The sequence below is a fragment of the Scaptodrosophila lebanonensis genome, unplaced genomic scaffold, assembly GCF_003285725.1.
Source record: "Scaptodrosophila lebanonensis strain 11010-0011.00,11010-0021.00 unplaced genomic scaffold, SlebRS2 tig00000126-arrow-arrow-pilon, whole genome shotgun sequence".
NCBI lineage: Eukaryota > Metazoa > Arthropoda > Insecta > Diptera > Drosophilidae > Scaptodrosophila > Scaptodrosophila lebanonensis.
The window spans coordinates 1,270,639-1,342,727 of record NW_022060582.1 but is presented as its reverse complement, the minus strand read 5'-3'; the positions used below and the strand labels follow the sequence as shown (position 1 = coordinate 1,342,727).

The 72,089-nt window shown below is 39.8% G+C and overlaps 1 protein-coding gene across 1 annotated transcript; it reads right to left on the bottom strand.

Annotated features, from left to right (window-relative positions):
• Positions 1-36,582: 36,582 nt before the first annotated feature.
• LOC115628779 (protein distal antenna) lies at positions 36,583-38,938 on the bottom strand (the record flags this gene model as incomplete). Its single annotated transcript, XM_030524990.1, has 1 exon — positions 36,583-38,938. A coding segment is annotated over one exon (2,118 nt), but the record flags the coding sequence as incomplete, so codon positions are not given.
• Positions 38,939-72,089: the final 33,151 nt, after the last annotated feature.

Genomic DNA, 72,089 nt, shown 5'->3' with positions numbered 1-72,089 from the left:
ATTCGCACAAAACTAGTATAGCCTTTTACCCTTTGGGTACAGGCTATAAAAATTTTAAAATACAAAAAAAAGTCTTCGTATTTTGATAGGATAAAGACCAAGAGATCAAAATACAAATGTCAAAATTTTTTGTGCAACTCGGGTATTTTTGTGACGTTCTTAAAGTCAGATGATTTTATGCTTCATTACTTTGAAATTATTTTGCTGCTACTGAAATTGTTTTTTCATTCAATTTTAAAGCTTTTGTCTTTGTTAATAAACATTGCTTTAAAATGGAAAACACCGGTAAAGGTATTTAGATTTTTAAATGTAGATCAACGTTTGTGTTATGCTGTGTGTGGCTTTGCTTTTACGTGTTATCTAACCTTTAAATTTGTGGAGTAAAAGTTGGCAATATTCACGCTCCTTCTCAAGTCTAGTAATGCATTTGTGTTCAGTAATATGTGCTTAAGATAATGTAACTAATTATTTTTGCGGCTTTTAGCGCCTTTGGTAAATATTTGAAGATGTTGCAAACAAGTTTAAATTTAGGCATGAGGAAATGCTTCAGTTTGGAATTGAAGCTGGGCGTAAAACTGAGGCGATTACTAAGTGGGTGTTTGGAAAGCAAATTATGAGACAAATATCCAAATTTCACCTCATGCATTAACAAATTTATGCCAAAGGAAAATATTAAAAGTTTCGGATCTGTTAATATCGAGCCTTCCATTAAATAAAAACTTCGAGAAAAACAAGAACAAGCTGCCGTCAGAAGTGATTTCCCTTTTGGCTGAGGCAGTCCTTATATTAAAAGAAGATAATATTAATTCTGATTAGATTCGGATTATGAAAACATATTCCTCTTCATTTGAGATAGAGGCTGAAGAAAGTTAAGAAAAATATTGTTTTATATTTAAAAATTTCAGAAATTATAAATCTATATATATAAAACAGTTTGTCCTGACTGACTGACTGATTGGTGATCAACGCACAGCCCAAACGGTAAAGGCTAGGAAGTTGAAATTTGGACTCAAGTATCCTTTCATAGTCTAGGTCCCCAGGATTTTGGAAAATTCGAGCTCCAAAGGGGGGAAAACGAGCTCCAAAGTTTGTTTGAAAAATCCGCATTTTTCAACCGATCGACTTAAAACTTAGTTTCTAAAATCAATTAAGGGATACAAACAAAACTGCATACTCGGATTTTCGAAATTTATGTTGGAGCTTGAATTATTGGGGTTTTAATATTTATTCACTATTTCAAATGAAAAGTTTGTGTTATAAATTTAGTCCGATCGATTTAAAATTTGGGTAATGTAATCTACGTAACTAAATCTACAACTTTGCATTCAAGGATTTTCAAAATATGCATTTTACAAAGGCAGGCAGAACAAACAATACAAAATATCAAACAGTTGGGGACAACTAAGTATACATACACACACACACACATACAAACAGCTGTTCGTGTAGTTGCGTGCAAACGATTGAAATAGCCAAAGCAACATGTGAGACACTAATGTGTGAATGTCCATACATATGTGCACATCTATGTATGTACATATGTATCTACATATGTATGTATGTACATTCGTCTTGCACTGACAGAGCAAGAAATGTTAATTAATTGAAAATTATATAATATAACATTTTTAAAAGTAATTTTTTCGTTGTTTAGTGCATTTGGCATTAGTGTTTTCATTAATAACTTTATGCAGCAACAACAAATATCAAATAGTTGGGGACATCACATACACACACTCACACACAACAAGCAACAGTTCGTGTCTATGTGTGCGGTTCTCTACGTACGGTTGAAAAAGTAAAGAGAAACATATGTACATATGTATGTATGCCTGTGTATGAATATAGCATGTATGTACATTCGTATTAATGTATACATTGGGCAATCGAACACAGTTGTTTCATTGTAAAAAAAAATAATGCTCTAAAAACAACAACAACTGCAAGTTATTAGCTCGCTCTTCTTCTTTCGTTTTGACCATTTTATGTTAATTGCAAAGGCAAAACGCCAAAATGTTACAGTTACCGTCGCTAGGCAACGACTGCGTAAGCGATAGTAAAGCAGAAACCGAATAACGGAGCTACGCATATTCTGCTTCGCATTGCGGGCAGATGTATGTATGTATATGATTTGTTCTTATTGATGTTAATAAATAATTAGATTTTGTTATTTAAATATTCTGTTAATTGCATTCAAACTTCCATATTTTGATGGTATCGGTGCCAGTGCTTTTTGATCGTGGCTCATCGCTGCACGGCATTGACGAGTGCCGTGTTTCATATTCCGAGTTTGTGCGTGGCCGTATTGACTCAATATGGCACGAAAAGACTCAAATGTGAATTTAAATTTGGACTCAAGTATCGTTTCATAGTATCCATCATAGTGTAGGAGCACACTAAGAAAGGCTTTTGGAAAATTCTAGCTCCAACGGGAGGAAAACGAGCTTTAAACAAGATAGAACGTTACAGTCGAGCAAGCCCGACAGTAAAATAGCCTGTACTCTCCACAAAAAAGAAAAATTAAAAAAAAAAATTTAAAAATAAATTAAATTATTAAAAAAAATTAATGAATTAATTAATTAAATTAAATTAGAATACATGTTTATGTTCAGTTTTAACAGCATACATTTACATCACGTACCTATGCGTGTTTATATGCGTGTATGCATGCAGCACAAACTTGAACCAAAGCAGCAACAACAACAACAGCTGCGGGCAGCGCTGCCGACAGAGGCAGCGCATGAGCAGCGATTTTACTTATGGCTATAACATTCTTCAGAATTGACCTATCATGATGAAATTTGGCACACGGACACATTAGTACTAACTGGATGTACCTACCAAAATTGATTTCAAAATTCCGAGAATTACGGAAGTTATAAGAAAAAACACGAATTGCGGGGGAGTGGGAGGGTGCATCGAAAAAAAACTCAAACTCGTACTTTCTCGGTCTTAGGAGAATATGGAAACCAAGTTTGGTTATTCTAGCTCTTATACTTTCTGAGATCCTTGCGTTCATACGGACAGACGGACAGACAGACGGACAGACAGACGGACAGACGGACGGACGGACAAGGCTATATCGACTCGGCTTCTCATCCTGATCAAGAATATATATACTTTGTGGGGTCTGCCACGCCTCCTTCTGTGTGTTACATACATGCGCACAAAACTAGTATAGCCTTTCACCCTTTGGGTACAGGCTATAAAAATATTAGTTATAGTGGTTCGTTTAACGAAATAGTTTGTCAAGAACAAAAATGTAACGGACTACTGAACAATTTTTTGTCAAGAACAGAAAATGTTCATTTAAATACCTTAAATGCCTTCCTACTGGTAACCTTTAAGGTGAAAACATATGGGTAGGTTATGCACACACAAAATAAATACAATTGGAAACATATTGAGCCGGGTTAAGACGGGCAATACCTGCTAGTAATATATACAAGTATACAATAGTATCCAATTCTAAGCAATTTAATATGCTTAATATGGGAGATAGGAGTTGGCGTGGTCCGATGACCGAAAATTTTTTTCCAATTTTTATATTTATTATTACAATCATCTGTACAAAATTGGAAGTCCCTTCGAACCGCATTTTATTTTATGCCCCAACTTTTGCTTTTTTCGGCCAGTGTGCGCTGTATGAACAATCCGTATCGGATACCCGACGACTACAGCCGATCCATGATTTCTTTCCTTCCTAGAGCAACGCTTTCTTTGGAGGCCATCGGAAGCAAGCAGGACTCGAAAGCAAAATACAAATCGTGCCCAGATGCTACAACTGATGCAGATACAACATGCTCATTTTACAAATAACGTAACTACAGCATTTTTCAATGCGACAGGTTTCAGTCGATATCAGCCTCAGAACGCCTTAACTGGGCACAACAACAAAGGTTATGCGTTAACTGTTTGGGGACAAATCATAGAACTCAAGAATGCCGTGCCCGAGGATGCTTTCAATGCAATAAAAAATACAACACGTTACAACATCTACATTTCCCGAATAATGCGAACGATACAAACACCCCAACAGTTGCCATTACGCCTAAACCAGAAAACAGTCATGTGCTGCTACCAACCGCCCGGGTCTTCGTTCAGGTCCAAAATGGGCAAAGCGCTGAATTCACTGAAGCTGGCACATACCAGTGCAATAATTAATGGCATTGAAGGACAAATTGAGTCCGCAAAAGCAGTTGCAAAGGTTCTCATAAAATCAAGGTTTAATGATTTCACTACAATGGTAGAAGCTTTGATGCTACCTCACATTGTAGCAAATCAACCTACGCAATCACTGCGAGTGGCTACTGGAACTCTGCTAATCGACATATCGCTGCAGATCCACATTTTAATAAACCTGGGAAGATTGACTTGATCCTGGGTGCTGAGCATTATTTCGCATTAATGCGGCCCGAAACTATGCAGGTCGGGACACAGCTGCCTTCACTACAAAACTTCCACCTTGGATGAATTGTAGCTGGAAAGGTTAACATGACATCCAAGGCAAGAACAAACTGTTCATTTCCGAGAAGCACTAATAATACGCATGGATTAATAAAGCGTTTTAGGAAAGTCAAACCCCTAGAAGCCGCCAAGCCACAGCGCACACACACTGACACATGGAGAAGGAGCAGAAAAGGAAGATACCAACACACATCACTGCGCCGGAAAACGTGACAGTCATACTACTAAGCTAAGGTATTATTGGACTCGGCAGCTACGAATAATGGACCAGTCAAAATATAGAGGAAGAGCTGCAAACAGAAACTGAGCTACTGAAAAGCTCGAGAACACGAAGATCACCGCTGGACATTGTTGGAAACATCGCGAGTTTTCGACACTTATTACGCTAAGGAAATGTTAAAAACCATTTCTAAGGTACAAACCAATGAAGAATATTTATTGACAGTTATCAAAAATCAAACGTCAATTATTGACTCTGTTTGGTCAAGCAGCAGGCGCAGGCAGCGCAGTCGTCCGCAGCAGACGCATAATTACTCATATATATAAATTGTACCTTGCTCTGTGAAGCAAGAAGCGCTAAACGTTCAATAACTCTTATAATGTTTGCTTTGATCGCGCTCATTAAGTGCTCTCTTTGTACATTTCCTTTTGTTATCCTTTTCTTACTCTCTGCAGCTGCCAGTGCAGCTGCAATCGAAATTAGTTGACCTAGTTGACCTCAACTATTTGAGTTGGTGGCCTCTTAAATTCGTGTATATTAGTTCGGTTTATAGAGAACCATAATTGGCCCTGCGCGGCAAAATATACATATGCACATTTAAAAATAAATCGTTCTTGTTTTAATTGTCGTGTCTGACGCCCGCTTCAGACAAAACCCATAGACTAAAAAAGGCTGCCGAAAAAGCTCGGTGCCTCAACATTTTGGTGAACACCCGACGTGATTTACATTAAAAAATCGGTGACCCTGAAAAGCCATAATTTGTGGCTCAAAACGATATATATTTGGTGTACTAACTAAGCACCAAGGTGTGCAAAGTTAGTGTGCATACATACATACATACCGCTGCAGCATCAGTGCACGTATGTGTGACTGTACAAAGCGCATAGTTTTTGTACATATAAACCGCAAGCAAGCGCCGTTGCTTTGTGCGGTCATTCGCCTTTGCTTATATGCCGGTGTTTGGCGCGAGTGACAATTTTCGGTCCGAACATTTGAAGTGCGTGTTGTTGTTGCTGCCGTTGCCAAACCGAGACTTCTGTTTTCGTTGTGCATTACATTTCATTCGTATTAGAGTACTACACTAATAATAGATGGTGATGATTCTTCTGTACTGCCGTGTGAGCGTCAGATTAAACTTGGACCCACTGCCGTGGCTGCGCCTGGAATTCGGGTAGTATTTTTCAAGCGCAAATGTGAATATCTTTGTGTAAATCTCAAGGTAATGGAATGCGAATTAAAAGATGACAAAATTGGTTCGTTGAGAGAAGATGAGTTGATCTATCTTGTAAAACTGCTCGAGAATAATAAGATTAATTTTAACCGCGCGCTCAGCTGTTTGGAGGAGTTCGACTGTGGTGACGCTAGCTTCATCCTGCAGGAGGAGTTTGACAAAAAATCCCCGTCTGTAGCTGCCAAGCTGGAAGTAGAGTTTCGGAAGCGCCAGTTTCAAGCACCCTCTTCGTCAACTATGCAGAATGACTTGACTACAGAGGCTCAAACTATGGTGGTCCAAAATCGGTCTCGCTTGCCCGAGCTAAAGTTGCCTTCATTCAGCGGCAGTTACACTGATTATGCTGATTTTATGTCGCTCTTTTCAACAATGATCGACAAGGATTTGGAGTTAACTCAAGTGGAAAAACTGCAGCATTTACGCCCGTGTCTCAAGGGCAATGCATTAGATGCGATTCGCTCTTTAGAGATATCGACGGAAAATTATACAGTGGCATTGGATTTGCTTAATCGACGTTTTAATAACCGCCGTCTTATATTTCAGGCACACATTGCTGAGGTTCTGGGGCTAAAGAAGGTGGATGTTGGTGCGACTGCCAGATTGCGAGAGTTTTCGGACAAGCTAAACGCGCACGTGCGGGCATTACATGGAATGGGAAATTCGGAGCAGAACGCCGATTGTGTCATCATCCATACGCTGCTGCAGAGATTGGACAATGCGACTCAGGCCAAATGGGAAGAAACTGTCCCATTTGATACGGTTCCGACGCTACAACAGTTCACATCATTTCTGGGAAAGCGATGCCAGAAGTTGGAAAATATGGAACAGGCTACCGCAGTGTACAATTCTGGATCACAGGTGGGAAAGAGTAGCAAAAATACTAATAACAATAGAAGGTATTTTGTTGTTACTAACCCTAGTACGACAGTCTGTGTATTTTGTGATGCCACGGGCCATTCAATACACACCTGCTCCCAATTCGCAAATCTGTCGTCAGTTCTGCGCCATAAGGAGGCCAGAAAGCTTTCCCTCTGTCTCAATTGCCTCCAAAAGTGTCATCAATATAGAACCTGCAAGTTTGGATCCTGTAGAGTCTGCGGTGCAAGGCATCACAGCCTTCTGCATTTTGAAGGATCCGTAGCGCACGTGTTTGAATCTGATGCCCAAGTTTCTGATTCCTCTCAGCAAGCAGTAACGTAATTGCCAACATCGTCGTCATTTCCAAGCGTCATGACTGCCACATCTCTGCTTCCGCCCATTTCAGCCCAGAATCTCAGTACTGATCTTGTGCTTCTTGCGACCGCCGTTGTCAACGTGAGGAGTCGCGCTGGCGCATTGGTACCTTGTCGTGCCTTGCTCGATTCTGGATCGCAGGTGCATATAGTTACTTCTCGACTTGCTCATCAGCTTCAATTGCGCAAAGTGAAAACAACAACTTGCGTCTCTGGCCTTGTTGAGGTAAATTTCATTTCGAATGGATTCGCGGTTGACATTAGTCTGGAGTCTCGGTCGTCAGATTATTCAACCAACATTTCGGCGTTGGTGGCTCCGAATATCACGGACAACCAGCCCAACATTAATTTCGATACGACGCATTGGAAAATTCCATTTAATGTCCGTTTGGCTGATCCTAGCTTCAATAGGCCGCAACAAGTTGACATGCTGATCGGCGCCAGCCTGTTCTTCGAACTGCTCTGCGTTGGGCAGATCAAACTGGGTCCCGGATTGCCGGTGATTCAGAAGACTCGCCTGGGATGGATCATAACAGGAGGTAGTTCACAAATCCGTAAATCGGCTCTCGTTTCATTTCAGTCTGTAGCAGATGAGGAAACAGAGTCGAATGTTCGCATAGAAAGGCTCATACGCAGATTCTGGGAGCTGGAGAGCTGAATCGACATGGATATGCTGCCTACCAAGGAGGAGTTGGAGTGCGAAGCGCATTTTAAGGCCAACGTTGTTCGCCTACCTAGTGGCGAGTATTCTGTGCGACTGCCTCCGAAACACAGCGTTGAGTTGCTAGGCGACTCGTACCAGCGGCACGCCTCCGTTTTCTAAATTTGGAGAGAAAATTGGAGCGCAGCCCTAATTTAAAGGTCCAGTACTCGGCCTTCATAAAGGAGTACAAGGATTTGAATCACATGTCTCTTGTCAGCACTGACTCAAGGGATAAATGCAAGTACTATCTACCGCATCATTGCGTCCTAAAGGAGGATAGTACAACTACGAAGCTCAGAGTTGTGTTTTATGGATCTGTGGCAACAACTTCTGGCTACTCATTGAACGAAGTTTTGATGGCAGGTGCCACCATTCAAAGCAAGCTCTTCAACACATTTCTACGTTTTCGTTCGTTTGCAATTGCACTCACAGGCGATGTATGCAAGATGTATCGCTGTGTACGGGTGGCAGAGCCCGACACTTTCTTGCAATGTATTCTTTGGCGTTATACACCGCAGCAAGAAGTGCAAGTCTATAAGTTGGATACCGTAACATACGGCACAAAACCTGCTTCGTTTCTCGCGGTACGTACAATGCACCGAAATTCTTCAGCGTGATTTATATGTGGATGATCTCATTACTGGAGGCAGTTCAGTTCCGGAGGTGATGCAGATCATCAGACTACTACTCTTCTGTCGACGGGCAGTTTCAAATTGCGGAAATGGTGCTCAAGCAACTCTGCAGTACTGCAAGGCGTCTCTGATGCAGATAAGGAATCGCTGCTAAAATTTGATGATGGTAGCGACATCACCAAAACATTGGGCTTGGACTGGGATCCGGCTTCCGATCAGTTTTTGTTTTCGCTCTCACCCTTAGAGCTACCTTCTAAGCTTACCAAGCGTTCTGTCTTGTCAGCTATCGCACGTTTTTACGACCCCCTTGGTCTTGCTTGTCCTGTAATAACAAAATCTAAAATCTTTATGCAGGATCTCTGGAAGGCGAAGCTGGAGTGGGATGAGAGTCTTCCGGCGGATTGGTTTCTGCTCAAATTTTGAACGTGTGCTAAAGCTAACTTTTCCACGGCTGGTGCTCATTCCTAACGCAACTATTGAAGTCCATGGCTTCAGCGATGCCAGCATGAGCGCCTATGGAGCCTGCGTCTACATAGTCTCTACAGCTCAGGCAAAAACTACGGTGCAACTTCTTTGCGCTAAATCGCGTGTGGCACCTTTAAAGACGACCACAGTACCCAAGTTGGAACTCTGCGGTGCTGTATTACTGGCGCAGCTTATGCATGAAGTGGCCAAGATGAAGATATTCTGTGGTCCATGCTATTGGTGGTCTGACTCATCCGTCGTATTATCTTGGCTTCGCAGCGAGTCTTCGAGCTTCAAGATATTCGCCTCCAATCGTGTAGCCAAAATTCAGGAGCTGACATCTGGAATGGAGTGGCAATACGTGCCAACGAATTTAAATCCGGCAGACATTTTATCTAGAGGGGCTCTGCCCGGTGAAGTTTTGGAATCTTCGTTGTGGGCTCATGGACCCAAATTTCTTACAGAAAGCAAAAGCAAATGGCCTGAATTCTGCTTGTCTGTACAGTCGCTGCCTGAACTTCGTCAAAAGGTGCTGCTTGGAGCGGCATGCTACACAGATGTTTCGGCAGGCTGCATGTTCGTAAACTCTTTCTACGAGTTACAAAGGGTTTTTGGTTTCGTCTAAAAATTTATTCATCGTATCCGGTGCTCTGGCCTAACGCTGGCTAGCCTACATCGTGGAACTCACATTCTGCTACGTTCCATTCAACTATCAAGGCACTACGGGCGGGACAGCGAGGCCAGTTACCTGGCCTCGCTCGCGCCATTTATTGGTTGGATTGCTTCGCGTAGGCGGACGACTGAAGAATTCTCCGTTGGATTTCGAGGCCAAGCATCCAGCAATTTTACCCAGGCAGCATCCAGTGACAAGAGCGCTTATTTATCATCACCACATTCGCGGCTTACATGTTGGGCCACGTGCGTTGTTGGCCTCAATTCGTCTACAATACTGGCCCATAGGAGGCCGAAAGACGGTTTCAGCTGTTGTCAGCAAGTGCACAGTATGCTTCAGAGCCAAGCCGCGCTTGGTTGAGCATTTGATGGCCGACTTGCCTGGCGATCGAGTGGATTCGTCGTATACGTTTATGGTCACTGGCGTTGACTACTGCGGCCCATTTTTCTACCGGAGTGAGGTTCGCAACATTCCAGCCATAAAATGCTACATTAGCGTCTACATATGCTTCGCGACAAAGGCTGTGCATCTGGAGCTCGTCAAGGACCTGTCCACAGCTGCTTTTCTTTAAAATGCTTTATCTCCGCGCGTGGTCGACCTGCTCGGATATGGTCCGATAATGCGACTAACTTCGTTGGCGCCAAAAATGAATTGGCAGAGTTAAAGCGTCTGTTCCTAAGGGCTGAGCATGTACAGGCGGTGCAAGAGTTTTGCTTAGCAGAGTCGATTGACTGTCGATTTATACCTCCTCGTTCACCACACTTTGGCGGACTTTGGGAAGCGGCGGTGAACACGGCAAAGCATAATTTTTACCGTGCTGTTGCCTCTGCAATACTTGACTTCGACTTCACCTTGGTTTGCCAGATCAGCGCTATAATTAATTCTCGACCATTACTTCCACTTTCAGAGCATCCTTCAGACATTGACGTGCTGACTCCCGCCCTTCCTGGGTACGGTGCCGCTTACATCATATATTGAGCCTGATGTTACCAAGCTCAATTACGATCGTTTGGGCCGTTGGCAGCGAGTCACCTATCTGCAACAGCTGTTCTGGAATCTTTGGCGCGAAGAGTACCTCACTTTACTGCAACAACGTTCAAAATGGCGTACTCCATGCCTTGGAGTCGCTGTCAACGACGTGGTTCTCGTCAAGGATAAAAACTTGCCTCCTCTAAAGTGGCCATTGCCAAGAGTCATCGATCTGATCTCTGGAGCTGACGGTGTTTCGAGGGTCGCGGTGCTGCAGACTGCATCTGGAATAATTAGACGAGCGGTGCGCAAATTGTGTGCACTGCCAAAAGAGGATGAGGTTGGAAGCCCGTGCCTTCCAACGGGGGCAGGATGTTTGGTCAAGCAGCAGGCGCAGGCAGCGCAGTCGTCCGCAGCAGACGCATAATTATTCATATATACAAATTGTACCTTGCTCCGCGAAGCAAGAAGCGCTAAACGTTTAATAACTCTTATAATGTTTGCTTTGATCGCGCTCAATATTTGCTCTCTTTGTACATTTCCTTTTGTTATCCTTTTTTTAGACGCTGCAGCTGCCAGTGCAGCTGCAATCGAAGTTAGTTGACCTAGATTTGTCGTGCCAATCTAATGCTTCTCGCTGTGCTGTTGAATGAGACAACGCACTTCTACTTTTGCGCATATTGTTTAAAGGCTCAACTATTTGAGTGGTGGCCTCTTAAATTCGTGTATATTAGTTCGGTTTATAGAGAACCATAATTGGCCCTGCGCGGCATAATATACATATGTACATTTGAAAAGAAATCGTTCTTGTTTTAATTGTCGTGTCTGACGCCCGCTTCAGACAAAACCCATAGAGTAAAAAAGGCTCCCGAAAAAGGTCGGTGCCTCAACAGACTCTACAATAAACATCTTTAAGCGCGATTAAGCTGCAATCACCGCGCGAAATGAATTTATCAAACTGCAATTTCAGTACAACTTACAGTTATGGCAGGTTGAAGGTTGTTCAACGAGTGCAATCCGAGATTGTGAAGGCTCTCAGTGACGTTCGGCATAGCACATTAGCCCATCACTTATCTGACCACGACAATTGGAAGCACAATTAAAAGTTGTGCAGACTCACATAGAACGAGATCAAATGATCCCAGTCAACCATGGCGACCTCCTCAACTTAATGAAAGCGGAAGGATAATCATGTTATATTCAAATAATCGGTACCAATCGTTGCCACACAAACACTGCAACTGTATAACTTGGTGCCCATTCCAACTGTATCTTCATTAGAGATCGCTACTATGAAGATTCGAGATCCCATCATTGCAGTTAACAGCCACCGAGACCACTTTGTGGGATTCTCGCAGCAGGATTAGGACAAGTACGATCATGTCAACTCAAACGAATACATTTGTTACAATAAACAAGTGATGCTCTTTTCTCATTACAATTGTGAATTCCAGATGTTTAATAATCAAACGTCACCGGATTGTCAAACAACACTCCTAAACGCATCTGCCTTGTGGCTAGATATGCACTCCAAAACCCAATAGATCTACGCAGCTACGCAGGTCAACTCCGGTTGCCGGATAAGAAATCCAGACATAATGGTGACTGGTCATAGCACTACAACAAAAACAATACGGCCCTCTTATTTAAGGTTTGGAAGAATCAGCTTCTTTCAACCTACTGAGAAGCCACAATAATTTCACAACCCAGAGTTGAAGACTGAAGAACTGGATCAGCTGAAAAACCAGCTACGAGCAATTCTCGATACTGAGTTACCACAGCAACTGTACTCAACAACACACCATCACATTGTCTCATACTCTGCACTTGTCATGGTAGGAATACTTATCACAGTCTACATCCCAAAAACGCGAAGGCAATCCGGATAAGAAGGAAGCAATCCTTGCCAGTTGATTCAAAAACTGGTGTACCGGAAAACCTTGAACCATCTCACTGTTACCAAGTTGACATCAGTGAGAGTTGATCAATGGCTGGGAGTAGCAGTACTCAACTCTTATTGATGCAGACGAAGCAACAACCCAATCAACCACATACATATGCACATGGCCAGCTAGCGGTGCTAAATACTTTTCACACCGCCCTGACCATGGCCAAGAAAATCAACAAAGTAAAAATTTACCACGTCAGCATAAGCGAGAGTTGAACAACTGTTCAACGGCTGGGAGTATTTTGGTGCATAATTTAAGAATCCGCACATTAGCCAATAATACATATCAACTAGGATATGCGCTGAATAATTGCATGCTAGGAAACATTACAAGGTCAGCCAGATTCGCAAACCTAGTGCCACACTTCACAAATGCTTACCTAACTACTGATCGTCAACATACAAAACGTTGCTTCCGTGGTATTCTGCACCCAAGCCACCGCTTTCGTCAGCCATCTACGCTACCGCCGTTCTTCACTGCTGCCGTCAGCTACCGCTGACACGGCGGAACTGAATAACTTCATTTAGATATAAATAGCGTAATTATCTGTAAGCAAATCAGTTGTAGAAATATCGAATAAACAATAAAGACATTCGTGGCGAACTCTATGTGTTCTTTTACTACAATTCATAGTCCACCTGGTTACAAGTGCCGACAATAACACTATACTAGTTTATGTGCTAGCAGCAACAAATACTCAACTATTGACATTTAACAGAAGCACATATGTATGTATGCATTTGTTGAATATTTTATATTTAATTAATTAATTACATTTTTTTTAATAATTTTTTTTTTATATCTCCTTTTTTGTGGAGAGAACAGGGTATTTTACTGTTGGGCGTTTTTCCCTTTGCGGTCTTCTCACGAACATAACCGAAAAAAAACATACATACTTGCTCTCGTTCTGAACAGAATACTTCGTTTGTCTTCGTTTTTGTTTTCGGTTGAGTGCTTTGCGTCGAGCTGTTTGTTTTATGCTCGTTTAATGACAACTTACAGAGCAATCTGATTGACAGTTCATATTTTGAGAGTAGATGAACCGAAAACTGAAATGCTCAGCCCAAACGCTCAGTAATTCACACACCCACAAAACCCGTTACACACACTTCAAGTTGAATTAATGAAGTAATTATTAATAATAGTAAAATAGTAAACGTAATGTATCAGTGGGATAATTATTATTAATTATTTATTCTGCGTTGAGCTTAACAACTGATAACGAATTTATTGTTTCTCCACTTAAAGAACTTCTTTTATCGTTTAAAATGAAGAGAAGCGATGAAAATGCCCTTTCAACGGATACCTGAGTCGCCGGTGTAGCCAGCACAACATGTGCGAGAGAACTCAGGTGTGGGCATTTTAGCTTCAATTCCTTGTAAAAATCTAGAATGTCCGCATTCAATTAAACCCTTCGCTCTCCAGAAATAAAAATGGCTTTCCGTCTGTGGTCACAATTTTAATTATTGATGAAACGACTGCCTCTTCACTAGTTTCATAAATTATTTTTCTTTTTTTAATGTTTTGTTATTCTACGTTATGTCCATTGATCTCCATTTCATTAAATATTTCGGCATATTTCGCTGTCAATTGGCGTTTTAAACTTGTGGTGTGCGAGCCTGCTAATTATACTCTGTACATAAAATGTACAAGAGTATATTACAATTAGGTTTGCGGGAGCTGAAAATGTAACAGGCAGAAGGAGGCGTGGCAGACCCCATAAAGTATATATATATATATATATATATATATATATATATATATATATATATATATATATATATATATGGATCTCAGAGACTATAAGAGATAGACACCAAATTTTGCACAAAGATGCCTTATGTGTGAACGCTATAGAAATTGTTTTATTTTTTGGATTTTTCCCCCACTTCCCCCCTATGGGGGTTTTCCCGATTTTCCATTCGTATAATCGCCTATATCTCGAACGCTATAAGACCTAGGGACACCAAATTTTAGTCCAAGATGTCTTATGTAAATACGCAGAAAATCTCCCCAACAAATCGTAACTCCCGTAATTTTTTGAATTTCGAACTAAAATTTTGCAAATACCCTCAGTTAGCGATTATGTGTCCGTATGCCAAGTTTCACTATGTTAGACAGAGAGAGCTTTCTCTTGAGTCTATCAGATGCGTCTTTTTTGTGCTTAAATTTGAACTTAAATGTATAATTGGGCATATAAAGCTTGCTTTTTGTATTCTCTACACTGTGTTGTGTTGTGCAAGTTGTGCAGCGATAAGTATACAAATTTATTATTTAATATTTTGGCTTCTGTTGCTGTGTTTGTTGTTAGTGCCTTATTATTTATTTTTTCTGCCTGCCGTTTTTCTGGCGTCTCCCCTCTGATCTTCAAGTTTGTGTGTGTGTTTCAATGCATTTTTTCTTTTGCATCGCGCTCACTTAATTGTTGTTGTACCCCCGCTCTCACCAATTTGCATCAGAGCTTTCGCTTAGCGTTCGCTCAGCGTAGTACTGTTGCTTTTTATCTCTGCCGTTTTGTTGTTTGTTGGAATTAACCCTATAAAACTTGTGTGGTTAATATGTCGTGCTCCAAGAAGTCTTGCACATTTAAAGATGCTCTGGATTGTGACCAACTGCAGTTCATAGGCTGCTGGTTGCGTGACAATATGATGCATATTGCGTGTGCTGGTCTCAGTGGGAGGGACCATGATAAGATCATCGCCAAGCCCAAAAAAAGGCTGCGGCGGGGTAAAATGGTCTTGTCCTACGTGCATTGATATTCAATTTGATTTCTCGCGTATGTACAATAACGTGAGAAATCATTTTGTAAAGCTGCATAAGATGACTAAGCAGCTTGCGAGTGATTTCGACTCAGGAGCTAAGTTGCTTAGCAAGTATAAATTTGATTCTCCACCTAAAAAGAGGTTGGAGACTCAATTTTTGAATGTGCCTTCCGTCGCGTCCTCATTGTCGCCTCAATCGCCTGCTCCTCTCCCATTAACTCTTCAAAACATTGACTGCTCTCCAATGCTGTCTCCGTCAACCTCTCCAGGTATTCTGTTTGATACTTCCCCTTTACCCTCGCCGATAACTGTCTCAGCGACCCCTATTTTTGTCCCACCCTCACGCATTGAAGCAGCTGCGCCGTCTCATAAACCATCTGAGCCTGTTTCTCGCGTTCGTAAGGATCAATGCGAACTGCCCTCTGGTGTAACGGTCGATACTGCTTCTACCTCATCTGCATGCCCTCCTTCCCTTACAGTCGTAGCGCCTCGGAAACAAGTATTTGTTTCAAGGCTGTCTGCTGATACTAGCTGTGAGTCTATCGCAGCTTACATTGCTAGCAAATCTTCTGCTAGCGTTTCCATTTCGAAATTTAATTTTTCCGTGCCTCGAGAAATAGCTTCTTTTAAGATTAGTGTTCCGTTTGAAGCTTTTTAAACTATTTGCGACCCAAAATTTTGGCCACCGCATATGATAGTTCATGAGGTCAAACAGAAAAAACGCACTAATCCAATTCAGGTGTCTTTGCCTGTTAGTTCTTCAATACTGGCTACTAACAATGGTTCAAAAAACTAGAAATTTTCCCAAAATCTCTTAGTTTACAGTGCCAAAACGTTAGAGGTATTGCATCTAAACTTAATGCTTTATATAGGGATAGTTTTTCGTTTGAATTTGACTTAATTGCATTATCAGAGATGTGGTTAAATCCTACTATATCTGACTTTGAAATTATTCCTTCGTCAACGAATGACTTTTTAGATTGCCTTCTTGAACTCTCTTTTGTTCAAATTAATCCTATATACAATCACCTTCATAGATATCTCGATCTGGTGTTTGTTAAGATGTTAATAATGCTGTTGTTTCTAGATCTTCTCCTTTAACACTGCCTGAAGATATCTATCATCCAACTCTAGAAATTAGTCTTCCTTTTTCTAGATATATAAATACTAACTGGTCTTTCTTATATAGCTCCACTGATATAGATGTTGCTTCAAAATTTTTTTATGACGCCATGTATTCCATCTTCGATGTCTGTGTTCCCAATAGCGTCGCATCATCTTCTATTCTTAAACCTCCATGGTTTACGCGTAGACTTTCTAACTTAAAAAACATTAAATCGAGATGTTTTAAAAAGTTCAAAGAGTCTGGCTTATCTGATGACTTCTCCAAATATTCTATTGCAAAATCTAATTTTTTCTGTTAAACTCCCTGTGTTACACAAATTACCTCGAGCGTTGCAAACTCCAATTTAAACATGACCCTAAGAAGTTCTACAACTTCGTAAATTCTAAACGGAAATCTTTGACTTTGCCATCGTCATTTTTTCTTGCGAATGACAATTCTGGTAATGATTCTGTAAGTGCTGAATTATTTGCAAAGTTTTTCCAGTCGACATACTCCTCCGAGTCTTTTAACGGCAATTCTAACCCATTATGCATTTTGCCTTCAAATTTCACTTTTGCTGCAATAATTACAGATTCTTGTATTTTGTCTAATATACAATCTGTAAAAGCTTCATTCTCTCCTGGCCCTGACAACATTCCTAGTTGTGTGCTCAAAGAGTGTAGCACCTCCCTCTGCAAGCCGTTGCTTAAGCTTTTTAATCTGTCCCTTGAGAACGAAATCTTTCCTGCTTTTTGGAAAGAATCGTTTATTATACCACTCCACAAAAAGGGTTGTAAGTCAGACATTTCTAACTATAGGGGCATTGCCAAACTGTCTGCTATTCCTAAATTATTTGAAAAAATAATTACTTCCTCTTTACAGCATCATTGTAAGTCTGTAATCTCCCCTGCTCAGCATGGATTTTTTAAAAATCGGTCAACAACGACTAATCTGCTAGAATTTACATCTGTCATAAATGATGCATTCCTAGCAAAGATGCAAGCTGATGTTATATATACTGACTTCAGCAAAGCATTTGATTCTGTGAATCACGACCTTCTCCTCTCAAAGCTATCTCGTATGGGATTTCCGTCAAACTCTTTGAATTGGATATCCTCATACTTAAACAAGTAAAAAAGCTAAAGTCGGGTGTCCCGACTTTTAAATACTCTGTACATATGTTTACAATAATTATAGAAAATAAAAAAAAAAAATAAAAAAAAATTGGATCGATTTTACCTCTCTCGGTATTCGAACTCACGTAAAGGGTGTATAATTGCACATTTACATAGCAATTGCGTCTGTGTGAGTGTATGTATGCCTATGCGCATCAATTCGTGTCTGTGTAAGCATTTTCGCAGTCAACCAAACAGCAACATCAACAACAGCCGCGGGCAGCGCTTGAGCAGCGCTGCAGCAGCAAATATATTTATGGCTATAACTTCTTGGTAAATCGGTCTATAATAGTGAAACTTGGCATACGGACACATAATTACTAACTGCGGGTATTTGCAAAATGTTAGTTCGAAATTCCAAGAATTACGGGAGTTAGAGAAAATCGCATTTGCGGGGGAGAGGGGGGAGAGAGGGAAATTCCAAAATATACATTTTCTGCGTATTCACACAAGGCATCTTGGACTAAAATTTGGTGTTCCTAGGTCTTATAGTCTCCGAGATATAGGCGATTATACGAATGGAAAATCGGGAAAACAGGGGGGAAGTGGGGGGGGGGAAATCAAAAAAATAAAACAAACTCGTATAGAATACACACATAACGCATCTTTGTGCAAAATTTGGTGTCTCTATCTCTTATAGTCTCTGAGATCCAGGTGTTCATACGGACGGACAGACGGACAGACAGACAGACAGGGCTAGATCGACTCGTCTTGTCACGCTGATCAATAATATATATACTTTGTGGGGTTTGCCACGCCTCCTTCTGCCTGTTACATTTATCAGCTCCCGCAAACCTAATATACTCTTGTACATTTCATGTACAGAGTATAAATAGGACACAGAAGGTACTACTCAGGTCGAATATTTCTAAACCTGTTATCGTAACTTCGGGCGTACCTCAAGGTAGTCATCTCGGCCCCCAATTATTCACTCTATTTATTAATGATCTTCCGTCTATCCTGCTGCATTCCCGTATACTAATGTATACCGATGATGTAAAGCTTATTTTTTCGTATAAAGATCCTCTTTATCAGTCTCGTCTGCAGTATGATCTAAACTGTTTTCAACGGTGGTGCTTGGTCAACTACCTGCACCTTAACTGTTCTAAATGCAAGTTTATGACTTTTCACCGGTCCAGGCCACATCTAGGTACTTATGCGATTGACAATATACCATTGCAACGTATATCTACAGTTGAAGATCTTGGAGTTCTTTTTGATTCCAAATTGAATTTCAATCTTCACATCTCCACTATCGTTGACAAAGCTAATGGTGTTCTTGGTTTTATTAAACGATGGTCCAGAGAATTTAACGAACCCTATACTACCAAGCTACTTTACAGTTCTCTAGTACGACCAGTGCTAGAATACTGCTCATGTGTTTGGTGTCCTCAGTATAAACTGCATCAGGATCGCATTGAGTCAGTCCAAAAACAATTTCTTCTTTTTGCTCTTCGTGGTCTTAACTGGGATCCTAATCTGCTATTACCTTCCTACTCCAGTAGGCTTCTATTAACCTGCCCTCTTTGGCTCACCGTAGGATAGTTCTTGGTGTTCTGTTCCTCCACGAATTGATTGTTGGAGATGTTGATTCCCTCTATGCTTTTAGGTCGTATTAATTTTTCTGTTCCTTCCAGGACAACAAGGAACTTTCTGCCTCTTCTACTTAACAGATGCACTAGTGATTACGCCATGCACAACCCTTTTCGAGTATTATGCTCTAATTATAATTCTTTTTACTTTTTAATCTCAAGTGAGCTCTCTCTCCCCTCACTAAAAGCTTCTATTTTCAGCTACCTCCGGCAGAATCACTGATCACCACTGCTGTGAGTAGGGGCATAGCTTGCCGGACTGGCTAATAAATTTTCCCCCAACGGATCAGTGATTCTTCACCTTTAGCTTTTAATTATATTTTATCTCTTATTATTTGTTTTTTTTTTTTCTTTTATCTTCTATTGCTATTTTTTCATCTCCATTCCTTTTTTTTGTTAGGTCTAATAACTTATCTGACTACCCTCTGCTGTGAATCGGGGCATAGCTGGCCGTTTGGCAAATAAAATTCCCCCACCGTGTCGGATTCGTTATTAGATATTTGTGTCATTTTTATAGGCTTTTTATTCCTATAGCTTTATTTTAGTTTAAGTTCTCTTTTGTATTAATTTTTTGTTTTCTTTTTCTTTTAATTCGACTGCATTGTTTGTCGATGAAATAAATAAATAAATAAATAAATTTAACAAGAAGTTATAGCCATAAGTATATTTGCTGTTCCAGCGCTGCTCAAGCGCTGCCCGCGGATGTTGTTGATGCTGGTGCTTTGATTGACTGCAAGCATGTTTATACGAATAGACGCGCATAGAAATTCATACACTCACATAGACGCAATTACTATGTAAATGTTCAATTATACACCTTTTACGTAAGTTCGAATACCAAGAGAGGTCAAAGCGATCAACATTTTTTTTTTTAATTCTCTTACTTTTTTTAATTTCTATAATTACTGTAAACATATGTACAGAGTATTTCAAACAGTTTGACTGATTGGTGATCAACGCACAGTCCAAAGGGTATAAGCTAGGAAGCTGAAATTTGGACTCAAGTATCCTTTCATAGTAGCCATCACAGTGTAGGTGCGCACTAAGAAAGGCTTTTGGAAAATTCGAGCTCCAAAATGGGAATACGAGCTTTAAAAAATATTAGTTATAGTGCTCATGTGTGTGTACGTTTAACGAAATATTTTGGCAAAAACAACGGACTACTGTACAATTTTTTGTCAAGAACAGAAAATGTTCATTTAAATACTTTAAATGCCTTCCTACTTCCTACTGAAATATATGGGTAGGTCATGCACACACAAAATAAATACAATTTGAAACATTATATTGAGCCGGGCTAAGACGGGCAATACCTGCTAGTATACATATATACAAGGTATTTTCCAGGTATTTTATGGCGATGATTGCCTATCCCGTAGCAGTGTGCACGAGTGGTTTCAACGTTTTCAAAGTGGTCGTGAGGACATAAATCACCATCAACATGTGGGCCAATCAAAATTCGTGATCACCGAAAATTCCATCGAAACTGTGCGTGAATTCATCAAAAATCAGCCGAAATCATCATTGAAATTAATGGAAATGGAATTGAACATCTCCAAAACATCGATGTATCGCATTTTGACCGAACACTTGGGCTTACGAAAGGTGTGTGCACGGTTTGTTCCGCACAAATTGACTGACGACCAAAAATTGCTCAGACAATCGACGCTTGTGGCCGATTATTTGACCAAAACCACATTTTAACCATTAACCACTCGCCGTATTCACCTGATATGGCACCGTGCGACTTCTACCTTTTCGGAAAAATTCATTTGCCCATGAAAGGAAAGCGTTATGCAGACGTAGAGGCCATTCAAAAGGCTTGCACCGGCATAGTGGCGGCTGTACCGGCCAACGAGCTAAAACACTCGTTCGACATGCTTTTGGATCGTGCAAAATGCTGTATTGAAGCAGAAGGAGACTATTTTTAATAAAATAAATTGATTTTGCCGAAAAAACAATTTGTTCTGTTTTTTTGTAAAGTCCTATTTACTTTGGAACACACCTTCTACAACAAAGTTTTTTCTGTTCGAACATTTATAAGTTGAGAACGGCTGGACCGATTCTTATGGTTTTTGATTTGTTGTATTTGTATCCTTCTAGAATAGCAGAATACGGATTAAAAACATTGCAATTCGAGTTCCAAAGGGGGAAAAACAAAGCCCAAATTTGTATGAAAATTCCGATTACAACCGATGACATATGAACAAATATACCGTTTCAGATTTTTTTTGTCAATCCAGTCAGAGTTAGTATATTATATAAACATTAACGCCGCGAAAGTGTAATTTTTTTAATTAATATCTGAGATTTGTTTTGATGTGTGAATATTATTAATAATGCCGCGAATCTTTCCCAACAGAGCCGTAATGCAAATAGGCTACGAAACATTGCGAATCAATTAGCTGATGAAGAACGGCAAATTGCTGGTGAAGAGCGCCGCGTTGATGTGGCACGAAACAGAGCCCTACTTCGTTCTTATCAAAAACAAGAGCAAAGACAGGCATGATTTAAATCGTGCAGCGTTTTCATACGATTGGACAATTGACTTCAGCTAGTTTCCTTTCGTTTGCATAGGTCTAATGGACGTGGCTTGCGAGCATTGTGCGGCATTGAAGTTTACTGGAGTAACGCCAGGATTGTGCTGCCTTAATGACAAAAAGAAAATTTCCATTATTGGTTCCGCCACCAGAGCCAATGCCTTCCTTGCTTCGTGGCGAAATACCAGAATCACGGCATTTTCTAGCGATGACCGGTGGCGGCAGCGCTGTCGGCGGCGGCGTAGGTGTTTACGGCAGAAAGCGGCAGCGTAGTGATGACCCGGAGTGCAAGAAAGCTTCTTATATGTACATGTTTGTATATGTATACTTGTATACAGTGGACTATCGAACACTGTTGCTTAATTGTAATAAATAGTGTTCTTGTGGGGATCTTGTTGTGATAATAATAATAATAGTAACAATAACCACTTTATTTAATAACTTTGAATTATACAACGTGCGAAATTAACGTGTGGAGATGGTGGACGACGCTGCTGTGTATCGAAGCTCAGTTAACAAGTGCTTCTAATGCTATCGATAGGTTGCTGTCGATTAGGGGTGTATACATTGGTGTATACCGACTGCATGTAACCGCCACAGTGCTCCGCCGTTAGATGGGAACCTATCGGTATCTTGGAGGGAACCGGACGGTTCGACCCGATTTTGTGGTGGTAATGGATGGAGTCGGTGTTTCTTCTCTGGAGCCCTTTGCAGGTGAAAGTATTTCGGGATCCGCGGCGATCGTAGGCGGTGCTTGCGCTTTGTCCAAAAATGCAGCTTTCAGGCGTTCGATGGAGATGTTTACATCTCCATTTGCCAAGCGGACTTTAAAGAATTTTTGCTTTCTGCTTAGAACCTCGAATGGGGCCTCGTATGGAGCTTTCAATGGAGTACGAACACGATCCAGACGCACAAATACGTGTATTGCTTTTTTAATATCGGGCTGCAGGAAGGTCTCATTGGAGCTATGGCAGGAAGTGTTGCTTTGTCGGAGAGATCTAATTTTCTCTCGAAACATATTTATAAATTCAGTTTCGTTTGGCTCGTTCTTCCCATGTGTGACGAACTCACCGGGAATGCGAAGTTGTGAACCAAAAAGCATTACGGCTAGGCTGGCTCCTAAGTCTTCTTTCCACGTGGTACGTAATCCAAGCAGGACTAGAGGCAGGACGTCACACCAGTCGTTGGTCCTGTAACATTTTATGGCTGCTTTGAGAGTTCGATGCCAGCGCTCCACCAAACCATTTGACTGTGGGTGGTAGGCGGTTGTGCGTAAATGGTTAATACCCAAAATTCGCATCAATCCAGAAAAAACGGCTGACTCGAACTGGCGTCCAAGATCGCTACTGATTTGAAGTGGAACACCAATATCAGCGCTGTGGCTACAGTTTCAGCTGATATGTCGGGAATTGGAATTGCTGTAGGCCATCTGAAAAATCGATCGATGCAAGTCAAGCAGTATCGGTTTCCTCGTGAGGTTGGCAATGGTCCGATGATATCGATGTTTATGTGATCAAAACGTTGATCTGTTGGTCCATAGCTCCCGGTTGCTGTTTTGTTGTGACGTTGAACTTTTGCATCTCTGGCATTGCGTACATGTGCGTACAAAATTGCCAACGCCTTGGAACAATGACGGCCAAACAAATCGTGTTGAGATGAGCTTTTGTGTAGCTCTCCGTCCTGGATGTGATAGACCATGTATTTTTTGCAGCACCTTCTGCCGAAGCTGCTGTGGTATGAATGGTCGAGCTATGCCTGTGCTAACGTCGCAGTAGAGGGAAAACGACGTGTTTGGCAAGGTGATCTTCTTTATTTTTAATGAGGTTTTGTTATCCTTCAGCATTTGCATCAGTTCCGGATCAGATTCTTGGGCAGTAGCAATGGCGTCGAAATTTATTTCGTTGATTGCATTAATGCGAGAGAGTAAATCCGCAACTTCATTGTCTCTACCGGACACATGTTTGATGTCAGTGGTGAATTGGCTTATGAATTCCAAGTGACTTCCTCTTACGGGTGGAGTTTTGTTCAATTTTTGCGAGAATGCGTAGATGAGTGGTTTGTGATCTGTGTAAACAGTAAATTGTCTGCCTTCTAGAATATATTGAAAATGACGTATTGCCAAAAATATTGCCAGCAGTTCGCGGTCGTAGGTTCCATACCTAGTTTGTGCAGGATTCAGTTTTTTTTGAAAAAAAAAACCAGGCGTCTGAAGTTTGCCATCCACTAGTTGGTGTGCTACAGCTCCAACAGCGGTGTCAGAGGCATCTGTGCTTAACGAGAGTTTTGCATTTGGGGCGAGAAATGTCAATAAAGTAGCGTTGGCAAGTTGCTCCTTACATTCCTGGAATGCTCTTACAGTATCAGGAGTCCATTCCACTGGAGTTTTATCGTTCTTATTGTTTCCCTTTATCAGAGATTGCAGTTTGCTTTGACTGTTTACCGCATTCGGTATAAATGGACGGTAATAATTTATCATACCTAAGAATTTCTTCAGTTGACATGCTGTTGTAGGTTGCTGAAAATGTCGTATGGCTGAGACTCGTGCTTCCAATGGTAGAAATCCATTTGCATTAATTTTATGACCAAGGAATTGGACCTCATTCTTTGCAAACTGGCATTTGTCAGCGTTGATTGTTAACTTGTTGTGCTGAAGTCGTCTAAACACTGTTCGTAAATGTTGCTTATGTTCCTCCATACTGTTAGAAGCGATGAGAATGTCGTCGACATAAACGAATGCGAATTCGAGATCACGCAATACGTTGTGCATAAATCTTTGAAATGTTTGGGCTGCATTGCGCAAATCAAAGGTCATGTAACAAAACTCAAACAATCCGAAAGGTGTGGTAATTGCGGTCTTCGGTATGTCCTTTGGTTTGACTGAAATGTGGTGATACGCCCGCTGCAAGTCGATGACTGAGAATATCGTTTTGTTGTACAAAATGTTTGTGACATCATGCACGAATGGTAGTGGGTAGCGATCAGGCACTGTCTTTGCATTTAGTGCTCTATAATCGCCACATGGTCTCCATTCGCCGTTGGGTTTTCAAACCAAAGCAAATTCTTTCTTTGCGGCAGCTAAAAAATCTGAAAATCTGACCCAATGATTGGCATTGAAACGTTTGCCAATATGAATGTCCAAACAAAATCGCGTCTCAGTCCAAGTGAGAGTTTGAGGCGCCTTTCACCAAACGTTTTTATAGGAGTGCCGTTTGCTGCGAATAAACTGAAAGAGTTTGTTGGATTAAATCTATCTTTGGGTAAAACCAGCAGAACTGAAACGTCAGCACCTGTGTCAATTAAAAATTTGTGTTGAGTGCCCTTGTCGTAAATTGTGATGCGTGCTACGTAGCTTTTGACTTCTGGTTCGGTGGGCGGCGGAACAGAAGTGGTTTTTAGTTTTTTGAATCGTTAAATGAGCATGGTGGCTTGCATTTTTTAGCCTTGTTGCGAAATTTCTCATGGAACCATCAAACTGAGGAAGAAGCGTTACGGGTATTAATTCCTGGTGAACGGTTTCGAGAACGGGAACGAGAACGAATGCAAATTATCCAAGCGAGCAATAATTTTGTCTATTGGGTTAGATGGCGTTGCGGTACTAGAAGTTACGTTGACTTGGCCGAATCCTCCAACTTCGAGGACCTTGTCAGCTAATTTCGCCAAGCCTTGTAAATCATCGCCTGATGCTTGAAGAATAGCACGTGCATATGGTGGCTGACGTTGCATCCACAAAGATTTGAGAAAATCTTCACTTACGCGGTCTGTGGCCAGTCGACGAAGTTCATTAAGGACCTGCGTCGGGTTGATCGCCACCCAAGTCAATATCAGAAAGAAGTTTGCGAATCTTCATCTGTTCACTCTCACAAAATCACTCTATAACACTGCGCTTGAGATTCTCGTATTTGTCATTTGCGGGCGGATTGAGCACAGCGTCGGTAATTTGAGAAATTACGTTTGATTCCATTGAAGCCACAACAGTGTGATACTTTGTTTGGTCAGCTGAAATTCCTGCGATGCAAAATTGCGATTCAATTTGAGCGAACCAGATCTCGGGACGTTCGGCCCAAAATGGCGGGACTTTCACTGCCACACGGTTAACTATGTTGTTTGACTCCATGTCTGGTTCAATCGCAGTTGGATCAGCAGAGGACGTACCTTCAATTACTGTGTCGCCTGAAGAACAATCACTCATGGTCCGATGTTTCATGAAGTTGTAACATTATTTGAAACGTGTGTATATAGTATATGCATGAGTGACGCGGGCACTTAATGTGTTTACGTTTGTATGTATGTGTGTAATTCCACAGAAATCACCGTAGCATTTGATAGTTTATATTCTTTAAAATTTGACGTCTCCGCAGTGTTAAATCACGTCGGGGTCACCAATGTGAGGATCTTGTTGTGATAATAATAATAATTGTAACAATAACCACTTTATTTAATAACTTTGAATTATACAATGTACGAAATTAACGTGCGGAGATGGTGGACGACGCTGCTGTGTATCGAAGCTCAGTTAACAAGTGCTTCTAATGCTATCGATAGGTTGCTATCGATTAGGGGTGTATACATTGGTGTATACACATTCATACACATTCTACCTGTATGGTTTTAAATCAGAAATTACATTTTTAAAACGAAATGCAACTGCGGCAACTGCAAGTCAGTGGCACGCTCTAATTTTTTCGCTCACATATTTTGATCACCTACCTTTTAATTGCAAAGACAAAATGCCAAAAGTTTACAGATACCTTCGCTAGGCAACGACTGAGTAAGCGATAGTAAAGCAGAAACCGAATAACGGAGCTACGCATATTCTGCTTCGCATTGCGGGTAGATGTATGTATGTACATACATATGTACATATGTATATGATTTGTTCCAATTGATCTCAATAAATTATAAGATGTTATTAATTCCATATTCTGTTTATTGCATTCAAACTTCGATGTATCGATAGTATCGGTGGATTCAGCTATCGAAAGTTTTATTCTAGCAAATTGGTGCCGTGTTTCATATTCCGAGTTCGTGCGTGATCGTATTGACTCAATAAGGCACGAAAAGACCGAAATTTGAATTTAAAATTAGGATATACTCTTATAATTATTCCCCTTTTTTGCACATAGTCTATCTTTAAACGCTGCGTTATCAGCGTTCGTTTGCCAGCGAATGCATTGTATAATCGATTGTGTCTAATAAACGCTAAACCTCCAAGTGACTTTTTGTTGTTGCTTACCATCAGTGCATTCACATTTCGATGCTTTTTTATACGAACAACAAAAACAAACTTTTATTCCTTACCGACTGTGCTCTTATCCTTGATCAAAAAATTCAACTTATAGTGGTGACTTGTTGAAATTCTAAAATAGAATCAAAACATATCTATTCACGAATTTTGTGAATAAAATCTTCGTTTTAAATCAATTAAAAACATTTTTGCTAATTTCTTTGAGTGCGTGTGTTTGTGCCATTCATAGGGAGTTTCAACAAACATTTTTTTAAAGCATACGTTTAGGCTCTAACTAAAACTGACCAATATGATTTCCTGCTTTTTTAAGTCCTGTGATTTTGGCCATAAGCTTGGTTCAATGGACCCTACAGTGCAGTGCTGGTTGTGTGACTACTTAGGCAAAAACAATGGCTTAATCTGGTTTTGTGAAAAATGTCGTAATACTGCTACCGAAATGCGTCAGTTTATGAAGCAGACGCATAAAAGCATAAAATAAATTCGTGCCAAGTTTGAAGTTTTCCACGAAAAATTTGTATCGCTGGAATCGACGTTTCTTGGTCTTAAGCTACTGTCCGAGTCTCCAAAAAGGAAGAAACGAAACGTAACTATATCCCAGCCTAACAAACATGCAATCCCGGATAACAACACAAATTTTGCTTCACCTTCTACACATGCTAACCCTAATCCTATCCTTGAAACATTTGCTACACCTGCCGCGTCTTCTTTTGGAGAGAGCTCTTCATCTTCGCGATCTCTTTCTGTTTCTATGACCAGCGAAGAGGTTGTTCTTCAGCCACGTCAATTGCCAATGCTATTACCGAAGTGACTTCTGCAGTTGACGCCAATGGTTCCATCGCGGATATTCCTGTTACCGCTGACTGTTCTGAGGTGGTTCCCATCGCTGCTGCTCCAAGACGCCCGACTTCTTCTTCTGCTCTTCACGATCCTGGTGTTTCACAGGATGCCATCAAACTGTACATTTGCCAAAACGTTCCTTCTTACTTAGCTGATGCAATTTTGGTTTCGAAATTCATGTTTAAATATAAGCGTAACATTTCTTCCATCAAAAGTTCTGTTCCATATTTAAAATAATTGTTGACCCTCCTTTTTGGCCAAAGTATGTAGTTGCTCACAAATTCATCCAAAAACGCAATAACGCAAACACCAACTCTTCTTCCACAACTCCGCCTCCTCCAAAAAACTAAATACAAGTAGTTCCTCTTCTCCGATATTTCATTATCAGAATATGCGGGGATTACTCACTAAACATAAAAAGCTTTAGCAAACAATACATCATTCATAGCAAATGTTATCATATTTACTGAAACGTGGCTTAAACCAAAAGTGTTAAATTCAGAAATATTTATTCAAAAATATTCTATTTATAGACAGGACCGTATACACCGCAAAGGGGGTGGTGTTCTTATCGCTGTAGACTCTCTTTTTTCTTCTGAAATTGTCTCTTTTGAAAATCCGTTTTCAATAGAATTTATATGCGTAAAGTTTGTATTTGCGAGTTTTTCTATATTTGTCACTTGTTCTTACATTCTACCAGCATCCGATAATGAAACTTACCCTCTTCACTGTTCTGCAATGCAACGCATATGCAGTATGCTTAAAGATAGAGACTATATGATCGTTTTTGGTGATTTTAACTTGCCTGTCGTATCATGGTCAGTATTAGATGATGCAAATTTCCTAACTCTTTCTTCTGCCTTTCAATTTTTAAATGGTGTGCTCTTTCAAGTTAATGCTGTGTTAAACTCGTCAAAGAAACTTCTAGACCTTGTATTCGTAAATGATGTGTCAAATGTGGTTTTAAAGAGGACACTGCCGATATCCCTTCCGAAGATGTTCACCATCCAACATTAGAGTTGGTTGTTAATATTGAAATGTACTCCGCCGTGCCTTTATGAAATTGAATTGTATGTTAGCACAGTTAGATTGGTCTCATTTATATTCGTCAACCGATATGGACGTAGCCATTAATATATTTTATGGTGCTCTTAACTTTGCGCTTGACGCCTGCGTTCCTATTTGTACTCTACGGCCATCGCGTCGTGTGCCTTGGTTCACTAAAGAGCTTTCCAATTAAAAAAATGTTAAGTCCAGGTTATATAAGCGTTTTAAAAACTCTGGATCCAACTCCGATTTTTACAAATTCAGCGTAGCTCGTTCTCAGTTTCTTATATTTAACAATCAATGTTATGCCGAGTACTTAACACGACGCAGACTTAATTTTACTCAAGACCCAAAGCAATTTTATAGTTTTGCTAACTCTAAAATAAATGCAACTGGGTTTCTATCAATGTTGTCTTTTAAAGGACTTTCTGCTAAAACAGATGCTGATATTGCTGACATTTTTTCCACTTTTTTACAAGATATACAACAAATTGTTTCTCGTCTTCCGACATTCACTTTTTCGGCAATACTCCTGAGGCTAACTGCATATTCAAACCTGTTGTTGATGAACCTTCCATTTTGTCAAAACCTTAAGCAAAGTTTTGCAACCAGTCCGGATGGTATATCAAGCTGCGTTTTGAAATTCTGTGCTGTTGCCCTAAGTAAACACCTTTCCAAGTTTTTTTCCTTGTCACTTGACAGTTGCTGCTTTCCCGATATCTGGAAAGGATCTTACATTTGCCCTCTCTTCAAAAAAGGTATATTATGATATTGAAAATTACAGAGGAATTGCTAAACTTTCAGTTATCCCTAAACTTCTGGAAAAACTGATGACCACCCAGTTACAACATCATTGCAGGTCCATAATTTCCCCGTTTCCACATGGATTTATGAAACGCCGCTCTACCTCAACGAATCTCCTCGAGTTCTCATCGTTTGTATCGAATGGGTTTTTAGCTAAGTGCCAGACGAATGTAGTCTACACTGACTTTAGCAAAGCTTTTGATTCTGTCAATCATGAGCTATTGATCCACAAGTTGTTGCGTTTGGGATTTCCCAAAAATCGTATTGTATGGATATCTAGTTATTTGTTGGGCAGAACACAGCGCGTAATTTTTAACGGCGTACTATCAAAAGCTAGCAAAGTAACTTCGGGGGTCCCACAGGGTAGTCATTAAGGTCCTCTACTGCTTACTCTTTTTATAAATGATCTTCCATCATCATTAACTCACTCTCATGTCCTAATGTATGCCGATGACGTAAAACTTTGCCTTTCTTATAATGATGTTCAGTTTCATGATAATTTACTGATTTCACTGCCCTCCAATTGTGGTGTTCCCTGTTGAACATAAATTTTGTTAAATGTAAGCTAATGACTTTCCACCGATGCAAGCTTTATTTCGTTTCATATTATTTAAATAACATTCGTTTAGAATGGACTTACACTGTTAGCGACTTAGGTGTACTGTTTGATGCTAAACTTTGTTTTAACGATCACTTCTCCACCATTGTTAATAAAGCAAAGGGCTAGGCTTTATTAAACGTTGGGCGAAGGGCGAAGTCTTCAGTGCTTGTTAGCCAAATTAACTTTACGGTTCCTTAAAGACCTTTATACACTGTTCATGAAATGTACAAAGTATATATATTCTTGATCAGCGTGACAAGACGAGTCGATCTAGCACTGTCTGTCAGTCTGTCCGTATGATCACCTAGATCTCAGAGACTATAAGAGACACCACAAGGATGCCTTATGTGTGTATTCTATACGAGTTTGTTTTATTTTTATACACTACACCCTTATGGAGGTTTTCCCGATTTTCCATTCGTATAATCGCCTATATCTTGGCGACTATAAAACCTAGGGACACCAAATTTAAGTCCAAGATGCCTTATGTGAATACGCAGAAAATGTGTATTTTGGAATTTCCCTCCCTCCTCCCTCTCCCATGCAAATTGCGATTTTTTCTAACTCCCGTAAATCTTGGAATTTCGAACTAAAATTTTGCAAATAGTTATTATGCAGTTAGTTATTATGTGTCCGTATGCCAAGTTTCATTATGATAGACCGATTTAACAAGAAGTTATAGCCATAAATATATTTGCTGCTGCAGCGCTGTTCAAGCGCTGCCCGCGACTGTTGTTGATGCTGGTGCTTTGGTTGACTGCACACATGTTTACACAGAAACGAATAGATGCGCATAAGCATACATACACTCACACAGACGCAATTGCTATGTAAATGAGCAATTATACACCCTTTACGTGAGTTCGAATACCGAGAAAGGTAAAATCGATCAAAATTTTTTTTTTAATTTTCTTAATTTTTTTATTTTTTATAATTGTTGTAAACATATGTACAGAGTATTTCAAAGTCGGGACACCCGACTTTAGCTTTTTTACTTGTTTAATTTCTATAATTATTCTAAATATATGTACAATGTATTTCAAAGTCAGGACACCCGAAATTAGCTTCCCTACTTGTTTTATATAAATGACTAGCAGGTATTGCCCGTCTTAACCCGGCTCAATATAATGTTTCCAATTGTATTTATTTTGTGTGTGCATAACCTTCCCATATGCTTTCACCCTTTAAGTTACCAGTAGGAAGGCATTTAAGGTATTTAAATGAACATTTTCTGTTCTTGACAAAAAATTGTTCAGTAGTCCGTTACATTTTTGTTCTTGCCAAACTATTTCGTTAAACGAACATGACCACTATAACTAATATTTTTTAAAGCTCGTTTTCCTCCCTTTGGAGCTAGAATTTTCCAAAAGCTTTTCTTAGTGTGCTCCTACACTATGATGGATACTATGAAAGGATACTTGAGTCCAAATTTCATCTTTTACCGTTTGGGCTGTGCGTTGATCACCAATTAGTCAGGACAAACTGTTTTATATATAGAGAAACCGCAACGTTTTACGATAGACTATGTGCAAAAAAAGGGGAATAATTATAAGGGTATATCCTAATTTTAAATTCACATTTGAGTCTTTTCGTGCCATATTGAGTCAATACGGTCACGCACAAACTCGGAATATGAAACACGGCACACGTGTCAATGCCGTGCAGCGATGAGCCACGATCAAAAAGCACTGACAATTCTCATCTCAATTTGCTAGAGTAAGACTTTCGATAGTTGAAGCCACCGATACCATCAAAATATCGAAGTTTGAATGGAATAAGCAAAATATTTAAATAATAAAATCTAATTATTTATTGAGATCAATAAGAACAAATCATATACATACATACATCTGCCCGCAATACGAAGCAGAATATGCGTAGCTCCGTTATTCGGTTTCTGCTTTACTATCGCTTACGCAGTCGTTGTCTAGCGACGGTAACTGTAAACTTTTGGCGTTTTGCCTTTGCAATTAACATTAAATGGTCAAAACGAAAGAAGAAGAGCGAGCCAATGACTTGCAGTTGTTGTTGTTTTTAGAGCATTATTTTTTTTACAATCAAACAACTGTGTTCGTTTGCACGCAACTACACGAATAGCTGTTTGCATGTGCGTGTGTGTGTATGTATACTTAGTTGTCCCCAACTGTTTGATATTTTGTATTGTTTGTTCTGCCTGCTTTTGTAAAATGCATATTTTGAAAATCCTTGAATGCAAAGTTGTAGATTTAGTTACGTAGATTACATTATCCAAATTTTAAATCGATCGGACTAAATTTATAACAAAAACTTTTCATTTGAAATAGTGAATAAATATTAAAACCCCAATAATTCAAGCTCCAACACAAATTTCGAAAATCTAAGTATGCAGTTTTGTTTGTATTCTTTAATTGATTTCAGAAACCAAATTTTATGTCGATCGGCTAAAAAATGCGGATTTTTCAAACAAACTTTGGATCTCGTTTTCCCCCCTTTGGAGCTCGAATTTTCCAAAATCCCTTCTTAGTGCGCATCTACACCATACTTGAGCCCAAATTTCAGCATCCTAGCTTTTACCCTTTGGGCTGTGGGCTGTTGACGCGGTTTCCTTTTGTGCCCCAAGAAAACCCCAATAAATCAAGCTCCAACAAAAAATTTTAAAAACCGAGTATGCAGTTTTCTTTGTTTTTTTTAATTGATTTTAGAAACTAAGTTTTAAGTCGATCGGTTGAAAAATGCGGATTTTTCAAACAAACTTTGGAGCTCGTTTTCCCCCCTTTGGAGCTCGAATTTTCCAAAATCCCTTCTTAGTGCTCATCTACACCATGATAGGATACTTGAGCCCAAATTTCAGCATCCTAGCTTTTACCGTGTAGGCTGTGGGCTGTTGACGCGGTTTCCTTTTGTGCCCCAAGAAAACCCCAATAATTCAAGCTCCAACAAAAAATTTAAGAACCGAGTATGCAGTTTTCTTTGTATTCTTTAATTGATTTTAGAAACTAAGTTTTAAGTCGATCGGTTGAAAAATGCGGATTTTTCAAACAAACTTTGGAGCTCGTTTTCCCCCCTTTGGAGCTCGAATTTTCCAAAATCCCTTCTTAGTGCTCATCTACACCATGATAGGATACTTGAGTCCAAATTTCAGCATCCTAGCTTTTACCGTGTAGGCTGTGGGCTGTTGACGCGGTTTGCTTTTGTGCCCCAACATTTTTTTTACAGGAAAACTCCCATATTTTAGGCCCCAAAAAAAATATCAAAAAACCAAGTATACAGTTTTTCTTGGAATTGTTCTGAGAGTATACAAACTAAGTTTAAAGTTAATCAGATGAAAACTGTAGATTTTTCATACAAACGTTGGAGCCTGTTTTCCCCCCTTTGGAGCTCGAGTTTTCCAAAATCCCTTCTTAGTGGGGACCTAGACTATGACATGATACTTGAGTCCAAATTTCAGCTTCCTAGCCTTTACCGTTTGGGCTGTGCGTTGATCACCAATCAGTCAGTCAGTCAGTCAGGACAAACTGTTTTATATATATAGATGTGTGGAAAGTTTGGTTTATGTACGGACATGTTTTAATTGATTTCTATCGACATGCTAATTAGGAATATATTTTATATTTTACTAGCAGGTCTTGCCCTTCTTTGCTGGGCTAAGTAAAAGGTGCTTAAAATTATAAGTTTAATTACCATATGATATTCTTCTTTCGACGCTCTCTAAAGTTTCTTAAAGAGTTCATTTTCCAAATAGCAAATATAGTACAATAAGTAATATGTATGGTTATATGTACATATCTTCGTTACGCACCGGGCGGACTGCCAGTCCTGACTTAACTGTGTGCTTTCTCAGCATGTTGTACGCACGGTCGAGTAATCCCCAAAAAGTCCGACGCTGGACATTTAATTTTGATTTATAAATCGGAACGCCAAAATTGGAGCGTTCGGCAACGCTGATATGTACATACATTTAAATTTTTCATGCAGGTGTTATCCGCCTATATACATACATACATATATACGTATTATTAAATTTTTTAATTCAACATATGTATACATACTACATACATACGAATGTACATACATGCTGTATATGAACGTACACAGGCATACATATATAAAAATGTATGTACATATGCATGCATGTTTCTCTTTACTTTTTCATACATAGACACGAACTGTTGCTTGTTGTGTGTGTGAGGGTGTGTATATGATGTCCCCAACTATTTGATATTTGCGTTCTTTGTAATTTGTTGTTGCTGCATAAAGTTACTAATGAAAACCCTAATGCCAAATGCACTAAGAGAAGAAAAAATTACTTGCAAAAATGTTAAATAATTTTTAATTAATTAACATTTCTTGCTCTGTCAGTGTAAGACGAATAAACATACATATGTACTTACTTACATAGATGTGTACATATGTATGTGTGTACATTCACACATTAGTGTCTCACATTTTGCTTTGGCTATTTCAATCGTTTGCACGCAACTACACGGACAGCTGCTTGTTTGTGTGTGTGTGTGTATGTATACTTAGTTGTCCCCAACTGTTTGATATTTTGTATTGTTTGTTCTGCCTGCATTTGTAGAATGCATATTTTGAAAATCCTTGAACGCAAAGTTATAGATTTAGTTACGTAGATTACAGTCCCCAAATTTGAAATCGATCGGAAAAAATTTATAACACAAACTTATCATTTGAAATAGTGAATAAATATTAAAACACAAATATTTCAAGCTCCACCACAAATTTCGAAAATCCGAGTATGCAGTTTTGTTTGTATTCTTTTATAGATTATAAAAATCAAATTTAAAGTTGATCGGTGCAGAAATGCAGAATTTTCAAACAAACTTTAGAGCTCGTTTTCCCCCCTTTGGAGCTCGAATTTTCCAAAATCCTTTCTTAGTGGGCACCATCACTATTATAGGATCCTTGAGCACAAATTTCAGCTTCATAGCTCTTGCCTTTTGGGCTGTGGGCTGTTGACGCGGTTTCCTCTTGTACCCCATTTTTTTTTTACAGGAAAACTCCCGTATTTCAGTCCCCAAACAAAATTTCAACCAAGTATACAGTTTTTCTTTTAATTTTTCTGAGAGTATACAAACTAAGTTTAAAGTTAAACAGATGAAAACTGTAGATTTTTCATACAAATTTGGAGCTCGATTTCCCCCACTTTGGAGCTCGAATTTTGCAAAATCCCTTCTTAGTGGGCACCTACACTAGGAAAGGATACTTAAGTCCAAATTTCAGCTTCCTAGCTTTTACCGTTTGGGCTGTACGTTGATCACCAATCAGTCAGTCCGGACAAACTGTTTTATATATATAGAGATTGGACACTTTTACATAATCATAGAGTGGCGGACGGTCGGCTATATTGATTCGTCTCGTCATGCTAAATATGTATTTACGTATACCTACACGTAGATAACGGGATATGTGAAGTTTTCTTCTCGGGCTGTATCGTTGAGTGTATATTTATTATATCCCTTAAGCGCCCACAATGGTTTAAAAAACTGACCTTTTTTATAAAGTATTTCATAGTTACAGTAAGTATATTCGATTCAATTTAAATTGTTTATTTTTAATTACAATAAAGACATATGTTCCTGTTCTAATAAAAAATATTTTATGCTTATCGATTTATACCATAAGGTAAATAATATACTCAACGTCGAAACATACTATACAAATTTTAAAATTTATTTTACTTGAATATTGACAAATTATTAAACTCTGCATATTTTCTTTACAAAATTAAGAGAACATTTTGTTTCTATAATTATATTGTAGGACACAAACATGGAATTATAATCAGTTTTACAATTAACGTGCACACACAGGAAATGTTATTACATTTAAGCACCGAAAGTTAATACATATAGTACTTGAGTTGTGGCTTATTTAAAATGTAGCGGCTCAAATGAAAAGAATTATTTATTTTTTAAGTAGTAGCAAATATTTGAACATTTGCAAGCTCGTAAACAGCTCCAATAGTTAGGCGTTTTATTTATGCTACTGGAAAAAACATGTACCAAATTTACCCGCGTGTATATATCAATAATACCTCATTTAATTTATTTAAAGTATAAATTTATCTTATGTATTTCTTAAAATAATTAGAAAAGATCGAATGTATTTACAAATATATTTTTATAGATTCTAAGAGTGTTATTTGGCCTATAATAACAAAGTTTAAATGGGTGGAAGGAAACATTTCTATAATATTTGGCTGTATAAGAGTATGTTTAGTCAACTACAACTAAAATCTACCCGAAGAGATAACTTTGATTTTTAATTGCCCATCACTGCTTGACGGGTGTTTGTTATAATTCTGGCTATCGCCAGTAATTGTGCAATCTTCAGAATTATCTTTTTGGTCGCGGTGTACGAATCCGTATTGCGAAAATGACAGCAAGTGGAGCAAAGTCAACAATAATGGTATTCAGTAGAGTTCTTCTGTGTGTCGAAAAGTCTAGATTGTTACCCGTTCCATTTCTTTCCCAGTTAACTTAAGGGCATGGAGAGTTGAGTTTTGGCTTTTTTGTTGGCTTTTATATGCAGTATCCGCAACTGGCTCCGTAGATACCAATTTAGGTTGTTCCTATTTACGACGACGTGTTTTATTTCTAATAGTCTCCTCCTGAGAATTATGGCTTTCTGAATGGCACAATCCCATCATTTTCGAGGCGATGAAAGTGTTTTTATCCAGGCTTTGTTCGGAATTTGTTTTTATAGCAGCAATAAGAAACCTTAACTGCATTAACTGAACTGCAGTCACACGTGGATTGCTGCAATTTTCTAGCCACCGAAGGAACTTTTCACCATGTCTTATAGCCGCCGCGTCCTCACTATTGATATCAGAGTGACTATAACAATTGTTTGACCGTTCCTCTTCATCAGTTTTATTTGAATTGTTGTTGTTGCTGTTACTAGTGCTGATGTTATTATTGTTGTGATGATAGTTATCGTTAGCGAAGCTTACATCTGATTCACAAACCCTATCAACACATAAAGGTGTTACAGCATTTCGTATTGACGCATTTGCAATAATTCTATTTCTTTTATAAAATATATCACCTAGCAAGTCTTTGCAATCTTCGCCGTCGCTATCAGGAGTACTGTTGAGATCTGAGGTGGCAGCATCGGTTTCAGAATGCAATCCTATATTTGGCTCGGGGCTTGCAGCAGGACTATCCACAACTGGACCTTGTTCTGATACCGAAATAGGACTAGTATTGAGACTTAACGATTTCATAGATTTGGCTGACAGATCTTCGGGCTTGCTAGGGGCTTCGTTGGTATCCGCATTACTTTGGTCAATTTGCCCATTAAGAGGTGAGCTGTGCGCTGAAGAAGTTCCTGATTCCTTTGTTAGGTGTGAATAAAGAATGTTTTCGAATGGAAGTTTAGATTCGTTGACAGCCATTTGAACATCCATCGAAAATGAGGATGCTTGTTGCTGGTGTGAATTCGCCTGCAATACAGCAAGACTCGCTGCATTTGGATTAAGAGTATGCAGGCTAGCCCCAAACGCCTTACACCAATTATACCATGCAGTATTTTTATCATCGAGGCTGCCAGAAGGCGTAGATGATGGAGTTAGTGGAGCTGAAGGTAAGGGTGATGTGTTGGTTTGATGACTATGATGCTGCGGTGTGGATGAGCGAATTGGAGGGCTGTTAATTGCCACTACAACTGGTGGTGGGTAGAGATTGCTGAGTTCTAATATTGTCTGTTGTGATTTAAGCCAGTAAAGAAGGGGTTCTTCCGGCAGACCTGATAACGGTGGTCCACCGCTCATAATCGATGATCCCAGGGATGGGCTAGGTGTTTTAATATTTCCACATTTGGCATCACTCTGTTCAATTATGCTAAGACTTGAGCTGCCATCTCCAGGTGTTGTTGGTAAGTCTTTTTGCTTGGCCCAATTCTTAACAGATAGTAATGGTCCAGATTGTTCTCCGCTCTCACTACGTGGACTTTGCCCTTGCGATTGTGTTTTTGTCTTTGCGGAACGCGTTGTATTAGTCGTCGTTCCAAAAGTGTTGATCCCAGACATTGTTAAGTTGGGATTTATTTGGGCTAGAAAATTGAGATTCGAGGTCAACTCATTGAAACTAATGGCTAGTGGAGACTGTGATATGCCACTAAGACCTGAAAGGTGTGTAAGGCTCGAAAGGGGGCTAATGGCGGCGAGAGATGGGTCGGAGGATCTAGCTATGTCCGCGCCGAAGACTTTATTTTTTATTGATCTGGTTCCGCTGAAAGCTACAAAATCAGAGTTATAGCTCAAGTCACTTAAGCCTTTGTTTGTATTGAAGTCAAAACTATTGATGGGAGATCGCTTGAATGCAACGTCGTCAAACTTTATTTTGTTGGAAAAGTTAAGTGGCAGGGATGTGTCCAATCGTTGACGTTTCTCTGGAGGAGCAAGGAGCATTCCTGTGCCATCAAGCTTATCTGACAAAGCATCAGCGCAGAGTTTGTCTGCCATAGACTGCCTTGACATAAACCGAAGCTTGTCCTCGTTTTTACACCATCCGCGCAATGTTGATTCGGGTACACCAATATCTCTCGCAACAGATGCCTTTGATTCCCCATCGTGGATTCGTTGTATTGCTTGGATTTTATCAATGGGCGTAAGGTTACGCAGAGGCCGTTTACCCTTCGTGGCCATACGAATATTTATATGAGGATAGCTGGAAATATCCAACTTTAAGCCGTTGTCGAACAGCTTGGCGCCTGAAAAGAGCAAGAAAGATGTTCAATTAATTAAAGTCGAAAATACCTAGCATCCCTTTGAATAATAAAAAAATTGTGTTCATATATAAATTGAAGGCTGAACTGACGCGTTTTCATTCGCTAAGAAGGAGCACATAAAAAGTACATAGAATTGATGATGTTGTTGATATATGTGCGTCATACTTTGGGGTTGTTGGAACATTGCGCTTATTTGTCAGCATGTCGCACGTTTTCACGATGGCCCAATAAAATCGCGTCGAGTTTTAAACTTTTACAGAATGCTCGCGCGATGTAAATAGACCCCACACAAACACATGCAACTTTAAAGTACGTGTGCGCACACGCACATCCAAAACACGCAAATATACGCAAAATACCTACAGCAAAGAGTCTCACGCAAAGCGCCAACTAGAGCTCAATCGGTAGCTCCCGCTCTTGTGCTGCACTGTCAAATGAGCAGCGTCACGCCCCCTGCCACTCGTTGCTTGCATGAAACGACGACGAAGGAATACCAAAAATAAACAGGCCTTAACTTACGCACACACACATAGAGACAATGGAATATGCTAATTGGCGCGTTGCCGCCACGCCACGGAGCGCCTGCTCCAAATTGAGGCGCGTATCGCAGCGCGAATCTACGAATGAGCAACAAGCACATCATCGGTTGTACCACGTGCTATGCACGAAGCTAAACGATTCAAGACCGAGCACACAAAGCAGCGATTTACAACTTGTTTACCTGTCTTCGGGTTAGTGCGAGTGCGGTTGACACGATGGAGGAATTCTCCCCGACAGAAAATTCGCTCATAAGAAACACCCCCAAACGTCACCTCTGCTGTTTTTCGCTGTTACAGTTTGTGAGTGGCAAGTTGCCTTGATATTCCCAATTTTATTAGCCTGTTGCGCTGTTAAGATAAACAGCAGCTTCAATAAGCTAGTCGAGGCATACTTGATGCCTGATCAAGTGAGGTACAGTAGTTTTAAAGCCTCACACGCACATTTTTTTGGAATGAATGTGTAGTAGTCAAAAATATTACCGGGTACACATCCTTTACCTTAACCTGTCACCGGCTACCAGCAATAGGAGCGAATAACAATATGCTCCGCCTCTGCCAACAAGTGCGAGACGTGCAAATAAACTTATTAACTAGCAGTTGTATTTGAAGGAGCAGGACACGCGATTTTAAAATGAAAAACAAGTTTTGCGCATGACTGACACATGATTTCTTTCTTTCAATGTACAAGTCACACACACTTGCATACATACAAATAAAACTGCAGAGACCGTATTTAACGTGTGATGAGAGCGAAAGCAAGCAACAAAAGAGAGCATTTAAGAGAATGCCGAAATTGTGTAAGAGTGTACTTGTACTTGTTTGCAAATCACATCAGATTGATGTTTTTAATTGTAGAAATACATCATAGATTAATTCACGTAAATAAAAACTGAAATGGGTATTTTATAATAATACATTTATAAAGCATACTATTTGCCTAGATGCTAGATTCCAACAATAATTAATTAATTAATTAATAATAATATGCTTTTGTATAATTAAAGTACAACCATTACTTTAAATAGTGCACGAATTCTTCGATTTGGCTGATTTTTTTGCTAATAACAGAGTAAATAACTGAGTTTCCAACCAAACTAACATAAATAGAATACCACTTTTACAACCGTATAAAAAGCACAAGGTCTTTTACCCTTCACTTCATTCCCCATTTTCCAACCGCTGCGAAAGCTTAAGCTGAAGCAGATGAATTTTTACTTTCCCTCTCGTACGGTATCTGTCCTTGTCCTAGCCGGCGCGCCATTAAACTTTTCATGAACCAAAGTAGGACATAGTATAGTAGTGAATGAAAAAATCTAGTAACAACAGAAAAAGATGAAAGAAATAAATATAAAAGAATTACACCAAGTTTGTCTGGGTGGGTTTGTGTGTTGATTTGGTTTGTGTCTGGCACACACAAACAAACTATCGTACATTCGTACAACATGCACACATCTGTATATAGTACATGTATGTTTGCACATACATACATTTGTATACTTATAAAGTTCATTGTAACGAAAGTCTGCTGCATGCGATATTCCTACGTATATATGTCTGTATGTACATACATAGGTATATACAATTATAATGGTATTGTGCTTGCTATTTATTATCTGGAATAAAACTCGATCAGACTTTACCGTAAATCTGGACTCTCATAGTAAACTAAAAATAGAGGTCAACGAAAGCAAACAATCTTTCAGCATCAAAGCGTAAAGATGCACACATACTATTTCATTAAAGGGTTAATGTAATAATAAAATAACTAACAGATTGTTGGCTAAATTGTTCACCTTTGAGGTGTATATGATTATGCAAATGCTCTACAGGAAGAAATTGTATAACCACATTCATATGACAACTTATATTACAAGTAGTTTAAATATGCATAATAAAATAGCTATAGCTTTTTCTGCATGAATGAAGTTAAAAAAAACTACTAAATACGCATCAGTTTTTAAGAAAGAAGACATCCGATAACTATAGTATATACCTACACATACCTTAATTTTTAATAAAAATTCAGCTTAGAGCCCGGAAAAAATACAGCTAAAAGTAAATATTAATTTCTTAGCCTGAATCAATTATTTATATTTAGTAAAAACAAGTAAAGAAGCTAAAGTCGTTGTCCCGACTTTAAAATACTCTGTACATACTTGTACATGTAGAATAATTGTGCGTGATTGTGTGTGACTGTGCTATGCCTCGTATGCCTGTGCAAAGCAGTAACAACAACAACAGCTGCGGGCGCTGATACATATATGGATATAACTTCCTGTTAAATCGGCTTATCATTATGTCTTATATTATAACTTAGCGCGCAGACTCATAATTAATAACTGGAGGTATTTTCCGAATTTCAATGTTAAATTCCAAGAAATACGGGGGCAAATGGGAGAGGGAGGAATATTCAAAAAAAAAAAACAAATTTTTTGCGTATTCACAAAGGGCATCTTGCACTAAAATTTAGTGCCTATATCTAGGCGATTATACGGATGGAAAATGGGGAAAACCCCCATAGAGGGGGGGGGGGGGGGGGGGGGAGAGATCCAGGTGTTCATACGGACAGACAGACAGGGCTAGATCGACTCGTCTTGTCATGCTGATCCATAATATGTATACTTTATTGGGTTTGCCGCACCTCCTTCTGCCTGTTACATTTTTCAGCTCGCGCAAGCCTAATATACTCTTGTACATTTCATGTACAGAGTATAAAAATGGGATCAAAGCAATTTTCAATATCTTCAGTGATTATTGGTTGGAAGTACTTATATTATTATATTGATTTAGTCTTTTGGAGCGCATACTTACCGTTTTTATACAGGTTCGGGAAATATGAAATTATTTTGATGCGAATGTTGTTTATTTGCAGAATAGTTCTTTAGTCACACAATTTTAAATGATATTTTTAATAAAATGAACTGATTTAGTTAATAATTTCTGCATACTTTGATACACTGGATTAAGGATTAGCCACAGAATGCTTAATCTTTTTTTTTAATTCTTCAACAATGTCTAAAGCACCAATTCATTTGCGAAAAACTACACAAATTTTTAAAAAAAGTAAAACATAACTATTTCACGTTAAATGAGCAGTTGACAAATTTAGCCGAATTCCACATTCACCGTCTTTGAGCGACCGGCTGTCGAAGGGATATGACCGCGGTGCCGTATATCAATGTCCTGTGAACCTAAGTAACTCGCGTCCGGCAACAAACTACCGCGAGCGCAAAAACGTGAGCGAATTTTGATTTTAACACGGCGAATTTCCACCACGGCCACGTAAATCGCCTCTTTTGCTGTTTCCCTGAGCGCGAGAACGCGAGCACGAGGAGTAAGTGCTTTAGAGTGCGTACCTCTATTTGTATGTGTAAGTGCGTTTCTGTGTGTTTTTGTTTACAACCGTACGTCTACTCGGTTGTTTTTGGTCGTTTTGTTCCTTTTCGCTTCAATTTGCATATGTATTGGTATCGTTTGCAGTGCGCTCTCTGCCTTAGGCACAGTTGGCTTATTCGCGGCCTTTTTTGGTGACAACGAAATGTGCAATGATTAATAACGGGAAGACGGTAACGAAGAAGTCATGCTGGAATCACACAGCCCTGAACGGCCGCCGCTTTGACAGACTGGACCCTACACACATACTATATACATACATATACAAATGTACATTAACACGTGCATATATATATATATATATATATATATATATATATATATGCATATATATATATATATATATATATATATATATATATATATATATATATATATATATATATATATATACATATACGTGTATACATATGTGTATATGTATGTACCTTCATTTCAACACTTTACTATCGTCAAAATAAAGGGGACAACTATGAGCCACTACCATTATTCGTGCGGTGCGGTCGTTCGGTCACTCGGACGGCTGTGCTGTACGAACGACATCCTTCTTGACTTTAGCAGCAGCAGGCAGGCCTACTTTCTTTTAGTCATGTCTTGGTTTTCAGCCTACGTACGTTTAGACGTACATATGCATATACAAAAATGTAAGTGTGCGCGGGTTTTGGCATATATACATATGTGTATATATGTATGTACATACATATTTGTGTTTGTATTTTTGCGCTGGACAGGGCGAACAGCCGGCCGATTAAGGCGAGACTGAGACCACCGCATATGGTGTTAGTGAGCAAAAACGAGCGAAATCGAATGCTGCGTGCAGCGGAGACATCGAGCCAACAATAAACAAGTTTGTGTGTGCATTTTCTCGTGTAAGTGTGTGAGTGCATGTTCTGAAAGAAGTTGGTACACTGCGGGGATTGTAGCGAAGCCGGGTCAAACCGGGACAGGACTGGGACACCGGACAGCATGCTGAGATGTCTCGCCTCTTTTTGCGTGCACAAACATTTCCGCAGCAGCAGCACACGTCACGTCAAATTACTACAAGGAAACCACCACGCAAGATGGTAACGGGTCACGCTAAAGATGTCAGGTAGTTACCTTGCAGAATTTGACGCTTTAGATCTGGATTAGAGCGGAAAGGTCGGCTTTATATACATTTGTAAATTCTTGCAAACATACATAGATAATAAAATAGTGTACATATGTAAGTGCTCCGAGGACGCTATAACAAATGTAGTTTCTACCGTAGTGGTTGCATTTATGTACTAGCTACATATATTGCGTCAAAGGAAAGGTTGATGTTCCTACTGCTACTAATTGTGTCCTGGTTGCAATTGCAAGGTCAATTTTAACAACTTCCTGAAAAAATTTGTCAAATATTATATAAATATTTCTATGTACTTATTTTATTCCGATAAATTTATTTTTACTAAATGCGTACCTACCTATATAGTAACTTATATTTTTTATTTCCAGTACCCAAAAGGTAAACGGGTAACACACATCAGGAGGAGAAGCAGACCCCACAAAATATATATCTTCTTGATCAGGAGCAATTACATCCAGTGTGTGATTATGTATCCGTATGCCAAGATTCATCATGATAGCTAAATGTTGAAGGAAGTTATAGCCATAAATATAATCTTTTCTTAAACTCTGCCCGAAGCTGTTGTTGTTGCTACTTTGGTTCAACTTTGTGCTGCATACATACATGGATGCATATAAACATATACAAAAACATGTCTTCACTTTTGTATGTACTTGTATTTAATTTAATTAATTCATTTAATCCTTAATCCTTATGAAACAGACAAAATTTCAGCTTGAGTTTTATTTTTGATCAAAAAAATAAAACTCAAAGAATAATCATTATTTTATAAGTTTTATTTTTTTGCTCATCAATAATGATTATTGGTTAATTTTTAAAGTAAAACTCAAAATTAATCATTAAATTGTGAGCGAATGAATACAAATTAAAATTTACAAATCATGGTGAAAATACATAGATAATCTTTAAAAAGGATGTCAGTAAATTCCTCGCTTTCCAAAAGTTACTATAAGTGAATGATTTTCGTTTAAAAAAAAAAACAAAATAAAAAAAATTCCAAAGTAAAGAGGACTTTTTAAAAAAAAACTTAAGAAATGGTTTTTTCGGCAAAATCAATTTATTTTATTCAAAATAGTCTCCTGCTTCAATACAGCTTTTTGCACGATCCAAAAGCATGTCGAACGAGCGTTTTAGCTCGTTGGCCGGTATGGCCGCCAGTATGCCGGTGCAAGCCTTTTGAATGGCCTCTACGTCTGCATAACGCTTTCCTTTCATGGGCAAATGCATTTTTCCGAAAAGGTAGAAGTCGCACGGTGCCATATCAGGTGAATACGGTGAGCGGTTAATGGTTAAAATGTGATTTTTGGTCAAATAATCGGTCACAAGCGTCGATCGTCTGAGCAATTTTTGGTCGTCAGTCAATTTGTGCGGAACAAACCGTGCATGCGATAAATTGATGTTTTGGAGATGTTCAATTCGATTTCCATCAATTTCAATGATGATTTTGGCTAATTTTTGATGAATTCACGCACAGTTTCGATGGAATTTTGGGTGATCACGAATTTTGATTGGCCCACATGTTGATCGTCATTTATGTCCTCACGACCACTTTGAAAACGTTGAAACCACTCGTGCACACTGCTACGGGATAGGCAATCATCGCCATAAACTTGTTCCATCAATTGAAACGTTTCGGTAAAAGTTTTACCAATTGTAAAACAAAATTTAATGTTGGCTCTTTGTTCGAAGCTCATTTTCGCAAGGATAACACAAACACACTGACACTTAAAACGCAATAACTTCACTTCCAATCGATGAAATGTCATGAAATTCTCACTGGACAATCGATAAAGAAAGCAGATTCTAACGCACTAGTCGACATATAGATAGCGGGCGCTAGATTCAGCTTTGGAAATCACCTTGTATCTCCAGTCTGTATGTATGGAATATTTATCATTTAATTTCTTTAATAAATTTAATTTTTAATTAATTAAATAAGTAAAAAAAATTTTTTGTGGGAGTGGCTACAGGATATTTAGGAGTTCAGCCAGCAAGACTCTTCTTCTTTCTTCCTGTCTTGTTATAGCCTGTACCCAAAGAGTAAAAGGCTATACTAGTTTTGTGCGAATGTATGTAACATACAGAAGGAAGCGTGGCATACCCCACAAAGTAAATATATTATTGATCAGGATGACAAGTCGAGTCGATTGAGCTATGTCCGTCTGTCCGTCCGTCCGTCTGTCTGTATGAGCGCAACGATCTCAGCAAGTACAATAGCTAGGATAACCAAGCTTGGCATTCAGGTTCCCCTAAGCCCTAGGCAAATCGAGTTTGTGTTTTTTTTCTGATACCCCCCGCCCCCCCACCACCCGCAATTCGTGTTTTTCTTGGAATTTTGGCATGTACATCCAGTTTGTGGTTATTTGTATGCCAAGTGTCATCATGATAAGTCAATTATGAAGAAAGTTATAGCTATAAATAAAATCGCTGCCCATGCTCTGCTTGCAGCTCTGCCCGCAGCGCTGCCCGCAGCTGTTGATGTTGTTGCTGCTTGGGCTCAAATTTGTGCTGCATACATACACGCATATAAACACGCAGAGACACGATTCTAATGTAAATCTATGCTCTAGAAACTGTACATGAACATGTCTCGATAGTATACACATGTATACGATAGTATACACTTGTATATATTGAATAATTTGTATTTAATTAAATTAAATAACTCCCGTAATTCTTCAAATTTCGAACTCAAATTTTGCAAATACCCCCAGTTAGTGATTATGTGTTCGTATTTATTTCGTTTTACTATGAAACACCGATTTAACAGGAAGCTATAGCCATAAATATATTTGCTGCTGCAGCGCTGCTCAAGCGCTGCCCAAGCGCTGCCCGCGGCTGTTGTTGCTGCTGGTGCTTTAGTTGATGGCAATCATGCTGATACAGACACAAGACGCGCATAGACATTCATACACTCACATAGACGCAATTGCTTTGTAAAAGTGCAACATTTTTTTATAATCTGTACATAAAATGTACAAGAGTATATTAGGTGTGCGGGAGCTCAAAATGTAACAGGCAGAAGGAGGCGTGGCAGACCCCACAAAGTATATATATTCTTGATCATCATGACGAGACGAGTCCTGTCTGTCTGTCTGTCCGTCTGTCCGTATGAGCACCTGGATCTCAGAGACTATAAGAGCTAGAGACACCAAATTTTGCACAAAGATGCGTTGTGTGTACGCTGTGCAATTTTGTTTTTTTTTTCCCCCCATTTCCCCCCTAAGGGTGTTTTCCCGATTTTCCATTCGTATAATTGCCTATATCTCGGAGACTATAAGACCTAGGGACCCCAAATTTTAGTCCATGATGCCTTATGTGAATACGCAGAAAATGTGTATTTTTGAATTTCCCTCCCTCCCCCCTCTCCACCGCAAATCATAACTCCCGTAATTCTTGGAATTTCAAACCCAAACTTGGCAAATACCTCCATTTAGTTATTATAATTCCAAAGTTTCATCATGACAGGCCGATTTAACAGGAAGTTATAGCCATATATGTATAAAAGACCATTTTGTCCATTCGATTTGAATTTTACGATTCAACGATTTTTTCACTTTACACAATCAGCAAGAAACAAGAGAGAACGCTACAGTCGAGCCCGACAGTAAAATAGCCTGTACTCTCCACAAAAAAGAAAAAATTTAAAACAAAAATTTTTTTTAAAATTTAATATTAAAAAAAATTAATGAATTAATTAATTTATTAAATTAAATTAGAATACATGTTTATGTTCAGTTTTAACAGCATACATTAACATGACGTACCTATGCGTGTTTATATGCGTGTATGTCTGCAGCACAAAGTTGAACCAAATCAGCAACAAAAACAACAGCTGCGGGCAGCGCTGCCGACAGAGCTGCAGGCAGCGCATGAGCAGCGATTTACCTTATGGCTATAACTTTCTTCAGAATTGACCTATCATGATGACACACACGGACACATTAGTACTAACTGGATGTACCTACTAAAATTGATTTTAAAATTCCGAGAATTACGGAAGTTATAAGAAAAAACAATTGCGGGGGAGTGGATGGGTGCATCAGAAAAAAACACAAACTCGTCCTTTCTCGGACTTAGGAGAACCTGGATACCAAGTTTGGTTATTCTAGCTCTTATACTTTCTGAGATCCTTGCGTTCATACAGACGGACGAACGGACGGACGGACAGACGGACATGGCTATATCGACTCGTCTTCTCATCCTGATCAAGAATATATACACTTTGTGGGGTCTGCCACGCCTCCTTCTGTGTGTTACATACATGCGCACAAAACTAGTATAGCCTTTCACCCTTTGGGTACAGGCTATAAAAATAACAAACAACGCAAAATACCAAACATTTCTGGACAGCACATACACACACTCATGCTGAAGTAATATCTATGATGCATTAGTTTTTAAGAAAGAACCAATTTTCAATATCTTCGGTAAAAATGACTAGAATATAAAAGTATTTTCAACCAATAATTTTTTAAAGCACAAGATAAGTATGGATAATAAAAACCTGAAGTTACTTTATAAAATTTTTGGTGACAGCACTTACATATGTATGGTATGTACATACATATGTACATATATGAACGAAATAAAACATACATTTAATGAAAAAATTTGGATTTTCAATTGATAATACTACAAATTATAGCGATACATAATAAATAAGATAAATAAGAGTTCTAGTCTTTTGAAGCGCACACTTACCGTTTTTATACAGGTTCGGGATATACGAAATTATTTTGAACCGAATGTTTGTTTATTTGCAGAATAGTTCTATAGTCACACAATTTTAAATGATTTTTAAAATAAAATGAACCGAATATTTGTTTATTTGCAGAATAGTTCTTTAGTCACACAATTTTAAATGATATTTTAAATAAAATGAACTGATTTAAATATTAAATAGCTAGCAGGTCTTGCCCGTCTTTGCTGGCTCAGTATTAGTGCTTACAATTATGCATTTATTTCCTATCAGAGGTGCCACAGAAAACTATGGCGGCTTCGGCTAATCGTGTAACGCACTCGGCTGTCAGCAGTATATACATTCTTAATCAACGAGACCAATCCATCTAGATATGTCCGCAAGCCCGACACTGAAATACCCTGTACCCAGGTAAACTTCCGACACTGAGGTATATGCGCCTCTAGCAGAAGAAAAGGAAGAAAAAGAGCGAACTTGATGCTGCAGCTTGTGGGCGTAGTACCGGAGTGAAATTGTTTCGCTCATAACTTTTCTTACAATTAACCGATTTGGATGAAACAAGAGAGAACGCTACAGTCGAGCAAGCCCGATAGTAAAATAGCCTGTACTCTCCACAAAAAAGGAAAATTAAAACAAGATAGAACGCTACAGTCGAGCAAGCCCGACAGTAAAATAGCCTGTACTCTCCACAAAAAGGAAAAATAAAAAAAAATAAAAATTTTTTAAAAATTAAATTATTAAAAAAAATGAATGAATTAATTAATTAAAATAATTAATTAAATTAAATAAGAATATATGTTTATGCTCAGTTTTCACAGCATACATTTACATCACGTACCTATGCGTGTTTATATGCGTGTATGTATGCAGCACAAAGTTGAACCCAATCAGCAACAACAACAACAGCTGCGGGCAGCGCTGCCGGCAGCGCTACAAGCAGAGCGTGGGCAACGATGTTATTTATGGCTATAACTTCCTTCAACATTGAGCTATCATGATGAAACTTGGTATACAGACACATAATCACTAACGGGATGTAGCTACCTAATTTTCGAAATTCCAAGAACAACGGGAGTTATGGAAAAAAAGACGAATTGCGAGGGAGTGGGGGGGGTGTATCAGAATAAGAAAATAAACTTGACCTGCCTAGGGCTTATGGGAATCTGGATACCGAGTTTGGTAATTCTAGCTCTAGTACCTTCTGAGATCCTTGCGCTCATACAGACGGACGGACAGACGGACATGGCTATATCGACTCGGCTTGTCAGCCTGATCAAGAATATATATACTTTGTGGGGTCTGCCACGCCTCCTTCTGTGTGTTACATACATTCGCACAAAACTAGTATAGCCTTTACCCTTTGGGTACAGGCTATAAATACGAAAAACGATTAAAACGAAAGTAGAAATTTATATTCAAATTATGTGTGCAAAGTTTGGTTAAGGTAGCTTTTGAAATGTGGCAGGTATTGACGAAATTCTGTAGCGGGGGGAGGGGAGAAAATTCAAAAAAATAAAATAAACTCGTCCTGTCTCGGACCAAGGAGAATCTGGATAGCTTTTATAGTTAATGAGATCCTTCCGTTCATCCAGACCGACAAACGGACGGACGGACATGTCTAGATCGACTTCTCTCATCATGCTGATTCAGAATATATATACTTTATGGGGCCGGATATGCTTCCTTATGCATGTTACATACTTTGCACAAACCTAATATACCCTTTTTACCCTACGGGTACAGGGTATAACAGAAAAAATAAAATTTAATAGAATTACAATAATTTAAAAAAAAAAGTAAAGATATTAACGAGCAACAAAAATATAATTCAGCCATTACGAAATTAAGTATGCATGATTAAATCGAACTGACAGAGCTCTCATGGCCAAAGAGACGGCTCAATTGATTATAATTGCTAAAACATCTTGTAGGTCTTTGAGGAACCGTAAAGTTAATTTGGCTAACAAGCACCGAAGACTCGATTTCGCCAGAAATTAATTTATGTATAAAAACAAGATAGAACGCTACAGTCGAGCAAGCCCGACAGTAAAATAGCCTGTACTCTCCACAAAAAAAGAAAAATTAAAAAAAAAAAATTTAAAAAAAAAATTTTATTATTAAAAAAAATTAATGAATTAATTAATTAAATTAAATTAGAATATATGTTTATGTTTAGTTTTAACAGCATACATTTACATCACGTACCTATGCGTGTTTATATGCGTGTATGTATGCAGCACAAAGTTGAACCAAAGCAGCAACAACAACAACAGCTGCGGGCAGCGCTGCCGACAGAGGCAGCGCATGAGCAGCGATTTTACTTATGGCTATAACTTTCTTCAGAATTGACCTATCATGATGAAATTTGGCACACGGACACATTAGTACTAACTGGATGTACCTACCAAAATTGATTTCAAAATTCTGAGAATTACGGAAGTTATAAGAAAAAACACGAATTGCGGGGGAGTGGGGGGGTGCATCGAAAAAAAACTCAAACTCGTACTTTCTCGGTCTTAGGAGAATATGGAAACCAAGTTTGGTTATTCTAGCTCTTATACTTTCTGAGATCCTTGCGTTCATACGGACAGACGGACAGACAGACGGACAGACGGACGGACGGACAAGGCTATATCGACTCGGCTTCTCATCCTGATCAAGAATATATATACTTTGTGGGGTCTGCCACGCCTCCTTCTGTGTGTTACATACATGCGCACAAAACTAGTATAGCCTTTCACCCTTTGGGTACAGGCTATAACAACACCTAGTGAGATCCGGCGATTAGCAAGTGATGGAAGACCTAACAATTGAAGTCTGTGAGAATACGGTGGTAGAGGGTCAGTTCTACTCCATCCAAGACCACGTAAGGCAAACAAAAGAAATTGCTTTTGCACAGATTCAATGCGATCTTTATTAATTGCATATTGCGGGGACCAGACATTACAACAATATTCTAAGGTAGGCCGCACAAGAGCCGTATACAAAATTAGAGTTGTGTAGTGGTCCTCAAATTCATTCGCCCAACGTTTAATAAAGCCTAGCCCTTTGCTTTATTAACAATGGTGGAGATGTGATCGTTAAAACAAAATTTAGCATCATACAGTACACCTAAGTCGCTAATTGTGTAAGTCCATTCTAAACGAATGTTATTTAAATAATATGAAACGAAATAAGGCTTGCATCGGTGGAAAGTCATTAGCTTACATTTAACAAAATTTATGTTCAACAGGGAACACCACAATTGGAGGGCAGTGAAATCAGTAAATTATCATGAAACTGAACATCATTATAAGAAAGGCAAAGTTTTACGTCATCGGCATACATTAGGACATGAGAGTGAGTTAATGATGATGGAAGATCATTTATAAAAAGAGTAAGCAGTAGAGGACCTTAATGACTACCCTGTGGGACCCCCGAAGTTACTTTGCTAGCTTTTGATAGTACGCCGTTAAAAATTACGCGCTGTGTTCTGCCAAACAAATAACTAGATATCCATACAATACGATTTTTGGGAAGTCCCAAACGCAACAACTTGTGGATCAATAGCTCATGATTGACAGAATCAAAAGCTTTGCTAAAGTCAGTGTAGACTACATTCGTCTGGCACTTAGCTAAAAACCCATTCGATACAAACGATGAGAACTCGAGGAGATTCGTTGAGGTAGAGCGGCGTTTCATAAATCCATGTGGAAACGGGGAAATTATGGACCTGCAATGATGTTGTAACTGGGTGGTCATCAGTTTTTCCAGAAGTTTAGGGATAACTGAAAGTTTAGCAATTCCTCTGTAATTTTCAATATCATAATATACCTTTTTTGAAGAGAGGGCAAATGTAAGATCCTTTCCAGATATCGGGAAAGCAGCAACTGTCAAGTGACAAGGAAAAAAACTTGAAAAGTGGCTTACTTAGGGCAACAGCACAGAATTTCAAAACGCAGCTTGATATACCATCCGGACTGGTTGCAAAACTTTGCTTAAGGTTTTGACAAAATGGAAGGTTCATCAACAACAGGTTTGAATATGCAGTTAGCCTCAGGAGTATTGCCGAAAAAGTGAATTTGTGAGTGTCTTGTAAAAAAGTGGAAAAAAGGTCAGCAATACCAGCATCTATTGTAGCAGAAAGTCCTTTAAAAGACAACATTGATGGAAACCCAGTTGCATTTATTTTAGAGTTAGCAAAACTATAAAATTGCTTTGGTTCTTGAGTAAAATTAAGTCTGCGTCGTGTTAAGTACTCGGCATAACATTGATTGTTTAATATAAGAAACTGAGAACGAGCTACGCTGAGTTTGTAAAAATCGGAGTTGGACCTAGAGTTTTTAAAACGCTTATATAACCTGGACTTAACATTTTTTAAATTGGAAAGCTCTTTAGTGAACCAAGGCACACGACGCGATGGCCGTAGAGTACAAATAGGAACGCAGGCGTCAAGCGCAAAGTTAAGAGCACCATAAAATATATTAATGGCTACGTCCATATCGGTTGACGAATATAAATGAGACTAATCTAACTGTGCTAACATACAATTCAATTTCATAAAATTAGCTTTTTTAAAGCATCGTATACGCATGTTTTGGATACGAGGCACGGCGGAGTACATTTCAATCTTAACAACCAACTCTAATGTTGGATGGTGAACATCTTCGGAAGCGATAACGGCAGTGTCCTGTTTAAAACCACATTTTTCTAGAAGTTTCTTTGACGAGTTTAACACAGCATTAACTTGAAAAAGCACACCATTTAAAAATTGAAAGGCAGAAGAAGGAGTTAGGAAATTTTCATCATCTATTACTGACCATGATACGACAGGCAAGTTGAAATCACCAAAAACGATCATATAGTCTCTATCTTTAAGCATACTGCATATGCGTTGTATTGCAGAACAGTAAAGAAGGTAAGTTTCATGCTGGTGGAATGTAAGAACAAGTGACAAATATAGAAAAATTCCCAGATACAAGCTTTACGCATATAAACTCTATTGAAAATATATTTTCAAAGTCTCTTTGCGGTGTATACGGTCCTGTCTGTAAATACAAGTAGAATATTTTTGAATAAATATTTCTGAATTTAACACTTTAGGTTTAAGCCACGTTTCAGTAAATATGGTAACATTTGCTATGAATGATGTATTGTTTGACTAAAGCTTTTTATGTTTAGTGAGTAATCCCCGCACATTCTGATAATGAAATATCGGGACAGTTTTTTGGAGGAGGCGGAGTTGTGGAAGAAGAGTTGGTGTTTGCATTATTGCATTTTTGGGTGAATTTGTGAGCAACTACATACTTTGGCCAAAAAGGAGGGTCAACAATTATTTTAAATATGGAACAGAACTTTTGATGGAAGAAATGTTACGCTTATATTTAAACATGAATTTCGAAACCAAAATTGCATCAGCTAAGTAAGAAGGAACGTTTTGGCAAATGTACAGTTTGATGGCATCCTGTGAAACACCAGGATCGTGAAGAGCAGAAGAAGAAGTCGGGCGTCTTGGAGCAGCAGCGATGGGAACCACCTCAGAACAGTCAGCGGTAACAGGAATATCCGCGATGGAACCATTGGCGTCAACTGCAGAAGTCACTTCGGTAATAGCATTGGCAATTGACGTGGCTGAAGAACAACCTCTTCGCTGGTCATAGAAACAGAAAGAGATCGCGAAGATGAAGAGCTCTCTCCAAAAGAAGACGCGGCAGGTGTAGCAAATGTTTCAAGGATAGGATTAGGGTTAGCATGTGTAGAAGGTGAAGCAAAATTTGTGTTGTTATCCGGGATTGCATGTTTGTTAGGCTGGGATATAGTTACGTTTCGTTTCTTCCTTTTTGGAGACTCGGACAGTAGCTTAAGACCAAGAAACGTCGATTCCAGCGATACAAATTGTTCGTGGAAAACTTCAAACTCGGCACGAAGTTATTTTTTGCTTTTATGCGTCTGCTTCATAAACTGCATAACATATGTAATAGCTTATGTTATCATAATGTTATCTAAGCTCATATCGAAGCTATGTAAATCAATTCTTGTAATCGTCAGCAAAGATCACGCCATCAAGCTTTTTGAAACGGCAGCATTACAAAATGAGCCAAATTCATTAAAGGTCATGGAGCTTTTTTTTGAGACTTGTAATTGGCGCAGTCGGTAGGATCGTCGTAAAAGGTGAAACGTATCCTTTATCCTACGTATATCCTTGACTAATCGCCTTAGTGCAAATAAATCGAGACAACGACCACTTTTTTCCAAACGATGATCCGCAAACCTATTCTGCACGGTTTCTGCAGCGGTTAGAAAAATTTGCATAGTCAACGGTTTGCAAATTAAAACTAATCCAAATTTCCTGCAAATTCGGACAACTTGTATACGAGTATAAAGGCATAATTATAAAGGCAAAATTATAATGGCTAACAACAAAAACAACGGAGCTGTTGGAGGAGTGCAACGCATTGCCTTGACGGAGGCTGTACTTGGACAGTGCCTCTCACAACTAAGGCAAATCACCCCATTCAACGGCGATCCACGATACCTGGCCCTGTTCATCAAGCGAGTGGAGGCACAGATCGCTCTTTACCCTACACAGGATGAACTGCAGCAGTACATTATATGCAACACAGTGGAAATCTCATAGACGGACCAGCCCAACGATTTGCTGACATCGCCACAAAACTGGATGGAACTACGTGGGATGCTAGTAAGTGAATATAATAATTGTTGCGACGCGAATGAGTATATGACATCTCATCAACGCGACGCAAACAGACATTCCGCTGATCTTTTATCACGCCAACTCCCACGTTGAACTACATGCTCCCAAGGTTTGCCAGCCGGCATCCTTGGTCACTGCAAGCACCCACCATCTGGTTCAGGATTCTGGTGCAGCTCGCTATTCAATACGAAACTAAGCCGAACGTCCTGCGTCACTCATCGACTGGGAAAACCCAGAGTACCAAGGCTTCTATTCCGTACGCTTCTTCGAGGTCCAAAGTCTACTGAATGAATTTCTATGTAAACTGGCTATGTAACTGGCCCGCCTTCAATCCATAGGACCGGTCTACCGGACGTACAGAAGATGTGCTATCTAAAATCTTGCGTAACGGAAGAGGCAGCTGACCTCATCGACCATTTAAGCAGAACAGCTTCAAACTATTCAGTGGCCTGGGAGACATTAGTGCAACGCTATCAATATCCCAGGGCTTTCACCACTGCCGTATTGGAAAGGTTAATGGAGCAGCCTTCAGCAACAAACGATAGCAAGGCCATCCGGCTGCTCCACGACACCACCGTTAAAACGCTTAGCGCTTTGAAGCAGGTGGGCCTGGATCCAGTCGAACTCAAATGGGACAGCATGCTGTTGTACATTCTAAGGAAGAAGTTGAATAGATTCAATTTAGCCTTATTGGAGCAAGAAACCGAGGACTCAACTGAATTGAAATCTCTTAGTTCGTTCCTGGACTTTCTTAACCATCGCTTCCGAGCGCTGGAGGTAACAAGGAATAGCAACCGACCCGCCAAAGTCACCACCGGAGCGGCACTGACCAGAGAGCTAAGGTCTAAAAGAGTCTGCTGCTACTGCATGCTGACTGGGCACACAGTATACAAATGCGTGACGTTCAAGGCAACGCACGTGGACCGACGATGGGCCTGGATTCGAGAAACTAACCGATGCCCATCGCACAGCTCTCGGGAGTGTTCAAGCACACAGTGTTTCCGATGCCAACAGCCGCATCATACATTGCTACACAAGGACAGCGGAATAACGGCGGCAGCAGCCTTCAGCCAACCAATATGTGTTATTGCCCACGTCACATGTGAAAGTAGCAGCCCACAATGGTCAGCACAAAATCGTGCGAGCATTACTGGATTCTGGATCCCAAGCCAACTTTGTATCCAGGTGCTTATTGACAGACTTGAAGATCAGGCCACAACGAATAGAGACTACATTACAGGGCATTGGATACAGCAATCTACCAGCTTCAAAACAAGTAAGTCTGCAGGTGTCATCGACAAACTGCAAGCATGACTAGTAAGTAAAAGCTCTGGTTCTGAACACAATTGTGCCCGACCAACCGTCGACGACGATCACGATGAAGTACAAATTCCGATGGGAATAGAGTTAGCTGATCCTGAGTTCTACCGGTCAACCAAAATTGACTTGTTGATTGGAGCCGAATTTTACCACCGCCTGATGCAGCCTCATCAGATACCACTAGGAATTGGCCAACCCATATTACAAAGTATTGCACTCGGATGAATTGTGTCGGGACCAGTAAACGTTCGGAAAACATCCAAGACAGTCTGCGTTGGGGCTGTTACAAAGGGTCAATCAGAGCAGGCTGTCAAAGTAGCAGAACATTCAGGGAAATACTCCAGGAAGCCTAAACGGACATATACACCGACCAAACCTAAACGATTCTATGAGCCACGCATCCTAAATAACGTGGATCCCTCTACCAGGAGCCGTCGACCGGTCATCAAATCCGACAAATCAAGACCGAAATCGACCAATAATCAACCTGCAAAGGATGACAACATGAGAGTCAGACTGACCGCACCAATCAGTTTATCACCCATAAGATGGATCAACGTAATGCTGTTGGTAGCCTTTATACTACTAGCGTCAGCCGAGCATCCCAACGTCAACGATACTCAGCTTCCAAATGCACCTGGACTTTATTGTCAAGAACGGGCACACATGGCCACAGCAGTGTCCCAATGGAAATTCGTAAGCTACTATGAGCTGCAACTGTTATGGCAAGACATGAAGATTGCCATCAAGGCATTGAAATATTTGAAATATATGTAAGGACACTTCGCACAAAGGCCATGTATGTAAGTCGTCTCTCGTACTCCACCCACATAAAATGGATTCCCTCCGGCACACGAAGGCACCTATAAAAAGAGGCAGGCAACGCAGATCCCAACAAGCGATCGATGGAAACATTACCACCGGGCTATTTGAAGAACGGGACTCAAGGTATACGGTACCCATGGCTAAGCCCATCATCCAGATTATGGTAAAGAAAAATCACATGAAAGACGCGGCCCGAAAGCAAGCCTTGATTCAAGACAACACGCTGAACATTGCACAACAGAACGAAATTGACAGCAATGCATGGCTAGAAGCAATTCGGATGCAGGTCAATGAAATCAGCAACGGCAAACCTGACTACAAGCCGTTTGACTGGCAGCTCATAAACATGAAGACAACACCTATCACCCCCATTGACCCTGCGTGCTCACTAACCAGTTCACATTACTTCCTACCGGAGCGCCCTACATTTAAGTCGCAAGTACTAGAAGCATATCCGGCCTGTGTATCCATCGACAAGGAAGAACCTAAAAGGCAATCGAGGTTTAGTAAGCAGTCACAACGAATAACGCTAAGTACAGACCAAGTTACCATGTTGATGCAGCAAGCACAACTCACCATTCTGGCAAATACACTACTCGAAGACATAAAGCCAGCTTCACTTAGTAGCAGTCATCGCCACCATTGGCACTTACGTAACCCTGATCATCTCGATCAATTTGTGGCTTCGACGTCAGCCACTGAGCAATACCAATACCGCTTCCAATCTGTCCAACACCGCAACCATCAAATCGGCATCATTCCATACCGAGACGACAACCAATCCGCATCAGCCATCGGAATTAATATAAGTAAGCAAAGATTTAACACAATGACACCTATACATACATACCAGCTTACTTTCCCTAAACACTCACCATAAGAAAGGTCAGCAGGTACTAAGAAGCAAACTACATTAAGAAGTAGTAGAAGAAGAAGCTTCAAAGAATTTTCTTCTGGAATAGGTTTTTCTACCAATGCATAACACCAACCGCCGGCTAAATGCTGACGTAACACTCTCAAATGCATACATATAGCGATAGCATTTGCGATGTACGCATACATACTAATTACTACCGTAATAATGGGCAGCAGAAATATTGCCTAAACGGCCCTACCGGTCGCCACAAATCGACACATGCAACTGTTCTCAAAATAATTTACAAACGCCAACGTCACTCAAGCACTTCGAGTTTGTGAAATTTGATCTTGACTTCGCCTCCATGGCCGGTCATAGTGACCAACTTTAGTGCATTAAACGAAATGTTGTGACGCGGCATAAACAGTGCCGGCAATTCAGTGCACCTGTAGGTTACAGGAATTTACCATCCAGGGCACATGAAGGTGTATACTAAGCACAAGAAATGCGATTGACAAGCCATATTCAAGCACCATGCTTAATAAGTTAATAAATTGCGAAAGGTCGCAATTTAGGAGGGGGGGTGTGGAGGGGAGAATGTTGCGACGCGAATGAGTATATGACATCTCATCAACGCGATGCAAACAGACATTCAATAAAATAGCTTGGCAACACATATCATACATATAAGTCCACAACAACAAAATTGGGCTGACACCAGCATACTTAAGCTCATAATATATGCTTGGGCATCATTATTGTGAAACCGCCAACACATAGAAATAGTAAATGTAAATAGTCATAAGCTACTTTTTAGCATGGCTAAAAAAATAAAATCAGTATGCAATTTATTAACGAACGGCCTGTTACTTTTCGCCAATGGAGAACCGCTGATCTTTTATCACGCCAACTCCCACGTTGAACTACATGCTGCCAAGGTTTGCCAGCTGGCATCCTCGGTCACTGCAAGCATCCACCATCCGATTCAGGATTCTGGTGCAGCTCCCTATTAAATACGAAACTAAACCGAACGCCCTGCGTCACTCAAGCGCAACCAGGACAACCGGTGTTACTCGCACCTACTGGACCACAAGGGTCCACTGAAGCATCAGGGCCACAAGTGCCTTTAATTAAACGGACCACGAGTGTCCACCCAAATATCAAATCGGACCATTGGGATCCCGCCTTGATCAACAGAAGGACAACAAGCGTCCTTTAGCTTAACTCGTCAGGACCACGATCGTCCTGCCGATTCGCACTACCGCACATGTGCCAATAAACAATAATTATACCCCAGCGCATCAGGTAATTATTAATATATTTAAATTCAAATTTAGTACCTTAAGTAAATTTATCACCGATTTAGAAAATCACAGTAGTATAATACATAACAAGTTAACATTAGAAGGCAATCGAGAAAAACAAAGAATTTACACAAATGCTTTAAGCACAGCAGTTCAAAAAATTATACAAAAAGAATTACCAGACAGAATATATTGCACATTTTGTAGATTTGACATTAGTAATCCAACAAAATTAAAACAAGCTGCTCAAGAGAACGGTTTATATGAATGCAATAATATCTGTTAAAATACATTTCATTCAAATTTCAAGCCCAATTACATTTACAAGAAATATCCGCTCTCGCAATAATAACTTAAATGAAAACGAAAGGCAGTGGTTTTATCCAAATAATAACGGTTCCCGTAATCATAGAGGTTTTTTGGTTCAGCCAAGGCAAACACATCAAATTAACAATCCATTTCGTAGCTACACCAGGCAGCAACACTTTGATAATAATAGATTTTCCCAACCGAATGAAATGTACAGAAGTATATTAGGTTTGCGGGAGCTGAAAAATGTAACAGGCAGAAGGAGGCGTGGCAGACCCCACAAAGTATATATATTCTTGATCAGCATGACGAGACGAGTCGATCTAGCCCTGTCTGTCTGTCTGTCCGTCTGTCAGTCTGTCCGTCCGTATGAACACCTGGATCTCAGAGACTATAAGAGATAGAGACACCAAATTTTGCACAAAGATGCCTTATGTGTGTATTCTATACGAGTTTGTTTTATTTTTTTGATTTCCCCCCCCCCCCCCACTTCCCCCCTATGGGCGTTTTCCCGATTTTCCATTCGTATAATCGCCTATATCTCGGAGACTATAAGACCTAGGAACACCAAATTTTAGTCCCAGATGCCTTATGTGAATACGCAGAAAATGTATATTTTGGAATTTCCCTCCCTCCCCCCTCTACCCCACAAATCGTAACTCCCGTAATTCTTGGAATTTCGAACTAAAATTTTGCAAATACCCCCAGTTTGTAATTATGTGTCCGTATGCCAAGTTTCACTATGATAGACCGATTTAACAAGAAGTTATAGCCATAAATATATTTGCTGCTGCAGCGCTGCTCAAGCGCTGCCCGCGGCTGTTGTTGATGTTGCTGTTTGGTTGACTGCGAAAATGCTTACACAGACACGAATTGATGCGCATAGGCATACATACACTCACATACACGCAATTGCTATGTAAATGTGCAATTATACACCCTTTACGTGAGTTCGAATACCGAGAAAGGTAAAATCGATCATTGAATTTTTTTTATTTTCTTAATTTTTTTTATTTTTTATAATTATTGTAAACATATGTACAGAGTATTTCAAAGTCGGGACACCCGACTTTAGCTTTTTTACTTGTTATTGTTCGGTACATCGCTGCACTGCGTGAACACGAGTGCCGTGTTTCATATTCCAATTTCGTGCGTGTTCGTGTTGACTCAATAAAGCACGAAAATACACCAGCATGAAAATGCGATAGAAATAAAATAAAAACACGACCATTATATAATTTAAAGCCAGGAAATACTCTAATATTTATTCCAGATTTTTGCACAAAGTCTATCTTAAAACATTGTGTTATGCACATACGTACATGTATTTTATTGTTGAAAAAAGCAAGGGAGCGCATAGCCAAAAGATAACAATGCACTATGGTTTTGTTGCCTGTTTTTTTGGCAGAAACTCGAAATATTAAGATATTTACCCCAAATTTAGTTTGTACGCATATTTTGGTACCTCAAGACGACATACCAAGTTTGGTTCAGTTTGGGCCACTATTTCATATAGCTGCCATATAACCGATATGGCCGACTTTCACTAACTTCAGTATTTTTAACTGTATCGAACCAGAAACTGGCCTATATTTTGCTCACATGCAATATATTTTAGTTCACAAAATATAAATAATTTAATTTAATTTAATTTATTTTTTTGATTTCCCCCCTCCCCCCTCTTCGAGGCTACAGAGTTTCGTTAATACTGTCCACATTTCAAAAGCTACATAAAAAAACTTTGCACACGTAATTTATATAGAATCATCTATCTTTGTTTTAAATTTCAATCAAATCGGTACATTTTTAGAAAAGTTATTAGCGAAAATATTTCACTCTAGTACTACGCCCACAAGCACAGCATCAAGCTACCTCATCTTCTTCTTTTTGCTTCCGTTATGGGCGTATATAACTCAGTGCTTGAAGTTTGTCTGGGTACAGGGTATTTCACTGTCGGGATTGCTCGACTATAGCGTTTTCTATCATGGCTTCCAATCGCCATCAACATCAACAATCATGTTAAAAGCAAAACAATTTGTGTTTTTTTTTTGAATGGCTTTAAAGCTTGATTACAACTTGGCATGTGTTTTTTAATATATTGGAGAAGGATTTTACTTTTACCGATATTAACATAGTATTGTATTCATATATTCTGCTTAAATGCGTATTCTGAGTCTTTGTTGCTGCTACAAATGTCAACAATGTTTGCATGCCCAAACAGTGGTTTTGCTGCAACAAACGCAATTTTAGAGAAAACGTGCTAATTGGGACGAAGTTCTTTAGTAATTCCATAATAAACATATATTAGTTAGTATTTCCACATTTATAACTTTTTGCAACTCTTTACCATTCAAAAGTACTATTCCACGAAACACAGCGCAACTTATAAAGGTTAATTTAAAAACAAGAAAGGAATGCTAAAGTCGAGCAGGCTCAACTCTTAAATACCCTGTACCACCCCACAAAAAAGTAATTAAATTAATTTAATTAAATTATCAGATCAGAAAAATGAACAAACTCGTCCTTTCTCGGGCTCAGGAGAATCTGTATACCAAGTTTGGTTATTCTAGCTCTTATACTTTCACAGATCCTTGCGTTCATACAGACAGACGGACGGGCAGACAGACGGACAGACGGACATGGCTGTATCGACTCGGCTTGTCATGCTGATCAAGAATATATATACTTTGTGGGGTCTACCAAGCCTCCTTCTGTGTGTTCCATGTGCACTCGCACAAAACTAATATACCCTTGTACCCTTTGGGGTAACGTTTTCCATTATATAACTTAACTTTTGTGGGTTATTTTCTTAATTCTGCAAGCTCTGAAAGTTTACCAAAAATTGCTGCCAAAATCACAAATACATGTGTTTCACACAATCAGGTAACTTTGACTGCGCGCCAAGAAAATGGTGTTGCCATATCAGCAGGAATTAATTTAATTTTCGCTTAATTAAACAATTTATAATAAAATAAAAATAAAATTTTTTATATTTGGACAAAATTTTTTTTGGACTTTCTGCCAAAAACAAAACGGGGAAAAAACCATAGTGCAATGTTAATTTGCATAAAATAAATTAATATTTTACGAAAAGGTAATATTATGTACATATATCGGTCCTTGCAAATTGGATGTATATTGTATGTACATAATATTACTTTTTCGTTAAATATTGATTAATTTTATGCAAATCTGGCTAACATGAACATTGTATTATACCCTGTACACAAATGGTGAAGGGGTATTCTAGTTATGTGCGAATGTATGTAACTGGAAGAAAGAGGCGTGGCAGACCCCACAAAGTATATACATTATTGATAAGGATGAGAAGTCGAGTCGATATAGCCATGACCGTCTGTCCGTCCGCCCGTCCATCCGTCCATTCGTCTGTATGAACGCGAGGATCTCAGCAAGCACAAGAGCAAGAATAACCAAACTTGGTATCCAGATTCTCCTAAGTCCGAGAAAGGTCGAGTTTGTGTTTTTTTTCATAACTCCCGTAATTCTAGGAACTTTGAACCCAAATCCAATTTGTGGTTGTCTGTTGGTATTTCAATTAAATTCAATTCTGAAGAAAGTTATAGCCGTAAATAAAACCGCTGCCCATGCTCTGCCTGCAGCTCTGCTCGCAGTTCTGCCCGCACCCCTGCCCGTAGCTGTTGTTGCTTATTTGGTTTAACTTTCTGCTGCATACCATATCAACACGCAGAGACACGATTCTGATGTAAATGTATGCTGTTGAAACTGTACATGAACATGTCTCCAATTTTGTATATATGTATTCGAATAATTTGTATTTAATTTAGTTAAATAATTTAATTAATCTATACTTTATATTATAAAGAGGAAAGATTTGATTGTTTGTTTGTTTGTTTGAATTGAAAATCTACTGGACCGATTTAATGGATTCTTTAACTGTTGAGAAGCTACACTATCGGCGGTTAACATGAGCTATATTATACAAGTATTTGCAAAAAAGAATGGAATCCTTACTAAAATGCCAATAATGTAACCAAAGGTGTACAAAAATTACCCTAAAAAACTCCTGAATTGCATGCTCTCAGTTCATAATCATCCTCGAAACATTTTCACTTTAAATATTAAGGCAATACTATTCAAAAGCCTCCAGCCACATAAAAAATTAAAAACCGATCGACACAGTGATTAATATTGAAGACATTAAAATTCACTAAACCCTTTTGGACTGCCGCCACATGAATTGACGGTAAAATTCTGAATTGCAATCATGCTTTTGAGAAATTAAAGCCTTCTAAGCATGTGCAATGGGACGAGGCTGCTTATTAAGGAACTTATACTCTTACACTTTCTGAGATCCTTGCGTTCATACAGACAGACAGACAGACAGACAGACGGACAGACGGACATGGCTATATCGACTGAGCATGTCATGCTGATGAAGAATATATATACTTTGTGGGGTCTGCCGAGTCTCCTTCTGTGTGTTCCATGTACACTCCCACAAAACTAATATACCCTTGTACCCTTTGGGTACAGGGTATAAAAAATCTAAAGACGAACAAAGAATCATTTAAATAATAATATCCAAAATAAATTTCACTTTTTCTTAGTAACTCATAGCAAAACATGAAAGGAATGCTAAAGTCGAGCAGGCTCAACTCTTAAATACCCTGTACCACCCCACAAAAAAAGAAAGCAAATTAATTTAATTAATTAATTATTTTCATTAAATTAATGTAATTAATTTACTAAAATAAATATAAAATATTCCATACATCAATATATTTAGATCAGAATCGTGTCTATGCGTGTTTGCGTACTTGCACATCTGTATGTAGTATGTGTGCATTGGGGCTGGTTATATGGCTATAACTTTTTCTGATCAACCTATCATAATCAAACTTGGTATACGGATAAATAATCACTAACCTAATGTGACTACCAAATTTTAGTTCAAAACTTCAAGAATTACGGGAGTTATAGGAACCATGAATAGGGGGGAGTGGAGGGGTGGATCAGAAAAAATGAACAAACTCGTCCTTTATCGGGCTCAGGAGAATCTAGATACCAAGTTTGGTTATTCTAGCTCTTATACTTTCTGAGATCCTTGCGTTCATACAGACAGACAGACAGACGGACAGACAGACGAACAGACAGACGAACAGACAGACAGACAGACTAGATCGACTCGGCTTGTCATCCTGATCAAGAATATATATACTTTGTGGGGTCTGCCACGCCTTCTTCTGTGCGTTCCATGTACACTCGCACAAAACTAATATACCCTTTTATCCTTTGGGTACAGGGTATAAACATTTTTAAATTTTTTGGAATTCCCCTTCACCCTCCTCTCTCCCACGCAAATCGTGATTTTCTCTAACTCCCGTAATTCATGGAATTTCGAACTCCAATTTCGCAAATACCCCCAGTTAGTGATTATGTGTCCGTATGCCAGTTTCATTATGATAGACCGATTCAAAAGGAAGTTATAGGTATAAATATAATCGTGCCCAAGCGCTGCCCGTAGCTGTTGTTGATGTTGGTGATTTGGTTGACAGCAAACATGCTCACACAGACACGAATAGACACGCATACACTCACATAGACGCAATTGCTATGTGCATATGTGCAATTATACACTCTTAACATGAGTTCGAAACCGAGAGACGTAAAATCGATCCAACTTTTTTTATTTTTCTTAATTTTTTAATTTCTATAATTATTCTAAACATATGTAAAGGGTACGCCCGACTTTAGCTTTAGGCTTTAGTCTACGTAGAAACGGATGAACCCATCCTTCTTTTCGACGAGAACTACGGAAGATGACCATGGACTTGTAGAAGGTCAGTTTGTAGTTTCACGTAGTCATTACGAGTCAGCGGAATATTACGAGACGGTTGCTTTATTGGGCGCGCCTGGCCTGTGTCAATGCAATCCTTGGTCAGGCCGGTGCGAACCAAAATGCTTGTTTTCCACGTGAAAACGTGAGTATATGTATCTAGGCAATATTTCCATTAACAATTGTCGCAGAGATGGTGGCAGCCCATCGTCAATTAGGGACTCCCAGTTTTCGATATCAGGAGGAACCGCGGGCCGTGGATTGTCGTGCAGCACACTTGCCGGCTACAGACGGCCCAGCGCAGCAAAAGCCGGAAGTCATATTTCCCTTAGTCGCATCCACAAGCGTGCGGGGGCAGGCTGAGCAGCCGGCTCTAGAATCACGCTCCCTTGAGGTTCGGCTGCCACACATGTGATTTGTCACAGCTTGGCCTCAGATAAACTGGCGATGTAAGGTACAGCATGTTGTCTACGGTTCCTCCTGGGGGTAAAAAGGAATGTTGCTGCCGCCAAAGGTTAGACACAGCCTTTTAAAACTCACCAGGGCTTTCTGTTGTAGCAAGAAATCAATGCCAAGCAAGCTTGGTGTGTCGCCACCAACAAGGAGGAGGTCATATCGCTCGCTTTGTACCTCGATACGTTTCAACAGACGGTCCTTTTAGCACCACATTGCAAGGCGTGGTATGCATTGGTTGGTTCACATGCCTGTAGTAAGCAACGAAACAGCGGCTCCTGTATCTACAACCATTGGCACAGGGCGATCCTGTAAGGTTACGACGCATTGCAGACTTTGGTTGCCCTGCGTATGGACTGGAAATAAAGTTGTAGCTACTTTTGGCGTGCCGCTTGTCGTAGCCACGGTGGCTGGTGCCTGATACTCGGCTCTGCCCGGAAGTTGTCGTCTCATCAGCTGCCTTACTGTTAACTTCGTGGGCTTCTTGAAAAAGCGCTGTAGTATGTGCACATGAAGAGTATACACTGTAGGCAGTGCATTCATAAGAACACACACTGTAACACTTTGTTGCGGTGGTTACGTAAACTCAAGACCCAGGCATATTACGGGCGCGACGTAACATGATTGCACTAATATATAATGCGGCCGCACCGCTGTCTGCGTTTTTGGCAGCGCAGCTACGCGGTCTTAGCTAAGTTTACTTTAAGACAAAATGTACTATAAAAATTTTCCCGCGCTGGGGGCGTTTTTTTCCCGGCTGCACCAAAGAAGATGGCCTACTTTCCTCGACCTGAAATAAGGGCTTACTCGTCTTATGGATGCATTGAGTGTACACCTGATTAGCTATTCCAAGTGCTTCCGCCAGATTGCGGGGCCCTTGCTTGGCCATGGTGCTTTGCAATGCCGTCTCAAGAGCTCCCTCTACGCACGAGTGTCAAGTTAAGCAGTGTTTCGGGGACACTGCCGAATGCTCTTTGTGCGAGGTGCTCCAGATCAAACGCAAAATCCTCGAAAGTCTCGCGCATGTTCTGCCGTCGGCCATAAAATTCTTGAAGGTATGACTTTTGACTGGGCGGTGCAAAGTGCGGCATAGATGGGCCTGGTCAACCGGGCAATTTGTTGTAGAGCTTTAGAGCGCGTCTTTTTAAATCAAACGCGACGCCGATCCGCTTCTCCTCATCACTCCAGCCATAGAATTCAGCAACCGTATCCTAAGTATACTCGCAGTCAGGCCACGGCGAGCTGCCATTGTAGACGGGTAGAATACTGGGACTGAACAGAGGGCGTTGGCTTCCAACTGTTGGCTTCCAACCGTGATGGGTGGCATCCCTGTAGGAGGCAATCATTTGCTAGTGGGGGCTGCGGCGCTGTCAGTGGTTCATCAGTTCGCCACTCTAAGCTAACGGTAGCAGACCAATGCGCACCGTCTTCTTTCCTACCGCTTGTGTATTGTTTTTGACAGCTGTAGATGTCCAAGCGACGACAAAAGCTGACTGGGCAATGACATGGCGCGCTGCAGTTCAAGAGACACACTTCCAATTAAAGTGCGTCTGTTAAAGTCCATCGACTGCCCCACCAACTGTTCGGTGGTCGTAGCGTGGGCAGCAGCATTGACTGCGGCAGATATACAAGGTGCGTTCCAAAGTAAACAGGACTTTTTGAATCTAGCGCCCCCTGGTGGCGCTATCTATATGTCGACTGGTGCGTTAGAATCTGCTATCTTTATCGATTGTCCAGTGATTTCATGACATTTCATCGATTGGAAGTGAAGTTATTGCGTCTTAAGTGTCAGTATGTTTGTGTTATCCTTGCGAAAATGAGCTTCGAACAAAGAGCCAACATTAAATTTTGTTTTACAATTGGTAAAACTTTTACCGAAACGTTTCAATTGATGGAACAAGTTTATGGCGATGATTGCCTATCCCGTAGCAGTGTGCACGAGTGGTTTCAACGTTTTCAAAGTGGTCGTGAGGACATAAATGACGATCAACATGTGGGCCAATCAAAATTCGTGATCACCCAAAATTCCATCGAAACTGTGCGTGAATTCATCAAAAATTAGCCAAAATCATCATTGAAATTGATGGAAATCGAATTGAACATCTCGAAAACATCGATGTATCGCATCTTGACCGAACATTTGGTCTTACGAAAGGTGTATGCACGGTTTGTGCAGCACAAATTGACTGACGACGAAAATTGCTCAGACGATCGACACTTGTGACCGATTATTTGACCAAAAATTACATTTTAATCATTAACCGCTCACCGTATTCACCTGATATGGCACCGTGCGACTTCTACCTTTTCGGAAAAATGCATTTGCCCATGAAAGGAAAGCGTTATGCAGACGTAGAGGCCATTCAAAAGGCTTGCTCCAGCTTACTGGAGGCCATACCGGCCAACGAGCTAAAACGCTCGTTCGACATGCTTTTGGATTGTGCAAAAAGCTGTATTGAAGCAGGAGACTATTTTGAATAAAATAAATTGATTTTGCCGAAAAAACCATTTGTTATGTTTGTTTTAAAAGTCATCTTTACTTTGGGACACACCTTGTAGATGCCGATATGGCTCCATGCAGCCATGCAGCCATGTTGCGTGTCTCGATCCGGCGTGGACGTGGTTTACACGGGCAGCTGCATCCCTGGCATAGCAAGTTGGTTCTCACTAGTCCACGTTGAATATGTCGCCATGCTGGGTAATTTCTCGCCTTGACTCATGCGTGGCTTTCACTGTTTGGCTCAAGCTATCGATGGCTTGCCAACACTGATTGTTCCCTTTATTTTTATTTTTTTGTGTGTCTAGGATACCTCGTGATAACCGAACATAACCCCACATCTGACACCAATGTAGCGTAAGTCCCCCTTTGGCCGGCGGTAATCGGCGATTCGCTACGTAAACTGATCGCTCAGATCATCCAAAATTTCCGGTAGGCAAAAGAAGGGTTCCCTCGTTGCAACCATTTAAGTTGAAATGTATATAAGCACCTTTTGTACTTAAATACAAATGGAAGAAGTTCAATGGTGCACCGCACAATGCTAGTATGACCGAAAAAAAGGTGACAAAACAACAGCGAACCGCACAAGTCAAATTTAATTTTAGAGTGTTTATTGCTAGCCATGCAAGGCATAGCATGCGCATAACATATGTTGTGGACCTTAACTTAACAGCGAGCGAGAGAGAGCAAGAGACTAACTTAATCATCTGTTATTACAAATTAATACATTTATGAGCGCACTTACAATTAGTGCTTACAAACGACTTAAGAATATAATTTTAAAATTCAAATATTTTCTGACTTAATCTACTTATTTTAAAATTACGGCATCAAATGCCCGAACATCGGCCGCGGTGAAGCAATTCGCTTCAAGCCAGCTCGACAGGTAGAGGCACCAAGCGATGTATTACCCTCTTAAATACGCCTGCCTTCGTCCTTATCGTTGCCACGCGCACTTGTCCACCTGCTTCTTTTATCGTCTCTTGAACGACTCCCAGCATCCACTGCTGAGGCGGCGCGTTGTCGTCGTGGACGAGTAGGATTGTTCCATTCTCCAGATTTGGCCGACCTACTGCCCACTTTTGGCGCTGCTGCAAGCTCAGCAGGTAGTCTCTTCACCAGTCTGCCCAAAACCGCTGCTTGGTGCCTGAGATCAGCTGCCAGCGTTGCAAGTAGGTCAGCTTGATGCCTTTGAGGAGGAGTTCCTTTGCCGATTTTACGGCCGCTTCCCATAGACCGCCAAAATGCGGCACTCGATGGGGAATAAACTCGAACGTTATTCCATTGGTGGCAGCATACGACGCGATGACATCCTGGTTGCTGATGAAACTGGCCCGGAACGAATCCAGCAAGCGCGCTGCACCCACAAAATTGGACTGCTCCACGGCGACCCACAAACCTGTATAAACAAATTATAAAAGAATTAGCAGTCAAGTGAGAAACGATATCAATGTGCACAGATCTGGACGTAAAACAAGCAAAGACGGCAACGTTCATCATGTTTAATTTGAGTATTTCGTCTGCGAAGGCAATATGCTGAACTAAATGCTCAATGGTCAAAAAGGCGAAGTGCAATTCAGCCGAAGTTGGTACAAGCGATTTGTGTACTGACCCCTTTCCGTTTATAAATCGGAACATGTACGACACTATGCGGAGAATTTTCAAATATGACGACGACCATTCAATTAAATCCAAAATTGGATTTGAACCATTATCGGCCGCGATGAGAACCGTCGCATTCTTCCGCTTCTCCAGCACTGATTGCTCTTTGGTCAACTTAATGTGAGAATTAGTTGGCCAAAGGTTTTGCTCACTTTGTAAAAACTTTGGACCACCAAACCAATGTGAATCAATCAATTCTGCAGTGGTACAACCACGCAAAGTTAAGTCAGCTGGATTTTCTGTAGTCGGTACATGGCGCCAAGTGGCATCTGATGTCAATTCCTGTATGGTAGCAACTCTATTGACGACAAATGTATTCAGATGTGAAGGATAAGCTTGCAACCAATGCAGGACTACCTCTGAATCAGACCAAATACGATTTAGTCAACAGGAAGATGGAGAAGATGCTGAACTTTGTCCCAGAAATTTTCGAGCAAGTACGCCGCGCACAATTCTAAACGTGGCACCGGCTTTGGCGCTACCAACGACTTTGCAGTCAGCAAATTCACAACTACTATTTGTTCTCGCTCAATTCGGAGGTAAATACAGCACCCATAAGCCCATGTCGATGCGAAAACCATGAACCTGACATTTTCTGCCTTTGGTAACGCCGACGTAACGGAATGCGTATCGCCTCAATTTCACGAAATGACTGCGCAATGGACTGCAAGTCTGACAGCAAATGGTCAGGAATTTAGTCATCCCAAGCAGATTTTCGGAGCCAAATCTCTTGCATCAGAATTTTTGGTCGAGTGATAATCGGACAAAGTAGACCAAGCGGATCGTACAACCCTTAGAGTGAAACCGAACGGAGCATTCGCAAATCTTCCACTGTATCTGCTCCAGATATCATATCATCTACATAGAAATCGCTAGCAAGCGACTTTGATGACAAAGGATGCGATATAGCATATACATAGGTCACTCAGGTACCTTAAGCATCGAATTGCCAGAAAATTTGCCAAAGCAATACCGTATGTTACCGTATTGATTTCGACCTGTCGATACATTTTTGCAATGTCTGCCGACAGCGCAAATGGAGGAAGCCAAAATCGCAACAATGTTGGGTATAGACATAGCTGTATGGTTGTGCCTACCATCAGAATATCATTTAAAGACAATTGTGACGACCCGACGACGGTTGCACAATATTGAATATGAGTCAAATAGGACCCCTTAGTATATTTTGGTATCCATAATGCAAAATACAACGTTCCTAATAGCTGTTACAGAGAATCTACCTGCAATGCATTCTTCTTCTTATACCCGCGGCAGCGCCTGCTTTCGCTGTTTATACTCTGTATATGAAATGTACAGGAGTATATTAGATTTGCGGGAGCTGTAAATGTAACAGGCAGAAGGAGGCGTGGCGGACCCCACAAACTATATATATTCTTGATCAGCATGACAAGTCGAGTCGATCTAGCCCTGACTGCTTGTCTGTCTGTCTGTCCGTCCTTATGAACACCTGGATCTCAGAGACACCAAATTTTGTACAAAGACGCCTTACGAGCTTGTTTTCTTTTTTTGATTACCGCCCCCCCCCCCCCCCCACTTCCCCCCTATGGGGGTTTTCCTGATTTTCCATTCGTATAATCGCCTATATCTCGGAGACTATAAGACCTAGGGA